This window comes from Nicotiana attenuata, unplaced genomic scaffold (genome assembly GCF_001879085.1).
Source record: "Nicotiana attenuata strain UT unplaced genomic scaffold, NIATTr2, whole genome shotgun sequence".
NCBI classification, from domain to species: domain Eukaryota; kingdom Viridiplantae; phylum Streptophyta; class Magnoliopsida; order Solanales; family Solanaceae; genus Nicotiana; species Nicotiana attenuata.
In genome coordinates, this window is record NW_017670891.1 from 238,645 (window position 1) to 310,733 (window position 72,089).

Genomic DNA, 72,089 nt, shown 5'->3' on the forward strand with positions numbered 1-72,089 from the left:
CCATAAAGAGCCTAGATTTTTGGATGAAGATTGATGAAATGTAAAAGGGAATTGAAAGAAAAAGGTTTAGAATCATATACCAATACTTTGGGGAAGAACTTGCCTCTTGAAAATCGCCTCAATGCTCTTTAGTTTTGAAAATATGAAGTTGTGGGCTAAATTCCCGTTTTGCTACTGTTTTAAGTGTTGGGCGACAATGTTCATCGCGTTTGCGTGAGCACTGTCGCGTTCGCGAAGAGCTGCCTACTGAGGACTTACGCGGTCGTGGGAAAGGCTATACATTCGCGAAGGTCTAGCCCAGTCCTGCCTTCGCGTTCGCGATATAGGGGTCGCGTTCGCGTAGGTTTCCCTAGGTTCCCTGACCAGCCCATCCTAAAGCTACGCGTTCGCGGTTGACAGGTCGCATTCGCGTAGAGCAGTCCCCCCAATGCTCCGCGTCCGCGACCTTGATTTTGCGTTCGGGTAGGGTAAAATCCTCCCCAGCCCCAGTTTCCCTTCCGTAATCGCGAGAGTTACTACGCGATCGCGATGCATGGTGCAACAGACACCAGAAGCAGCAATCATACCAGATTTTCCTAAGTCAAAACACCCCGAAGCCTATCCGAAACTCACCCGAGCCCTCGGGGCTCCAAACCAAACATGCACACAACTCTAAAAATATCATAGGGACTTGTTCGTGCGATCAAATCGCCAAAATAACATCTTAAACAACGAATTTAGCATCAAAATCAATGAAAATTTCAAGAACTCTTAAAGTTTCCATTTCACAACCGAGGGTCCGATTCACGTCATATGAATTCCGTTTCTTACCAAATTTTACAGGCACAACTTAAATACCATAACAAACCTGTACCGTGCTCCGGAACCAAAATATGGGCCCGATACCATCAAATTCAAACATCTTTAAATTTTCATAAACTCTTATATTTTCAGTTAAACAATTTCATTCAAAAATTTATTTCTCGGGCTAGGGACCTCGGAATTCAATTCCGGGCACACGCACATGTCCCATATTTTTCTACGGACCCTCTGGGACCGTCAAATCACGGATCCGAGGTCCGTTTACCCAAAAAATTTATCGAAGTCAACTTAAATTCAATTTTAAAAGCAAAATTAGTATTTTTATCAAATATTTCACATAAGAGTTTTCCGGATATACACCCGTACTGTGCATGCAAATCGATGTGGAACAATAGGAGGTTTTTAAGACCTCGAGACACAGATTGACTTTCAAAATAAGAGATGACCTTTGGGTCATCACATTAGTTGATCAAATATGCACTATTACATTATGTCTCTTCCTAAGGTATGTGTATATAGTGCAGGACTGCAAGGAATGTGAGGTTGAGTTATTAAACTCTTAATCCAATAATCCATAGCCTCTTGCAGGTGGTGTATTGTGCTGCAATTACACTTGATGGATGAACCTATATGAGTGTGGAGTGGGCCGCTTCTATGAAGTTTATGGCAAAAAATTTCTAGAGCACTCATGAAAATCAGGCGCGCGCATGGCCTATTAGCCCAAAATCGCGACAAACAACAAAGTGTGTGCGAGTATAATGTGATAGATAAGACAGTAAAGTTACAAAAGGATTTTTGGTTCATAGAAGTTTAAACTTCACAAATTGTTTTGTAAGTTTAATCTTATTTTATCTAGGTCTGGTTCATAGTCCAAGAGACACCAGATTCGATGCATTATGCTCATTTATGAAACCCAGCGAAACTTTTTATTTTACTCTATTACTTAATATTCTTTTTGAGTTATGTGGGGGATTGTTAGAAAAATAATTTTGATAACTCAAAAAGAAATATTCAAATTAATGTCTAGGTTCTTTCTTTTAAATTATGTTAATGAGTTTTTATTACACTAATTATATCGAATATATTTCTTCAATATTTGTAACTGATGATTGATAAGCTTTAATTCCATCCTAACAAATTGAATTTGACCATTTACTAGCTATTATGAGATACCTTAAGTTAATATTTTGACAAGTCAAATTTGACCATTTTATTAGCATTAATGGCTTTTATTTTGTAACATCCATTTGATTAGCCTTTTAATTAATGACTTTGAATAATTTTTTTAATGTTGCTTACCATCAGAAGTTAAGATCTTTGGATGTACATATTTTTCTTATGTGTTACTTTGAGGAGAGAGTGAAAAAAGTGAAAAACTTTTCTTCTAATTTTCTCCTGTTGTGCTGGGTTTATTTTGATTAATCTTTGTTGTTTCTGTTCGTAGTTTATACTAGATGAGCTTGTTGAATTCCGGGGGATACGCCTAATTTTATTCATCACGGTGTGGACGAAATAACCTTAAGGACAGTGTCATTGACACGCCTCAAGCTAATTCTTATTCTCCATAATCAATATTTTTCCAACAATGGGTTGGGGTTAGGGTGGGTGGAGTTGGGGTGGGGTGGGGTTTGGGGGTTGGTTGGTAGGGGTTGGTGGGGATGGGAAATGGAGAAAGTTGGAAGAGAGTTTTGGAAAATATTTTCCCTTCTCTTGATAGGAAAAATATTTTTCGAAAAATATTTTCCTTATTGCCAAACACACCCTTAAGCGACTTTCTTTTTTTAAAACTTTCACCTTGTTAATTCAGATAGCGATTATCTTTTCTCGTAAGTCGTACCTCTGAAGAAAAATAATCATACTACAGGGCAAAATTTACCTTCCCCCGTCTAAATATATACATTATATATGTATAAATAAAGTTTAAGTTCTACACATTAACGGTGTACACTTTTTTACACGGTCAAATCAAAGTGACCTACAATAAAAAGATAATAATTAATCAAAATTTAGTAACATAGAAAGTCAACTTAAATATTAATAACCTGTTATAAATAAGTTTAAGTAAACTGATAGCACAACAATTATTTTCATTGTTAGAGTACACAACATATATTTTTCATGTTCCGCTTTATTTGACACTATTTTTTATTAGGCCAAAAATATTGACGCATTTCAATACTTTCTTAATGAGAAACTTTTATTTGAATATTGTGGTGTATGTAATGTATTCTTCTTTCTTATTTTCCCTATCCGTTATAGACTTCTTTGCGAACTAATGTCTCTTTTATTGAGAGTAAATTTGAATAAGATGAATAATAGTGTTTCAAACAACATTTAGGTTGAACACTACAAGAAAGGCACAATAAGACTCAACTTTTCACATTTTGAACAAATTAAAGTTCTTTGCAAGGATTTTAAAATTTAACTTCGGCAAAACAAAATAGAATATATTCAATTTAAGACAGAGAAACAATGTAAAAACTAGGACTGCTGAGGTCCTCTAACTTTATACTTCTTTTTATCCTTTTAACAATTCTAACGAAGTCAGGACAGGTGCTAGGCCTCTGTTTGCAGCCAGTAGGGGTGTTCATGGTACGGTTTGGATCGGTTTTTCCCTAAAAAGAAACCAAACCAAGTAAGTCCGTCTTCAAATATTAGAACCAAACCAAATCAATTAAGTCGGTTTTTTCTCGATTCGGTTTATGTCGGTTTTTCGGTTTTTTCGGTTATTTGTCGGTTTTTTCTTAAATATAAGACATACACTACCAAACACATATTCCGGAGACCATATTTTCAACATAACACTATCAAATTGATTGCCCTTTGAGAAATCTATTATTTACCAAGATATATTGATGATAATTGAATCAAACAGTGATGAATAATTTAAGGACTCAATTAAAAATATATTATTTTTAACACGAAATGGATTCTTACACTTGACAAAAGAAAACTACCAATCAAAATAGAATGTAAAGGTAAAGAACTATACTAAAAGTGCAAACTATTAACATTTACCATTAAATTTTTGAAACTTTATATAAAAATATACATATATATAGGTGTAATAATAAATTTGAAATAGCTACTCCTATAGCCGGTTTGGTTCGGTTTTTTCCTGATTACCAAAACCAAACCAAATTTGACCGGTTTTTAAAATTTAAACCCAAAACCAAACCAAACAAAAAAGTATCGATTTTTTTGGTCGGTTTAATTTGATTTTCGGTTTGGTTCGATTTTTCGGATTTTTATGAACGCCCCTAGCAGCCAGAGCTTTATGGATATATTTAATTTTGATTCTGTAAATTGCACTATCCTCGCACAGAATTATGAACGTAATGTGTCAATTTAACTGTTTTAAAATGTTGTGTCACAACTCACAAGTAAAAAGTTATTTACGTACCAAACTGACAAAGACCTTCAGAATAGACTATTTAAGGAATATATATAAGTAATTGTTCAATATCTATTTACTGCATACTTGTCAATAACTTATCTAAAATTAAAGATTCTGCCTGCTTGTTCTACTCATCACAACGTGTAAAGAATTAATGGTGGAAAATTCTTCAAACATAGTTGTAATCTCTTGACATATATCCCATGATCACAACACCGGCCATTATTTTGTGGAGCTTAGTACGTAATTTGAATTATAGATTCCTTTCATTTTATAGCTAATTAAACAATTTTTTTTCGGAGATTGGAATTGAAGCTTAGTGATTGCTCAGGAATCCTCCTCTCTTATATTTAATTATAACCAACGATACATACATATATGATATATGTGAAAAGCTCTAAATTTTAACAAATATCAAACTATATATGAATTCATAATTTCAAAGGATGAAGTAGTCAAGTTGAAATCCTGGACCTGTTTTTTAAACCCACAAAAAAAAAAAAAGCAGTAGTAATCATATTTAGAACGGGATCAGTACTCTTCTGATGTAAAAATCTGTAATTTATGTTGATATTATTGTGTTTAAAATCAGAAAATCAGAGAATCAGAGAAGTAAACAAACTTTAGTTCAATAAACAAAACGTAAAATAATTCCGAGCCCACTGAATGCACAGTGTGTCCTTAAGGAATTTAATCCCCTCACTGTTGCCCAAGGTATACGGATTAATTCTTCCCAGGATAGAACGGAATAACTATTCTGTGATAGGGGCACTTCAAATCACAGAACTTCAGCGAACTCAAGAAACGGATCAAACCACACTTTACACTTATGTTTATTTAGAAAATAATGCAACAATGTAGAAAAGAGGGGAGAAGATTTCAGATTTTACATGTCTGATTTCATGTCTAAAAATGAAGCCAAGCCTCTAAATTTATAGACAAAGGAAGGGTGATATGGAGATGTGCAATCTAAAAGGTGCCTCTTCCATTTCCCATTCACACCCCTTAATAAAAACGCAACAATCCCCCACATGAATGGGGAATGGTCATATGAGGAAAAACATGTATGAAAATACTGTGTGATTCACAAATAAGGATTAATCGCATCTGGATAAGTAGGTTTCCCTTTGAACTTTCCGTAGTGAACTTATGTCGGATATACTCGGTCAATCGGTAGATTTGATATCTTTGAACCGTCGAACTTTGGTGTATACCTAGATAACCATAAGTCACACAATTAACCCTTAACCGTCTTTGGTTCTCACGGTTGTGTTCGTTTCAGCCATGAACACCGCCTGGTTTCATGAGTGCTTAGAGAATGGGCCTTTACTTTCATTCCCCTTAAAGCGGCTTACACTTATCACTCGCATAGGTGATTTCTAAACGTGTAATCCTATAGACACACTATCTGGTCATATCCTGCCAGACTTAGAAAATTATTAAAAAGCTTTAAGCTTTATTGATTCATCAAAAAGCCTTAATGCTTTACCTTGACTTCTGAACATTGTCTTCATCACGAGAATGGGTTGAGTTATTTGACAATGTTGAACCGTCATTCATAACTTTGTTTGACCTCTTTGAACTTAGCTCTTGGGATCTCCAGTCTGCTAGGTAGAGTTACCGCCATGATGACTTGTCCTAGGACTTAGCCCCATTCCCTTCAATGATATTTCAACTGCCTCTCTAGATAGGCCTTTTGTAAGTGGATCCGACACGTTATCTCTTGACTTTACGTAGTCAATCGTGATAACACCACTAGAGAGCAGTTGTCTAACGGTATTATGTCTCCGTCGAACGTGGCGAGATTTTTCGTTATACATAATGCTCCCTGCCCTGCCTATTGCCGCTTGACTATCACAATGTATACATATAGGTGCCAAAAGTTTGGGCCAAAATGGAATATCTTCCAAAAAATTCCGGAGCCATTCAGCTTCTTCACCGGCCTTGTCTAAGGCTATAAACTCAGCCTCCACTGTAGAGTGGTCAATACACATTTGTTTGGACGATTTCCAAGATATCGCTCCTCCACCGATTGTTTAGAATCGGTTGAACTGGTGATCTAATTTGCATCACTATACCCCTATATTATCGCGGGATACTTATTGTAGTGCAAAGCATAATTTGGAGTATATTTCAAATACTTCAAACCTCGTTTCATTGTCATGAAAGTTCAAAATGCAAACTTTCTTATGTTGTAGACTAATACGTCTCGACTTTCGATTGCATATCAGATTATTGACTACACTTAATGTAGTAATTATAACAACATCTGGAATGATTGGCATCAGTTGTGGCCATAACCTTTTAATATATAACACATTTTGCAATCATTCCGCCATTTTCAAGCATTTGTATGCTATTCATTCATACATCTATATGATGTGCAAAGTATAGCACCTTCATTCATGAAACAAATCCAACTTGCAATAGATTTTGATCATGTTCATCGGTTGGTTCACCTTATTATAGACCAACATATTAATACGTTCGTTCATGAACGATCATGTTTATACAAAACATACAAACACATCTTTCTATGAAAAGTCACAACCTTCAAAGTGACATCATTCATAAAAGAACTAAACAATATAAAATTTCAATAAAGAAAATGATCTTTCGAGAAAGACACGTGACCAACTTCCGAATTAGTAGTTTCATCAACTAGTCTTCATTAAGACTAAACAACTGATGAATTTACCAACTACTATATCAATGGGGTTCAAAAATTATATCATTTAGACATTACGTCTAACACTGGCTTTTGTCATGCATAAGCTAAAAGCCCCACATTTTAAATATTTCATCAATATATCATCTACATATAATCAAATAATGACTATATGATTTGAAGTATTCTTAACGTAAACACATGTGTTTACACTTATTAATTTTTGAAATTATTTTGACAATATTATTTGGTCAAATCTCGCATGTCCTTGTTTGGGTGCTTGTCTTAGTCTGTAAAGTGACTTAACAAGTCGACACACATTCTTTTCTTTTCCAGGAACCACGAACCCTTCAGGTTGTTCCATGTAAATTTCTTCCTCCAAATCTCCATTTAAGAAGGTTTTCTTTAAGTTCATCTGATGGATTTCAAGGCCATACACGGCGGCTAACGCTATTAACACCCGAGTAGATGTAATCCTCGTTACCGGCGAGTATGTATCAAAATAATCAAGACCTTCTCGTTGTCTAAATTATTTGACAATTAATCTTACTTTATATTTTTCAATAGTACCATCAACTTTCAATTCCTTTATGAAAATCCACGTAGAACGCAAAGGTTTACTTCCTGGAGGAAGATCAACCAATTTCCAAGTATGATTACTTAATATGGATTCTATCTCACTATTGACTACCTCTCCCAATATTGTGCTTCCGAGGAAGACAATATTTCTTTAAACTTTTGAGGCTCATTTTCCAATAAGAATGTCAGAAAATTCGGTCCAAAGGAAGTAGTTATCCTTTGATGTTTACTACATCTTGGAATTTTTCTAATTCAACGTACTATCCTTTGCTTCTTCCCGATTTCGCTTAGATATTTCACTAGATGACACACATTCTTTTTTATATGGATAAATATTCTCAAAGAACTCAGAATTATCTGATTCGATAACCGTATTAATATGAATGTCGGGTTTTTTTTTTTGATTTATGAATCAGAAAACGATATGCCTTACTATTTGTTGCATATCTTATGAAAACGGAATCAACGATGTTTGATCCGATTTTTATCCTTTTGGGTTTAAGAACTTACACTTTACCCAAATACCCCCCACACTTGGAAATATTGCAAGTTGGGTTTTCTTCTTTCATTCATTATTCATATGAAGGATTGCGTTTTGCTATGGGGAACTCAATTGAGTATTCAGTTAGCTGTAAGCATAGCTTCCCCCCACAAGTTTTGGGTAAATCAGAACTTATCAACTAGGCATTCATCATCTCCTTTACGTTCTACTTTTTTCTTTCCGCAATTCCATTAGATTGCGCTAATGAAGGGACAGTCGTTTGGTGAATAATGCCATATTCCAAACATATTTCTTCAAACGCCGCCTCTATTGCTTTGTAGAGCCAACCACATGAACTGTTGTTTGTGTCATAACAGAGCCAGAATAAATGGTGAAGTTTTTAATCTTCAAACCAATCTGACACCACCAGAATTAATAAACGGTGAAGTTTTTAATCTTCTAACCGAGTAATACCTGATACCGAATCTAATACACGGTGAAGTTTTTAATCTTCAAACCGAGTAATATGTGACACAATTAAATTTAATAAACGATGAAGTTTTTAATCTTCAAACCGAGTAATAAATTAGAGTAGAAAATTACTAAGATTTTAATCTCCAAAACGAGTATAAAGTCACTTAGACTTTAATTTCCGACAAATGAGTAGAAAGCCACGAAGACTTTAATCTCAACAAATGAGTAAAAAATCAGGCAGATTTTGATCTCAAAGCAGGAGTAGAAAATCACGAAGATTTTATTCTCCATAACGAGTGTAGAAAATCACAAGAATTTTAATTCCCTTTCCAAATGGTTTTCCAAGTAAACCATGATAACACTTTAATCTCTTTCTCTAATCATACACATATATGTTTATCTTTACATATATTATATCCATGATCTCAGAATACTTCAAGTATTACTGTAAGCCTAATTCATGTCTTACTTCCTTGAAGATACTATGCATGCTACCAAATATTATATCAACTTTGGTCAAAGGAATAGCAAAATTAACTGCAAACATATGTTATTCCTAATCATGCATATAATTCTAGATTTGTAATATGAGATCATTACATAATAAACATCTACCCAAACATTTATGGAAGCAAGATATCATAAATCACAAAGGGTAGGAAGAAAGAAAAAAAATGAAGAGTAAAGAAAGTAGAACCCGAAATATCGTCACTTTCTTCTTAAATCGTCACCTTCACTATTTTTCTTTTACAGTGATTAAATTCTTACTTTTCCCGTCATTAACACTTGCCATAAATGGTTCCATATCCTTGTTTGTATTATTTGGATGGAAACAAATTCACTGGAAAAAAAAAACTTGTTAGATATTCATGAAACCATGCGATGGTCAATTGATAATTTCATAGGCTTGAAAACTAAAAAAAATAGCTTTCAATTTCAAGACCACTGGTGCCATCACATAACGGGTACTTGCACAATAGAGATAATTTATTTATGCAAATTTTGATGTCTCCTTAGGAGCAATCAATTGATAAATAAAAGATCGAATAGTTCCATGTTTCCGAGAATATATTCATAGATACATGGGTTTCGTCATCTTTAGTGCCATATCCAGATTGTGACGCCGCTTTTAGTGCCTTATGATGGGTGGCATCTGATTCTTGTAATTGACTATTCCAATTGCAAGATGCAATTTCCTCAACAAAAGAGTATCCTGAAGCAAATGACTAATTAAGACAGATTGCATCCAAGCACATCCATAACAATTTCGGTCATTTTTGTCCATAGTAAACAAATGACATACTGTTTCCAAAACCTTTTTCCTTTCGTCCATCCAACAAAATTTTCTTTTGAAACTAACAGACTCTATTCTGATTTTTGGAGATTCAAAGACGAACGCAGAAAAAGAAATTAAATTCCTTAAGATTGTTGATATTATTGTGTTCAAAATCAGAAAATCAGAGAAGTAAACAAACTTTAGTTCAATAAACAAAACATAAAATAATTCCGAGCCCACTGAATGCACAGTGTGTCCTTAAGGAATTTAATCCCCTCACTGTTGCCCAAGGTATACGGATTAATTCCTCCCAGGATAGAACGGAATAACTATTCTGTGATAGCGGCACTTCAAATCACAGAACTTCAGCGAACTCAACAAACGGAGCAAACCACACTTGACACTTATGTTTATTTAGAAAATAATGCAACAATGTAGAAAAGAGGGGAGAAGATTTCAGATTTTACATGTCTGATTTCATGTCTAAAAATGAAGCCAAGCCTCTAAATTTATAGACAAAGGAAGGGTGATATGGAGAGGTGCAATCTAAAAGGTGCCTCTTCCATTTCTCATTCACACCCCTTAATAAAAACGCAACAATTTATATATGCGTTTTCTTTTCGTTTTGGGTTTTGACACCGACATTTTGTACATAGTCTTAAAACCTTTATATGTCGGCACACAAAGTTTTGTGGTTTTATTTATTAATTCACGATAAGTGGGAACTAAAATGTTCAAAAAGTTACCGTGTAAATAAAACAACTTCAACTTTAATAGAAACTGGATTATATATATCGTGCCAAGTTTATATACCAAAAAGTAATAAATTAAAACTATTTCAAGCGCTTGAGTGGAAGAGTTATCTTTCTAAAATAGGTTTATACATTGTATTTACTCTCAATGTTAAGTAGACGAAAATGAAATGAATATATGCATGCATGCATAAGGAGATTTCGAGTTAATTTTATCAATGGTCATTGAACTTTTGTTTTTGTTATCCAAAAGTTGCTTTTTTTTTTTAAATGTAAATATCACTCAACTTTGTGTTCATTACACAAAAGCCACTTTGCTACTTAATGTTAAGAAAGAAAAGTGACTTTTGTGTAATGAACACAAAGTTGAATGATTTTTACGTAACAAAAAAAAAAGGTAACTTTTGGGTAACAAACACAAAAGTTGAATGACCGTAGATAAAATTATCTTGGAAATTTCCTATGATTTTCTTTAACGAACCACTGACATATATGAAGGTTATTTGTATGAATGGGAATAGATTTGTTGCCCCCATCAAATCAGATCATTTTCCCTAAGTCCAAAGAGAAAAAGAAAAGATAAAGTTGATATAATATAAAGAGAAAAACAAAGACTACAAATTGGACAATTAGTTAGTTATCAATCTTAGGTGTACACTTAGCATTTCCCTGAACCAATCATATAAAAGACACCTTAGACGTTGTTCAAACCTACTTTTAAAAGGTTGTTTTAGTTTCATGAATTAGTATTAATTAATACTCCTATTGTTATCTATATATGATCACGTTTTGGCCTTTTCGGCTGCTATTTCCTTCCAATTTCCCGGGGAGGGTGTTTCATCGAGGTTTTTTTTTTTTTCTTTTTTTTTTTTTTAGCCTGCGCCAGAAATTATTTTTATTTTGAAAAAGTGTATAACAAGTGTATAATTTTTGTATATATATACACATACATTTTTGGCTATTAGTTTAAGAGCGGCTATACAATATCATTTCCCTTTCATCAATACATGGGCTCATGGGTGGAGAGACAATATTAGCTACGGGTTCAGACAAACTCGTTAGCTTTTGCTTAAACTATATATTTATAGTAGAAAAATTTATTAACAAACTATAGATATTTAATTGCGAATTCAGTAACTAGAATAAACTGTGAGTTTAATAACAAATAATATACTCCATAAACTCTAGCTCCGTCTCTATAAGCCATGTCTTAATAATTTTCTAGTCAGTCTTTTTCTTCATTTCCAAGTTTTTTGGTAGCTCAACAAAGAAAGTTCTTGAAAGTGTCAATTTAGTTTTCCTTTTTGACTAGTTTGGAAAGAGTTGAGTGACAAAGTTGATTTTATCACCTAATAAAGTTGATAGCAACAGAGATGTATGTGTCTTTGTTTACTTTAGTTTGTACCTCAGTGATATTTGCAATCTCTTCCTTTGCTTTGCCTTTTTTCATATTTTTGTGATATTGCACTTTCCTGGTGATAAGGCAACTTTTCGTAGGGCTTGAAGATGCTTCTAATTAGGTTCCATGTTGGTAATAAAAAGTATGCATGTCTCCTCACTGATTTAAAAAGAAAACAAAAATAAATGAGAAAGGGAGATTAAAGATAATTGAAAGGATGAGTTAGTTCACTCGTTTGGTCCACGGATTAAGAAAGAATTTGGGGAATTAACTTACTTTTTTGTTGTAGCTTGTTAAAAGGTGTCGGATTATACAAAGAGTACCTAACTAAGATATTTTCTTTGTATTCTTCATCATACTATCCCAAGTCATGTCAATTTTTTTTGTTTGACTGAAATGTCAAATTTTATGTTGATATAGCGTCGACATCACTAGCAGTTAAGTGTATATATATATATATATATGTCTTTTACTGACTTGGAGAAAGCGTATGACAAGGTCCCTAAAGATGTGCTATGGAGACGTCCGGAGGTAAAAGGTGTGCCGGTAGCTTATGTTAGAGCGATCAAGGACATGTATGATGGAGCTAAAACTAGGGTAAGGACCGTGGGAGGCGACTCGGAGCATTTCCCAGTTGTTATGGGGTTACACTAAGGATCTGCGCTTAGCCCGTTCTTATTTGCCTTAGTAATGGATGCACTAACACACCATATTCAAGGGGAAGTGCCATGGTGTATGTTATTCGCTGATGACATAGTCCTGATTGATAAGACGCGGGACGGTGTTAACGAGAGGTTGGGGGTTTGGAGACAGGCTCTCGAGTCTAAGGGTTTCAGATTGAGCAGGACTAAGGCGGAGTACCTGGAGTGCAAGTTCAGCGCCGAGTCGAGGGAAGTAGGCGTGGATGTGAAGCTTGGATCACAGGTCATCCCCATGAGAGGTAGTTTCATGTACCTTGGGTCGATTATTCAAGGGGATGAGATCGACGAGGACGTCACTCACCGCATTGGAGTGGGGTGGACGAAATGGAGGCTAGCATCTGGAGTCTTATGTGACTAGAAAGTGCCATCTATACTCAAAGGTAAGTTTTATAGAGCGGTGGTTAGACCGGCCATGTTGTATGGGGCAGAGTGTTGGCCAGTTAAGAACTCTCATGTCCAGAAGATGAAGGTAGCTGAGATGAGGATGTTGAGGTGGATGTGAGGGCACACTAGGATAGATAAGATTATAAATGAAGATATTCGGGAGAAGGTGAGTGTGGCCTCTGTGGATGACAAGATGCGGGAAGCGAGGCTCAGATGGTTCGGGCATGTGGGAGGCAAAGCCTGGATGCTCCGGTGAGGAGGTGTGAGCTGTTGGCTTTAGTGGGTACGAGAAGAGGTAGAGGTCGGCCTAAGAAGTATTGGGGAGAGGTTATCAGGCAGGACATGGCACGATTGCAGATTTCCGAGGACATGGCCCTTGATAGGAAGGTCTAGAGGTCGAGCATTATGGTTGTAGGATAGAGTGGTAGTCGAGCTTCTCCTTCTCCATTCCGGGGGTGAAACGAGTTTGAGTAGGTTGGTCCTAGACGGCTTGTGGTTGATGTAGAGTTCACACTAACCTTACTGTTTCCCATAGCACTGGATTTTAGTTGCGGGTTATTGTTATTGCATGTCATCTATTTTATGGTTTTTAGGATGCTGTCCTTATTTCTATGGTTATTTTGACAATATTGATGAATTGTCTTTTCTTTCCTTGTTTTATTTCCATCTTCTTGAGCCGAGCATCTATCGGAAACAGCCTCTCTGCCCTATCGGGGTAGGGGTAAGGTCTGCGTACACACTACCCTCCCCAGACCCCACTGAGTGGGACTTTACTGGGTCGTTGTTGTTGTTATATATGCCTTTTACTGTTTATTTAGTCACTATGAATTTACTTTTCCAAAACTTGAGAAGTTACTGATTGCAATGATGAGAGTTGAAAGCAAACCACTCTTGAGGATGAAGAGGCGCATTACAAATTCTAACTATTTGATACAACAACAATTTTAGTTTTTAAAAGATTCACTTATCCATGTATAACGTACGATAATACACATTCATACTTCATATCCTATCACACATAAAACACTGAAGTATGTAACTATCGCAAAGGTTATTCATGTATTATTAAAGAAAATCACACTGATAATCAAATGTTATATTCCTAATTAAGAGTTTTTATGAGAAAAATCAGACGATATATTAGTACTACATATAATTTTATGCTAAGATTATCACTCTTCTTTGGGGAGTAAGCGAGACCCCTACTGTGTATTAAGAAGGTAAAACCTTTGTAAATCCTCACATGGACCCCAAAAAGATTTTTTTAATTGCATGTTGGCTATAGCAGACAATATATATATATATATATATATATATTTTGACCTAAGAAAAAAGCCCATAAATGCATAAGAAAAAATAAAAAATATGAATAAATGATTTTTCTACTGAAAATGACACTGTATAACCGTTCTCAAAATAATAGCCAAAAAATTATTTATATTTGTATTATACAAAAATTATACACTTTTTCGGCTATCGAATGTAAACGATTTCTGGTGAGGGCTAAAAGTGATAATACCCCATTTTTCTATGAAAATGAGCCCGTTGGGCCTACCCTAACACCTTATGGCCCAAAAAGATATTGGGAAAATGACACTGTATAACCATTTCCAAAATAATAGCAAAAAAAAAAAATGCGTTTTGTATAGTTTTGGTATATATATACATGCTATATGTTATATACAAAAATTGTACACTTTTCGGCTACTGAACGTAAATAATTTCTGGCGCGGGCTAGAAGTGCTAATACTCCAAACATATTTACATTTTTCATCAGCCCATCAAACCGACTCGTAAATTCTAAACAAAATCAAGGGCATTTATGTAAAAGAATGCAAATTCAAATCACAACGATTAGAAATAATTCAAATGAAAGCCTCTCCTAAAGGCCATAGCCGTCTCAAACCTGTAATCCCCAATTCTCTGAACCAAATCATATCCAGCTTCAGTTCACTGTCTGTGTGTTAAAGCAAGATATGGAGAAGGTGTGCGTAGCAGTGAGAGTGAGACCTGCAAGGAGTAACGAAGAGAACTACAATGGAACCTTCTGGAAGGTTGAAGAAAATCGCATTTCTCTTCACAAGTCTCTCGGAACTCCAATCTCCGGTGCCTCCTACACTTTTGGTATCCTATTTTTTCACCTTCTATTTTCGATTACATATGTGTGTGTGAACTTGAAGTGAAAGTTTGACCAGAATGTGTGATTTTTGGCAGATCATGTGTTCGATCAGGATTGTTCTAACGCTAGAGTTTATGACCTTCTTACTAAGGACATCATTCATGCTGCTCTTGAAGGTTTCAACGGTATGCTTTCTCTCCGTTGCGTTTTGTTGAATGTGTGAGCTCCTTCCAGCTTAAGGAAATGTATATGCTATAATGTGTTAATCAAGGAAGAATTTTACCATATACGTTTGATTTTAATTTTGCTTCGAGGAAGTTGTAGCAGTTTATTGTCGGAACAATTTGCTTTCGTAAAACTTAATTGTTTCGCCTAAAGGTAAAACATTTTGAGGCTATTAGGGAATATGTACCAAATTACAATTTTGGAAAGACTTGGGACTGATAGCTGACTCGACTTAGGTTTCGTGGCAAATTGGTTAATTTCAGAAGAAAGATACAGTATAACTTTATCAATGTGAAATCACAAAACTCATTGGAACCGGTTCTGCTGCTTTGAGCTTTATATTAAGGATTTGCATAACAAGTTGGCCTGTTATGTAGTCTTCAAAGGATGGTGGCAATAACTTTTCTGGTTTTAAAAAGATACGGTGTTTTTTATTATCCCATGTGAAAAATCTCTGAAACTACAGTTTACTCAACTCAAAATGTCCTTATGTTACAGTTGAATTTTTGTTCAGGAACTGCTTTTGCATATGGGCAAACCAGTAGTGGTAAAACTTTTACTATGAACGGCACTCAGAATGATCCAGGAGTCATCCAGCGTGCGGTCAATGACATATTTCAGAAAATTGAGATGGTATATATTTTCTTTTATTTCTATTTGTTACTATAGCTTGTTTTATCAATAGATTAGTTAATTTCTTTTTCTCCAGTTTTGTTTCTTGTATGTTGTGTACTGGCGTTTTGCAAATAAAGCTCCCTTTTTTTGCTTACTCTAATTCATGTTTTCCAGACAACTAATAGGGAGTTTCTGATTCGAGTATCTTATATGGAAATCTACAATGAAGAGATTAATGATCTATTTGCTGTAGAGAACCAGAAACTGCAGATTCATGAAAGTTTGGATGTAAGTTGTGGGTAGTACATCAATTACTATAATATCATATACTTACAAAAGTCTTTTTTGATGTCAAGAAAGTTTAATATAAATTATTTTCCAGCGTGGAGTTTTTGTCGCAGGTTTGAGGGAGGAAATAGTAAACGATGCTGAACAAGTACTTGAGCTTATACAGCGAGGAGAAGGTTTGACATCATGACGAATAATATATGACACTCTTCTTTGTAGAATGAGTGTAGTTATTAATGATTATTTAATTATTATAGTTATTTTGTTATATGTGTTACCAATACACTACATGTGACAATTTTTTTTGCAGTTAACAGACATTTTGGTGAAACTAACATGAATGTTAGAAGCAGTAGATCTCACACCATCTTCAGGATGGTAATAATTTTGAGTTAACTGTAGATTGATTATGTTTCTTCCGAATGCTGATGCATAATGACTCTTTGTATGAGAATATTGAAGTGATTCATTTCCATTTCCTTTCTGTTAAATTAGGTAATTGAAAGCAAAGGAAAGCATAATCCAGATGACGCTGTTCGTGTTTCCATTTTGGTCGGTATTCATTTCTTCAAGTTCCCTGGAAGCAATTTATTGTTCCATATGAATTACTAGTGGTTTTTTACTATAAAATTCTCAGAGTTGATTAAAAGAAATTAAAAAAAAAAGACTTCTTTGTGGAGTGATAGATCTCTCAAAGAATCTGAGACAATTTTAAAAATTTGTAGTTGTTTCAAAGTATATCTTTCTGTAGGTCATTCTGAATGTCAAGTTTCTGTGGATTGTCTGATTTATGTATTTATATGGTGCAATTAAAGAAGTAAAAGCATATCATTTGGTTTGGGTTTGTTGTAGTTGATTAAGAAGCTCATTGGGCCGGAGAGCATAAATCGCAAATACGATAGTTTCTTCTTTAGCTTTCTGGTCATTCACCTTTCTTGTCCTTTGCACTCATTTATAGTGTTTACTCCATTTAATTGTCTAATTTGTCAACTCAACTCTTCGACACTAGAATTTGGTAGATTTAGCGGGGTCTGAACGGATTGCCAAAACTGGAGCTGGGGGAGTTCGTCTGAAGGAAGGAAAGCACATTAACAAGAGCCTAATGATCCTTGGTAATGTTATCAATAAACTAAGTGAAGGTGTAAAACAAAGGTAGTTGTTCTGATACTCAATTGAAATATGTTCATGCACAGAATGAATGTGTGACTAGTTTGATTATCTACTTGAGCAGGGGACACATTCCTTACCGTGACAGTAAGCTCACGCGCATTCTGCAACCTGCTCTAGGTGGCAATGCTAAAACTTCAATAATTTGCACAGTAGCACCAGAAGAGGTAAACTTGTTATTATTACCCTTGTTGTGACAACAGAAATCAAATTGTACATCAGTTTAAAGAGTTCAATGCTTGTGTCCAGGTTCACGTAGAGGAATCAAAGGGAACACTCCAATTTGCTAGTAGAGCTAAACGGATCACCAACTGTGTTCAAGTGAATGAGGTCGGCTCCATTAATTATTCTTTTTATGTAATTACTTGTTTATGATCCACTCTACAGACACCTAATGAGATTAAATGATCACCTGTGTTCCTGCAAAATAGAAATACTCTTGTTTAGTATAACAGGTTAATTTGATATTAGTTGCTAAGACACTATGGCTTGCATTCAGAGATATCAAATTACGCTCCACTGGGCATGCTTGTTGACAGATAAAGAATGAAATATATCCAATAAGACATTGTATCGTAGATTTCTAATTTTCAAAAATTGCAGTATGTATCGAGGAAACTCTATTTACTGCTTGAAAGTGATAGCAGTTCAAATGCCAATAATGCAATTGCAGCACTTAGGAACTCCATTTTTTAGCTGTCATGACCAAGTATTATCAATCTCTGCCTTTCTGATAAGCTTCGCCTTGCTGGAAGTTCCTAATTGACACAACTTAAATTTTTCTGGTATATATATACTTTAGATTCTGGTTTAAACATCCATTCAAGCACCTATTTTTAACACACAAAGAAGGTAAGCTTTGCCTACAAGCAGTACATTGAACTGGTTATAATTCCCTTTCTCTTACAAATCACAAGCTGCAGGAGACTTCTTATTTGTTGCAGATATTCTGCCCAGAACCAAATAATGAGACTTCTTATAAGTTACTAGCTTCCTCTTTGACTTTTAAGGCGGAGCTTATTGTAGTTCAACTTCTTTGTAGATATTAACTGATGCAGCCTTATTGAAGCGGCAAACGCGGGAAATAGAGGAACTACGCATGAAACTTCAGGTTATTGACATGTGTCTTGGGCTTCATATTCATAACTCACATAACAATATCATAAATGGGATGAAACCTTTTACATAGGGATCACATTCTGAGGTGCTCGAGCAAGAGATACTGAAACTCAGAAATGACCTACTGAAGGTAATTATTAAGTACTTTTTTGTTTAAAGGTAGAAGCTTGATTGTATCTTACATTGACATAGGTCATGACTGCTTATTCTTCATTCATCAGTACGAACACGAGCGAGAGAAGCTTGCTATGGAGTTGGAGGAGGAGAGAAGATCACAGAAAGAGCGAGAGCAATGCATCCTTGAGCAACAGAAAAAAATCCATAATCTCAGTAATCTTGCATCTATCTCAGACTCAAATGGACATGCTACACAGGTAAAATATGTGAACTGAGCTGCTGGGACTTCCTTAGACTATCTTGTCATTTTGTCAGGGGGAGGCTCCACTTGGGACACAATGAGATGCTTGGATTTTCCTGTCCTGATCCCTGTTTTTTTATCATCTCCATTCTCTATTCTCTTTTAACCCCTTTATGTTCTGAATAGTTCCTCAAAAAATGGTTCGTACAGAAGAAAAAAAAATGTTTGCCACAACGTTTGTGCAATAGAAGTGTATGAGTGCCACACATTTGGATACTTCTAGCATTTTCATTGTGTTTCGCTTGCCATATAGAATTTAGCTACCCTTTATGCGAATTGTCTACCTAGTTCTTATGAGAGAGAGTGACCTTAAAATTTTCTAGTATTCTGGCACTTCGTACTTTCATTGTGCTGATGCACTTGTAGTTCTTATGGAATTTTGACTACGAAAAAATAGATAAGGGGTCCCTCATACTTTTTATAAGAGAGCTCTAATTTGAATGCCAATTCTCTGTTTCTTTATGTGTATGGTACTGACTGAAGTTCAATTTCTATTCTTAGAACCAGGAAGAAAGCAGTGGCAGCATCACTTGCCAGGAAGATGCTTTTAGTACCCCTTGTTTGAAGGCAATTCCCAGTGCCTTTGTTGCTAAGAGATCACAACGGTCTCAGGAGCTAGAATACAGCCCTGTGCCAGATGCTTTTAGCAATTTTGCCGATGAAGACACCTGGATGAAAATAAATAAAGGCTTTGTGGTTGATCTTGATTCATTTCACATGACTCCTTCTGTAAAAGTTCAATCATCTTTACCCAATGATGAAAATGATGTGAGTCTACTTTCACATACATATGCTGCGATCTTACTTCTTAGCCATTGTTATCCATTATACTTTTATTTCTCTCTTCCCCAACAAAATGCAAGACAACTTGCTTTACTCTATTTTCAGTTACACTGGGAAAATTATATGCAGCCTTCTTAATTTTTACAAATCTGATAGGCAAATAGTTTAGCACGAGTGTGCGTTCTCACCCTTTATCTATAACTTCTTTCTTAGTGCTCCGAGGGGAAGGGGGTGGAGAATGGGGCCCATAATCTTTCTCGTCTGATAATTGTTAACATGGATTTAACTATATTGAAGGTTATGATTTGCAGTTTCAATTGTCCTTCAATTATTTAGCACATATTTACTCTTGTAAATAAAGTTTGCACATACATATTTGTAAGACTTGCAGAATTTCTACCAGGGTTTGTCGACAGAGAATTACAAGCAAGAGGCACAGAATCTCAGAAGGCAGTTGGAACTTGTTTTAGAGGAAAGAGATGAACTTAGGGTTAGTATCTATTGAGATCATTTTCTTCTTACTTAAAAGCTTGTTTTAGTTGACCAGTCACTGACCACCTGTTTTAGCATTCAACTGTTTAAGATGTTTTTCCTGATTGAGATGTTCAATTAGTCCTTCCTGGTCCTAGTTTTTTCAAGAGATACAAAGTTTTGAACAACATGACTTACTGAAGTATAGAACAAGTCATTTGAGGAGAAATGTGACAAACTATTGGTTTATTTATGCTGCACTAAGTTCTCAGCTTATCCTTTAATCTTTAATTTTCAGAGACACCATACAGAACAAGAATCACTAAATAAACAGCTAGTGAGTGAGGTATCTGAACTCCAACAAGAGGCACTCTTGATCCGTGAGATCCCTCAAAGATTGTGCGAGTCTGTCACAACTTGTAAAGATATATACACTGACATCCTTTCAGTTTTACAGGTAATGCCTACTTGTGTAAGTTCTGTGGATTTCTTTGGCTGATGAAGTTCTCTTTCTTATGTATGTCGTCTCTCCATTGTCCTTTGGACAGAATTTTGTAGCTAATGAGAAATCTGCAACGGCCAAATTACTCTCTACAACAAGTGAAATTGGTACTTGTCTTTTTGCAACTTTGGAATCTCACTTCTCGGTAGCTATGCACAGCGATAAGTCCTCTGCTGGAAATAATTCTTCAATTGAAGCGCAACGTACCAAGCTTTATGATAAGTTGAATAGAACAATTTCATCACTTGTATTATCAGAGGATGAAATCTCAGGGAATCCGCCTCTCAGCTCCCAATATAAGGTAGCTGCCCCGTCACAGTTCTCAAGGTCTCACTTGTTAATTCTTACATGCTTTTCGATTCTGACAATGGGATATTATCTGCTAAGTTCAAGGCTCATGATAATTTAAGTTCCGAGGTCCATGATCTTCAGTAGTTAACCCACAAGGGGAATCATGTTTTTAGCTTAAACATCTTGATTGTTATAGATGCTTTTCCTCTTTTCTTTAAGTATACGTTTTTAATATGATCAAGGACTGCACTCTGGGTGGAGAAATTGCTTAAACATCTTGATTGTTATAGATGCTTTTCCTCTTTTCTTTAAGTATACGTTTTTAATATGATCAAGGACTGCACTCTGGGTGGAGAAATTGCTTGTTGGAAGAAGAAACTGGATGAAGATATCAAAACAATCCAGGCAAAGTACCAGAACTTGGAAAAGGAGTTCGACCTCAATAATCAGCTTCTTGTCGCTTCCAGGGATAGATATAATAGCTTAGAAAGGGAGTTTCATCTCTTGAAAGAAGAGAGGGATGTGTTGTCACGAAAAGTTTCCACTTCAAGTGAGAAGCTCGAACTGGTTACTAACCAAAAGGAAGAGGTATGGGAGGATTTGAATGCTGAAGTAAAGAGGAGGAAAAACCTCGAAGACGAGATTAAACAGTTTAGTGTTGCTTTTGCATGTCGACAAAGATCCGCCATCTCGCTTCATAGTGACTTCAAATCTGTGATTGATAATTTTAAGTCACAGAAGCCAATTTCAGCATATCCAGATCTCCTGGATTATGAGAGTTGAGTTTCATTCACAATTTTAAGTCACAGAACCAAAGTCATGCACAATTTGGTGTTGTAGTCTCATTCTTTCTTCTTGCTATGTATTCAAGTAACTAAATACTATTCAGGATCCCATTATGAATTGAATCATTTATCTGTATTACTACTGTTGTAATGCATTGACCATACGACCTTCGTTAAGAAGCGATATGGAGTGACATACAAGATTACACCATTGTGTACTTACATAACCCTCGAAAACCCTCCTCACTTGAAACAAAATATCTTGCAAATGGTGACAGAACACACCAAATGTCCCTATATTCTCTATTAGAATTTGTATCATTACGGTTTCAAACAAGGGACAAGAATAACCTAGTCTCAAAGGGACTTCATCAAATAGTTTCTTTATGTAATAACTAAAAAACCCTTGAAGTGTATCTAAAGAAATGTAAATCATACAAATTTGTGATGCAATAAACACCTAGCACTTTGTCACTTGTCTATTATAATGGTAACAGGAAAATAGGTCTATAATGGTAACAGGAAAAAACTTCATTGTCTCAAGTTTGTGCTTGTCTTTTAGTGCAGGATGGTTTTACTGAGACAAACAACTGATAGTTTTGTCGTGAGCAGAAATGAATATAGCACCTATAGATTTGGTTTCTGTTTGTCTTTTCATGTTTGAAGTTTGAAACAAGTGCACATGAAACAGTATGGTCTTCCATAGTTACGTCATTACCAAAGCATCTCCTGTGCCCATAACTCTGTCTGCTCTAACTGCTGTAATCTGCAAAAGTCGTAATAAGCTGTGGATTCTTTCTATCTGTTCAGAGAATGTTTCATCTCTAGCCACTAAGTTTTCGCGTTGCTACTATACTATTGCGAACTTTTCTTTTCTTTTTCTAAAAAAAAAAAAATTATACATTTATGTTAAAGTTGCGACAATTTGTCACAAAAGTATAGTAGGTAATATTGCTAATATTCTTCATTTATTAATTTAAAATTTTGATTTTTGAATTCAATTATGTTCACGCGAGTTTACCGACGGTATGAGTAAATGATTTGAAGACTTGGGTATTTTTGTACCTTACTGTTTTGCATTTAGTTCTCTTTTCTTCTAGATGTAGGCATCTTATTCTTAAAGGAAATGAAGATTGATGTATAACGTGTCTTCTCTATAACCTCATGTTCAATATTGTAGCTCAATTATATCATTTTCTTTCCCTGAACTTTCTTGCAATTTCACCACAGACGGATAATATAGGGAAAAAGGAACAAGGAAAAATAAACATAAGTGTCCTTGTCAAATATTAATGAAATTGAAAAGAGAAGTCGCATTAGATATCTTACGCTGGTCATTTCACATATTCACGTCTCTCTTAACGCCGAATCAAAAGCTGTCCTTATTGAAAAGAACGTTGAAGAGTTGAGCTTTTAGCCACAACATAATTTCATTAATGGTTACGTACGCAGCTTTACTACTATCTTGTACAGATAAAAAGGCTATTTCTCTCGGCTAGTAAGATTAACAGAAACAAGCTAGATTGTGATGTTTAGGGTACTGATTTTATCCAGCTAAACCTGAGTTCCAAACGTTCTCGATTGGAAGACAAGTTTGTTTATACGTAAATATCTATCTCCGTGGATGGAGAGTAGACACAAGAAATCATATTAAATTCCTTGATGCGTTTGGTGATACTAAATCAATTCAACAACCCCCAAAATTAAACCACAATACACTATTGCACAAAAGGAAGAAATCTAGGCAAATTAAAAGCTAAAGAAAAGGGAAGAGGTTGATGATTTAATATTCGTCTAATATGAGACAAAATGGAAGATTTTGGCAGAATTCCTCGTATTTGGCCCCAAAAAGAGGTGTAATTTTATAATAACGAAAACAAACAGCGCCTTGTCTCAGCAATTATTGAGGAAAAAAATATGCTCTGAAAATCATAGACATTTATTGTTTGTTGGTGCATGAGAATCAAACGGTAGCTGAAGCTCTATGTTCATTGCATTCATACTCACACATAACCACATATTATTGATTAGGCTCGACCAGGATTTTTAGGGTTTAAAGTTGAGAATCAACAGAAATGTATGGGAGTTTATGAAGTTTAAATCACTGGATCATTAGATTTTTAAGGGAGAAATTCAAAAATAGCCAGATTTACAAGTGGTCATTCAACAATAGTCACAGTTTCAAAAGTAATCCAAATTTAGCCACTTTTCATGTAAAGATAAATCTGAACGAAAACACTGTTCAAATTCGAAAAAATACTCCAGTATAATATACCGGTCCAACATAATATATATACTGGAGATTGGAGCAGTATATTATATTGAAACTTTTAGCGTGTTGAAGTTCCAGCATAATATGGTGGAAGTTCATACACAGGTGAAATGGATTTCCAGTATATTATGCTGGAACTTTCCGTTTTGCAGCAAAATAGTGGCTATTTTTCAATGACTTTACAAACGCTTGCTATTTTTGAATGACCAGTCCGAAAACTGGCTAGCCCGTGCTAGTTTTACGATTTTTAAGTGGACATATGTGTGTACGAAAAGATATTTAGAATACCACGACATGACTTAGCCTGCACACAGTGTAATTAATAATATAATATGGACAAGAAACTAATTGGACGTAAGAGATATGATTATGCATTTATAGTATAGCTGGACATCGTCTTTCGAGCTAACATTTTCTTAATTATCTGATATTCAAAACTCATTGACCCGACTAATTCACATTTAAGATTTTATTTAAGGGGGAGAGCTCCGATAGTTTTTCAAGCTAATTGGAGGCAACTATCTCCATATTCGAGCGTCTTTTTCTCCTTGGTTAGTATATTAAATGGCTATTTTATCTTTCATCACAAACTTATCAAGATTTTACTATTACAATCTTTACATAATAAAATGAGTTATTTTAAAATGTTGAAACGAAGTAGGTTTGAGTCTTATGTTACCATGTGGCTTTCCCAAAATATAATAGAAAAAGCACATACATTTTCCCACCAATTTTTTTGTCAAATTAAAGAGCTAGAGGAAAAAGATAAGGGGACATGAAAACGAAGTTTGAGGATGATGCACATGCATATAGGAGAGACATATTATCCCTCTACTTACTTAACTGGATGCCCAATTTTGTTGATTATGACTTATGAATGGACATTTTCAAAATTTTGTGTTCAATATATTTTATAGTATGTTGAAAAATAATTATTTTATAGTACAAATATTCATCTTTCCCTTTAGCTTATTGCTTAGACAAATCAGTAACCAGTCACGTTACCAAATTAAACTTCCCATGCAAAAGTCATCAATTTTCATTTTGTTCCTTTGTTGCTTTTTTAGATAGGTTGCTCTTGAATAAAACCAAAACCTATCAGGACCACACATACTATAGTAAGTTCATGCCTCTTTGTTGCTTACTTGCTTTTTCTGCTTTTTCTTTGAGTTTAAGCGGGCGTTTGGAAATAAGAATTGTAAAATTTCAGAAAAAAGTGAAAAAAAATTCAAGTGAAAATGGTATTTGAAAATTAAAGTTGTGTTTGGACATTAATATAATTTTGGGCTGTTTTTTGAATTGGGATTTTTACATTCCTATGCCATATATGAAACCTTATTACCCTTAATGTTTAAGGTTTGATTTAATTACAAACCCGTATACAAAATTACCAATCCTATACCATAATTAATTAAGGGTCTAATTAATGGGCAGTTTTTTACTCCTTAATTAAAGGTATCCATATATCCCACGTTTCTCTCTCCTAACCCATCACCCCCCCCCCCCCCCACGTTTTTACCCATACCCCTCATAGTTTAATTGTAATCTTTATAATCCATTCAACTGGTACTGTATTCCAAGTTAACCTGTCGCCATTCCACCATATGGACTTAAGACCACTTCTGCTCCTTCAGCTCCATTTTCAAAGAACAATCTCCATAATCTTTCGAGACCTCCCTCGGGGATTGGCTTCTGAACATAGTCTAATCCTTCTTCTCTTTTTAACCCTAATTCAGGGAAGCTTTCTTGCATGATTTGAAGTAATCGATCAACTCCATCGAGGAATATGGAATTGAATGGAGCTACGACTGTTTGTTTGTTATCTCCTTCACTTGAGTTCACTCTACTAATCAAGATCCTAATGAACAATTCTTCATGGAAAAATTTGTAGTCAACATTTTTTTCCAACATAGATTGTAGTTTAATTGTAGTATAAATGTACTAATTTTGTAGATACCCTTAAAAACAATACTGTTTTATACAATAATTAAATTAATATGTAGTTTATTTGTGGATGTTTTGTAGAAAATTTGTAGATGAAGAGAAAATTTTGTAGTCAACATTTTTTTTCAACATAGATTGTAGTTTAATTGTAGTATAAATATAGTAATTTTGTAGATACCCTTAAAAACAATACTGCTTATACACACGTAAACTGATTTGTAGTTTATTTGTACATTTTTTGTAGAAAATTTGTAGATGAGGAGAAAATTTTGTAGTCAACATTTTTTTTCAACATAGATTGCAGTTTAATTGTAGTATAAATGTAGTAATTTGTAGATACCCCTTTAAAACAATATTGCTTTATACATACTTAAACTGATTTGTAGTTTATTTGTAGATTTTTTTGTAGAAAATTTGTTGACCCAAGCAGCTGCGCATCAGCTCACTCCCGTCAAGAACAAGAGCTCCTCCCTTTCCCTCATGGAAACCAGCCAACTTCAGCCATGAAAAAACCAGACTAATATTTTGTCAAGGCGCATGATTTTAATTTAAGAAAATCATAAATGCCTAAATGAGAAGAGAATTCCAAATAATACTTTCTTTATTCGTCGTCGTTGAAATGTTCAAAGGAGTAGTCTGCGCCATGGAAGTCAAGCAACTCAAACAACTGGTTCATGCGTCAAATCAGAAGCTTCCCACAATTTAATCCGTGAAGAATAGTTTGTTAGTAGGGGGGATGAATCTGATGTGAATATGAAAAAATATTTAGTCCCAAATTTGCAGGCGCCTAATTTGGAAGGAATAAGCTATTCAAATATTTATCCTAGATTTGTTGGCACCTAATTTGGAAGGAATCAGCTCTTAATATTGGCTATTTAATGGATGGTATAAATTTTGTAGGAAAAATATAAACATGGCGGGTAATAATGCAAATATACACATTTTTGGTAATAAGGTTTCATATATGGTATAGTTAGGAAAAAATCCCTTTTAAATTTTTGTGAGTGTTGTGAAGTAAAATTTTTGAAAAATAGCATTCTGGAGTTTTTTAAAATTTCAAAAAATTCCATAATTCATCTTCAAATGAAAATCAAACATTTCATAGCCAAACACTATTTTTGAAAAAAATGAAAAAAAATTCGAAAAAAAGAAATCTTTTTTCATGGCCAAACGGGCCCTAAGTCCCATGCATTGGTACTGTAAAAAATATATTTATACGATCAAATTATTTATAAGTAATTATAGATAAATTTCTTTGATAAGACTTACCAATGACTTGATAAAAATTGTAACTAATGTGTTATGACATCTTAAACAATGCTGAGAGCTTAAAATCTGATAACACATTAAATTGCAATAATAATACAAAAAAAGATTAGCTTAACTATTCATTTTTTGTTTGAGGTGGGGCCATCCACCTTCTCGAGGCTTGGTAGATTTAAGTACAGAAAAGCCTAGCAAATTGACTTCAGATTGCATGGTCTCACAATGTTAGGTAAAAAAAATTATATGAAAATCCATATTTTTCACAAAAGCGAATCATGTTATTGTCTTTTCTCAAATGCCCCATCCCCTCAATTTAAATCTGCAGTGTTCTATTTCTCTCTGATCCAAACACTTATTCTTGTCTCTCACAATTAATGCCCAATTCCTTATCCTTTTGCCCTGACCAGCAATTCATTCAACATTATAACTTGTTCAAGTTCATTTCTACTTTTAGCAACCACACTACAACCTAAATGGTTCAAAACATGTCAAAACAACTAGGAGAATTCCTACAAGAAAAACAACAACCTTTTACCTTAGAGCTTTACCTTCTTGAAAGAGGCCACACCCTTAGCTCAAATGGCGATTTTCGCTGCTGTTCTGTAAATTCTACCACTAAATTCTTGAAGAAATCAGCCATTTGTGGTACAAAGAAGAAAAGAAAAGTTATTCCTAATTGTTTTAAGATTGTGAAATCTGTGTTGAATAAGCTTGTTAACAACCAAAAAATCAAGAATTTGACAAGTGAACAACACAATAATGCTACAATCAAGAATGGCCAAGGCAATAATACTAATGCAGATAACGACAACTTTTCTTCAGCAAGCAACACTAGTGTATTCAATTCTTGTGATGTAGAAGAAGCACATAATTTATCACCACAAGCTGCAGATGCCAACTTTCTGATCACTGAAAAACAGGTAATCACTTGGTTTTGTACCAACTAACTTAAATTACTGTTATAGTCAAACTGATCATACACTCAAATTAACTTAAATGTGAGAAAATATAGATTGTGACTTTACTTATAGTCGATAAAGCATACACTAAAATTAACTTAAATGTGCCAAAATATAGATTGTGGATTTATTGTTATAGTGAATAAGGCCATACGTAAAATTAACTTTAACATGATAGAAAATAGTTTTGTGACGTTACTGTTATGAATTCAGATTGCTTGTTCATAAGGTAACAGGTTTGTGAAGACAGAAAGCTAAGACTGGATTTTCTTGAAGAAAGTAAGCAACTCAGTCCTGTGTCAGTACTAGAAGAAACTGAATCTTCTGATGACGAATCCCCACATCTTAAAAGTAAGTACTCGTACTATTTTTTATGATAGCAACTCTCTTTAGAATTTAGTTTTAATATAAATCTTAAACTCTAAATTCTAACTACTTTTCGGAAACATGACTCTCTACCTTCTTAAGGTAAGGGTAAGGTCTGTGTACGCTCTACCCTTTCCAGACCCCGCGAGTGAGATTAAACTGTGTTTGTTGTTGTAAACTCTAACTACTTTTATGTAACAAAACAGAACAAGAATGTCTCAAGCCAAAGAAATTACAAGAGGAATTTTCAACCCAATCAGTTACTAGTTCAGGGGAAACAAGCCCTGAGTCTCAGTACATTAATAACAAGAAAGCAATACAAAAATCAAGACAGCTCCTTTTTGACTGTGTGAAGGAAGTGGTGGAAAATCAGAAGAGGAAAGATCCTCAAGAAGAAGAAGGATTTCAAAGAATATTAGGAGCTGAGCAACTTTGGGAGCTTCTATTGGAGAATATAAGGTTATGGAGTCAAGACTCTATAAATGAAACTAATATTAAAAACTTAATGCATTTTGATCTGTTGAATTCTTTTGAACAGTCAAGTGGACTTGAGGAGAAAAGGGAAATAGGTAAGGTCATTGGTGATTTAATTTTTGATGAAATTGTAATAGACATGTTCAATTATTTTACTTCAAGATAAATTTGAAGAGTTTAGAAAAAAAAGTTATAATCACACTCTGGCTTTAATAATTGTCTTTTTCTTGTTTTTATTAGTAGTTGCTATTCTGCAAGCTGTGAAGAAAGTTTAACAGCTCATGCAATATACCAACTTAAGAATCTTTCATTCCTAATCAGTAGAATCCTATGAATTATCATTGCCAATTATTCAGCATAAGTTATGATCCCCAAAAAATTTATTTTAATATCCTTTATACTCTGAATAAACATTGAAGAATCCGAATTAGTTGAATAGGTGAGTTTCGAACACTAGAAAATGAAAAAAAAAAAAAAAATTCAGAATGTAGGATGTTGTCCTAAAGGATTGTCAAGAACATCTCACGTAATATTAATTTAATATGACTATGAGTCTACGTTTATACACAGATAATCTAAATAATATTTTATAGTACTATCAGGGTCGTATAAGAGATAATTATGTGTAACTACCTACGACAAGTACGGAATAGTTACCTAAAAGATAATTCAAGTGACCCTGTAACAGGGGCGGCTCAACAGATCTTGTGGCCTAACGAGAAACTATATTAAGAGGCCTTTAAATTTATTTTTGATAAATTTTTTACACTAACAACAAAATTCGCTTTCTAAACAACTAATTAATCATTTAATACAAAAAATGGTGAATTTCAAAATAAAAAAGGGAAGAAAAGCACAAAGAATAAAGTGGTGGATTATCGGATGTTGGAGTCTAGAAATCAAAGTGAAAAATTTGATTTAGCTATCATCACAATCAAGAAAAAGAAATAAACGTACACAGCGTAATAACTTAAGCTTTGAGCATTGACAATGTCAAAAATATTACTCATTCCGATCCATTTAAACGATAATTGTAGTTCATTCTATAACACTTATTAGTAAATATCTAAAATTAATTGTAAATACTCTATTATAATATGTTGAATTACATTAAAAGAAAACTGGTGCATGAATGCTTTTGTGTTCATGCAGTTTCAAAAATGATTGCAAAAGAAGTTGTCGATATATATCTTAATTCCTATATAAAAAGAATAAAACTAAAAATGAAAAGTGAAGCAGATATACTAATTAATGAGTGAGAAAATTATCATAATTTATGAACTTATTGGTATAAAATAACCTCAATCAAATAACAAAAAAAATATATGATAACACTTTTCCTTATAATAATTATTTATATAAATTTTATAGTATATAATAGTCACAATAATAAGAGATTAAGTGAATTTGGGGCCTTCAAAGCCTTTAGAGCCGTCATTGCCCGCTACAACAAATATAATATGCACTGATACGTGAATTAAATCCTATAAATAAATGAGAAATTAAACTGAAGTTGGCAATTCTTTGAAAAAGTCATTCTTCGAGAATATGTGGAAGATCTGAAATTGGGAATGATGGTTGATCTTGATATTTGAACTGCAAAAGGATGGGGTTGCAAAGTGCAATTGTAGGACATTTAAATTGCTAAAGCTACATGTGATTAGGAGTGTATATGAACCGAGTTGGTTCGATTTTTATCAAAACCAAGCCAAACTAACTATATCGGTCTGGATTGGTTCGATTTTGGTGGGTTCTTCGGGTTCTTTTGTTACTTAAATATTATTTCAATCTTTGTTAAATTTTTTATAAGTAAATGTATTTAGTAAAAATATAAAAAATTGACAAACATATTATTTATTAAATATTTTTATGGGTGAATTTACTTAGTAACACATGATAGTTAGTTTTTTAGTCGTTTGACAATAATTTTCGTTGATACTTTCAAGGTTAATCGATTTTAGTAATTAAACATAAAAATTAATATGATACCTAAATAATAATATCCACTTCAAATTCGAAAAAGATATAAGAATTTAATAGAGCTTGACATATGAATACGGAAGAAGAAAGAGATTGACGTATTTCAGTAGCACTTGATAAGAAAGTGATCATACAACCCAATTGAAGGTTAATAAATATGGAGCACTTCATATTTTATTAAATATTATATCCCATAAGAGAATCTCAAATATTTCTAGACATTTTTTTAAAGAAAATTCTATGTAAAATCTTAAAAGTATATATAAAAATTATATATTTATATGTCGGTTTGGTTCGGATTTTTTTTACTCAACACCAAACCAAATCAAACCAAACCTTTTAATCAGTTTGATTTGACTTTTCAGTTTGGTGCGATTTTTCGGAGCTAAACTTGCGTCCTAGAGTTTATGAACTCATCTCTTCTTAGCAAAATTAAATTTATATGACATTCTAGTGGTCCAATTTACAAGTTCTACTTTTGAAAAAAAAAATTGCTTTACCTCAAAATTATATATCGGTACTTAAAAGTGTACTCCTTCCGGTCTATTTTACTTGATTTTTTGGTCTCATTTTTGTAGTCCATAATATTTGATTTTTTCAGATATTAAGAAGGAATTAACTTATTTTTTCCAAATTGCCCTTCGAGTAAACAGCCTAGGAGTATTCGTTATACTTTCAGTGAATAAATTAAGGTTAATATGGTCAATTTGATTGTTAGTTAATGCTAAAAGGTGAATTCCTTAATATGTGTGAAAATAGTCAAAAAAATCAACTAAAGTGGACCGAATTTCAATAAAATAAATTTAACTTTAATTATGATTTTCACAAATATAAAAATCCTCCTTTTAGCATTAATCAACAATGAAATTGACTATATTAACCTTAATTTGTTTACTCCAAGGCAGCTCTGAAAAAAAAAGTTTAATTCCTTCTCGATATATAAAAAAATCAAATATTATGGATCATAAAAAAAATCAATTAAAATGGATCAGAGGAAGTGTACTTTATCTGCTGGATTTTTGAGTATTTTACTAGAGGTTTTTTATTTGCTCCTATCTAATTTCTCTGAAGCACATACTCGGAGATGTCTGCAGGGCGAATGATATTAAAGCAATCTCCCCGTACATTAGAAAGAGAATATCACCAAAAGTTCGTGATCCATGGTCGAATTTATTCTAATTTCAAGACCTCTAATCAAATAGTATGTCACGGCTATCAAAACTAAATTAGTCCAAGGAAAATTGAATGAAGATTATTTTAATGCAGGACTGATAGATGATGAAAGAAAGTGCTTAGCAGACATTGAGGAGTGGGAACCAGTCCAAGAACAAATACTAAGGCAGAAATCAAGAGCTACATGGATCCAAGTAGGAGATCAAAATACAAAGTACTTTCATGCTTGTATGCGAGCTAGACAAGCAAGAAACAAAGTTAGCTGCATTACAATGTGCTCCAATTACTAGTGAGGAAATAAGTCAAATAGTGAGGAACATGCCTAATGACAAGGCACCAGGCATTGATGGGTATCCTGCAGAATTTTTCAAGGAGTACTGGTCAATCATAGGGCAAGAAGTTACAGATGCTGTGCAGAATTTCTTTCAGAAAGGAAAGCTAATGAAGGAGGTTAATTGCACTACTGTCACATTGATTCCAAAGGTCAAAAATCCAGTCTTGTTAAGGAATTTAGGCCTATTGCTTGTTGCTCAACAGTATACAAGATCATAGCTAAACTCTTAACAAATAAACTGAAAATGATGGTGGATTACCTGGTTGGACCTACTCAGTCTGCTTTTATTGAAGGGAGAAATATACTAGATAATGTGATAATGGCACATGAACTAATCAAAGGATATTCTCAGAAGAATGTGTCACCTAGGTGTATGATAAAGGTGGACATTAGAAAAGCCTACGATTCTGTGGAATGGGGATTCATGAGAGCAGTATTATTGGAATTTGGTGTTCCATTTAAGCTAGTGGAATTGATTATGACATGTGTTAGTAGTAAACTACTCATTATTGCTGAATGGAAGTCTAACTGAAAAGTTTGAAGCAAGAAAAGGCTTACGACAAGGGGATCCCATGTATACCTGTTTGTTCTAGCCATGGAATATCTCAACAGATCTCTGAAAGCTCTGACAAAGACATTCAATTTTCATCCTAAATGCAGCAAACTCCAGATTGTCCACATCTGCTTTGCAGATGACCTGCTTATGTGTTGCAGGGCTGATGAAATATCAATGAAGATGCTGATCAGATGTTTCCAACAATTCTCTGAGGTTTCAGGACTGCATGCTAATATGGACAAAAGTTCATTATATATAGCAGGAGTTAAAAGGGAATTCAAAGACAAGATGTTAGCTGAATTGCAATTATCAGAAGGGACCTTACCATTCAAATCCTTGGGAGTTCCATTGGCTGCAAAAAAGATCAGCATACAACAATGTATGCCCCTGGTGGAAAGAATTATGGACAAAATTAGAAGCTGGACCTCCAAGTTCCTTTCATATGCAGGCAGATTACAGCTTATCAAGAGTGTTTTGTTTGAAATGCAGACTTATTGGGCTCAAGTATTCCTCATCCCTAAGAAGATTGTTAAAATGGTGGATAGCACATGCAGGAGGTATTTGTAGACTGGAAGTAATGAGGACACTCAGAGAAATCCTATATCTTGGGAGACTTTGTGTAAGCCAAAAGCAGCAGGAGGACTAAACATAATCAATTATGAAACATGGAACAAGGCAGCAATAACAAAATTGTTATAGGCAATAGTGAACAAGAAGGATAAACTCTGGATAAAGTGGATACATGGTCAATACATAAAGAGGCAAGATATAGCAAGTATGGAAGTTCCTAAACAAGCTAGTTGGCTTGTAAGGAAAATATTCAATGCAAGGGAATGGTGGGCAAATGATATGCAAAGAATGTAGGCCTGTGTGAAGAATGGGAAATTCAGCATCAAAACAACATATATAAAAAGCTCTCCAGAATGGCCTAAAGTGAGGTGAAAATCTGTAACAATGATCAATGGTAGTCTGCCAAAGCAACAGTTCATAATGTGGATGGCAATGCATAGAAGACTGGCAACAGTGGATAGATTGATGAAATGGGGAATTCAGGTTGAACAGGGATGTGTCCTGTGTGAAAAAGATGTGACTGAGACTCATGAACACTTATTCTTTGAGTGTTCATACTCAAAGAAACTATGGGAAAGTATGTTAACATGGTTGGGGTATCACAGAAGAATTCAAGACTGGGAAGAAGAAGTAAATTGGCTAATCAAGAATGTCAGCAATAGAAACCCAAAGAGAGGTTTACTAGGAGTTGTGTTTGTTGCTGTGATGTACAACATATGGATGGAAAGAAACAATAGAAGATTTCAACAATGCAAGAAGGCAGTACAAGACAGAGCAAAAGATATTGCTGTCCAAATTCATGTAACTGGACAAATGAAGCCAAAATGGAAGCCATTACTGGAACGGTTAAACAACTATCCTAGCTGTGTATAGGATAGTATATATGTTTGTAATAAGAATAGCAATAGAAGAGTTGTATAGGTTTTGTTTATAATTTGTTTTTATTTTGAGATTTGCTCAAGAGTCCATAGAGAGCAGATGGTGTAACTTTGAAACAAAGGTTGGAATAAAAGTTCTAATTTCGACCAAAAAAAATAAAACTAAATTAGTCCTATATTTATTCTTTAATTGGATTTTCTCTCTCTAAGTATCAAATTACAGAAAACAATCCATTTTAAGTCAAATATCATTAATTTTAAGTCATATATCACTGACGCAACTGATGAATCTTGAAGGATCAAAACTATAGAAAGTGTAATTAAGGCACTTTTAAACTTAATATTTTCGTTATTTTCAATCCGTGACTTCTCATGTTCTCTTTTAGACTACATTACTCTTTCCGGGAAATCAGGGGCGGTCCGACGAATTTTGTGGCCTAAAGCCAAACTTTACGAGGGGCCTTAATTTTTTTTTTAAAAATTATTGTTCATTTGAAGTCTACTTTTTTAGCTTTTCTTAGATACAAAGTTGCTAATAATTTTCTTATAATTAATAACTCCTAATAAATATTTCTCAATCTAATCCATTTAACCTTTCTTGTGACACTGTTGATCTTAGGTAAGATTTTATCAATTTTAATTTTGAAAACTTCTTTCCGTTGAAGCAACGGTAACATGAGTTATTAACATTATTCCATAAGCAATTTGGGCATTTGGAAAAGAATTAAATCTTTTTATTTTATTAAGTGTATCAACTAAAGTGATATCTTCTAATTGTACTATTTTCCTTAATACTTTTATCAGAAAATAAATATAAACCATAAAATACGAATTAATTATTATGCTTTTAGGAACATTCAAGATTAAGGCAATATTTTTTCAAATTTTCAACATCTAGTGATCTTAGTTTCTACCGCCAAATAGAAAATCAAAATATTTTCATATGCTGTGAATTGTTCAAATCTGTTTTGAAGTGAAAAAATAGTCTTGTCTATTATGTATAAAAGTAATCAACTCTAAAGTACTCTTCGAAAGATTTTGAGATTCCATTATCAACATTCGCATCAAATTGTTACTTCCTATATATTTCCTACGAAATTCGAGATCGATATTTATTTCAAGTGCAATTTCCTTGGTAGAAATCATAGCAGTTGCAAATCCTTCTTATCTATATTTGTTAATGAAAAAAATCAAACTTTTTCACTTTACAAAATTTTTTTTAAAAGTTATACATAGTTTATTAGGTGTAACAAAAAATGGGGCCCCCAAAAATATGGGGCCTAAAGCGATTGCTTTACTTGCTTTATGAAAGGGCCGGCCCTGCGGGAAATTTTTGCCAGAATCTTTCTTCAGGTAATGCATTTTAGTTTCACTATCGATAACATACGTACTTTGCAATATTTATTTGAATATGCAGGTTTATATTTCTTGATTATGTAAAGAACTGATCAATTATCATGATTTTAGTTAAGAGCTGAAATAAAATGAAAGCAGAGGATTGGGTATAGCAGATATTAAAGGTTGATCTGGAGTCTCTTGGTTCTACAAGTTCTTAAAATAATACTTATGTTATAAATATAATTGTATTTATGGTGAATGTCTATATTTAGAGAGATTCTAGGGTTCATTGCTTGGTGGCTAAGCCACCCTCTCCCTATAAATAGAGGGTTCTATTCTATTGTAATTCATGCCAAATCAATAAGAATTCCCCCCCTCTCTCTACTTTTCTCTGCAATACTCTTCTTCTTCTTTTATTGTTTCATAACACGTTATCAGCACGAGACTCTAACCAATTGAGTAGAAGCTTTGGGAATGATCATAATGATTGTCAATTGTTCTATGAATTTCCTTCATGCTTAAATTTTGGATTTAAGGTAAGTATTTTACTTTGTTTTTCTCTTTTAAATTCTTGAAATTCTATAATTTGATTTTATATACAAGCAAAGACAACAAAGTTTGATTATAACTCTAATGGAGTTTGTAAGAAATAATAACCACCTGAAGTGGTAAAATTTTTATGCCTTGCCATGATCAAATTCATGTATGATTGTGGGCAAAGAATTGAAAACCCGTCCCATTGAATTTGCTCCATTCTCATTCCCTTAAGAGAATGTGATAGCAATATGTGATAAGTCTGAAAGAAGACAATTATTACCGTGAAGGTATCAATGGATGTGGACGTGGCAATACACGAAATTATAATCGTCATCATTGTGATAATGAGAATAATAAGGATTCTCAAAATAATCCTTCACTCTGTGAAAAATATTTGTCATCGATTTGACATGAGATTTTATAAAGCACATACAGATGACTATGGTCAATTCATGATGTGAATGTGACAACATCTGATTTATGAATACATATTCATTCTTGGAATAATATGAACGTGCTAGTGGTAGTGAATATACCACACTCACCTCTAGAAGGAGGTTTGAGATGATATAAGAAAATAATGTCATTATTATGGCATGAATGGTCATTGGTCACGTACCTATTGTACGCCAAAATATTTTGGCATTGTGATTGTTAAAAGACAACGGTAATGCAAGAAACAGATCTTGCATTTAATTTTGACCATAACCATAATGGTATAACTTTCTCTTTAAAAGAGATATTAACCATATGGGTGTTGATGATTATGTGGTACTACAAAATTAATTGAGAACTCTGCAAGAGTCAATTATACTATTTTGGAGAAACACAATTAATTACCAATAAGGTATTGGGTTGTAGTAAGTCTCAAAGAAACTTATTCAGTTTCCAAAGTATACGCGAAAGCGGTTGATTATATTGAGACTATAAATAAAGGAAAGATTTAATATCTTCTATTTCTACAACTTGTAGCGGGGTAATATGTATGTGAAAAGTTACCCGCTTTATTCTCCAGTTTGTACTACACAAAAAAAAGAATGCCACAATAAAAGGAAGTTTATTGATATAAAAATCCATATCATAATAAACTTGGAGTTTATTGATAATTGCACATGTCATGGTGTAAATCTGAAGTTTATCAATATTGATAGTTTATTCAGTTGGCATAATTGGTTTACCCATATCAATTTAAGTATGATGTGCAAAAATAAAAGAGAATTCACATGGGTAAATATTAAATAACTAGAAAGTTCTTTACGAATTCTATTATGTTGCATGTTCTCATTAATTAATATACCAATTAAAATTGGGATTGAATCCCATGAATGCTGGAAATATCAAAGGTGAATATGAGCCCATTCACCTGCCATTTATACCACATAAGATGCATCTATGAGATGGTTACATGTGCGATTATTAATTACCCGCAACCTGGCCGGTGTTTGCGAGGTAACTTGCTCACTAATTTAATTTCGAGCATAATTTCCAGATTTGCTATTCAAGAAGTTCATCTTGATAAATTGGTTTAAATCACAGTTGGTTTAGCAAAATGATTTATTAAGCGCCTCTACTTAATAGCTAAACAATTGCTTATGAGAACAAAGTTATCTATATCAGTTTGATATATGGTATATACTAAAGTATATTATTTTCTCCCGTCACAAGTGGTTCAGGGTCAGGAACCAAATAATTACATCTTATTATAATTGATGTGCGGTGTATATTTTGACTAACATCATAACGCACAAAGATGGGTTCTCAAAGTTGAGGAAACAAGTTAGTTTTTCTAACATGAGGGGGAGACATGATAAACAGTTGAGAAAAAATTACGTGGAATGAATTATCATTTGTTCATATAGATCCTCGAATAAGATAATATGAACTTGAAGTTCATAAAAAGATAAATCATCTGAAATATATTGCAAAGCATGCCAGATACATTTGCTGACCTAAAGAAAGTAATTATATTCTCATGCTATAATTATAAGCATGATAATACGATAGCGAGAATCTCTATGGAGATGTTGAAGAGCCATTCCACGACATTATATGAAGATATTATATCTCTATCAAGAATGATGATTTCAAGGTGGAATATATTCATTCAAGTTAATATGGCTGATTTGTATATCAAATCTCTACCAAAGATCTTTTGAAGATGGTGCACAAGATTGGATTGCAAATGCTTAAGGATGTGGAGTGATGCTCTCATGAGGGGGAGTTAATACGCGTTGCACTCTTTTTCCCTTACAAGGTTTTGTCCCACTAGGTTTTTCTTGCAAGGTTTTTAACGAGGCAACCAAAAGGCGTATTGTTAGATATGTGTACTCTTTTTCCTTCTCTAGAATTTTTTTCCCACTGGGTTTTATTTTAGTTAAGGTTTTAACGAGGCACATTATCTGTTGAATAGACATTCAAGGGGGAGTGTTATAAATAGAATTGTATTATGGTGAATGTCTATATTTAGAGAGATTCTAGGGTTCATTGCTTGGTGGCTAAGCCACCCTCTTCCTATAAATAGAGGGTTCTATTCTATTGTAATTCATGCCAAATCAATAAGAATTCCCTCTCTCTCTACTTTTCTCTACAATACTCTTCTTCTTTTATTGTTTCATAACAACTTAGTAGTTTTTTTGGTTGACACATTATTAATTGCATACTGTCCTATACTGACAAGCATAAAATCTTTAGCCCTAGCTTAATTCAGAACAAAATTCCAGTTCTTATGTGTTACTTTTTGTTATCTGGTTTAATATATATCTGTCATACACCCCCCTCTCTCAGGTCTGTTTATATTGTTGGCTCTGTTTGTTTGTAATGCATGCGGATTTATATCCTGCATTCATATAAGATTTTACGTTCTGTGTAGGGGCGGCAATTTGAGTCCAAATCCATTTAACCCGTCTAGCCCGCTCAAGGTTGAGTCGGTCATTGACCCGCCCATTCGTTGAACTCAGCTCATCTTAACCCAATACATATTAGCTCATTTAAAATTGGGCTGATTTTTAGCCCAAATTGATCTATGAGTAACTTTGTTTGATATATTATATATGACCATAACAAAAGAAAAAAAAAGTCTTATTTGATAATTAAACAATTCATAAGAAAACAACACACATTAATTAAAGCTTGATTAGAGGGGAGTTGGCCTATGACCCAAACTTTAGCCCATCAAGACCCAACACATGTAACTTTTGAACGCAACCCATTTGACCCGCCCATTTGACAACCCTAATTTTGTGTATTGAAGCATGAGTCTTGATTTTCCATTTGAGAACCCTAACAGGGTATTTCCCTTGTGATATTTTGCTTTGAGTTTTAGCATTTGGTCCTACATTCTTATTTTTAACCTGCGCTCTTTTATATATAGTGGGAAGGTCTTCGAGTATCAAAAAAGGAAAGAAAAAGAACATTATGCTGAGGATAAATTTAAACCCCCGAGTTTAGCTGGAAAAAAGTACAAGTAATTTTCAAGTGCATGTCAGTTAATTGCAACTCGAGTATTTTGTGCCAAGTCCTGGGATGAGTTGAGCCCATACAACTTTTGTAGTTTTGCATGTTTGTTAGTATTTGACGTCAAGATGGGCAATTTCATTGATCATCTTTAAAACAAACAAGATCTCTACTTCAGAGCTCGGTAGTTGTTGACAAACAACTTTTGTATATATTAGGAAGTAGTTAAAGATCGTCACCAAGTCAGTAGGTAGGACATTGATAAGTGGGGTTTTCGACTACGTATTGGCGTCTTTTAGCTTTCGTTTTAATCCAAAAGTATTTAATTATTTTTCCGAAAACCGATGAAATATGCTTAATTGCAGGAGTATTGGAAAATGAGTCACTAAGATGAAATCCAACTCAAGAAGGAGTGATCTGAACTCAAGGACAAATCGCACAAAAGCTCAAGTCGGACTGGCGGTCGCAATTATTAAGGCATTCATGTCAGAGGACTAGTGCAATGTGCGGACAGAAGCTATGCAAGAGCTAAAGTTTAAAGAGTCTCATTTCAAGCTCAAAGGAAAATGCGGACCGCATAATTATTGTGCTGCCGCAGAAGTGAGCTAGGCGGCCGCACTCAGAAATGTGCGATCCGCAGAAGGGCAAATGCAGTCGCATTCCAGAATTGTGCGGCCGCAGATTCAACTCCTATCAAGACTGAAGCAAAGTGCGGACCGCACATGGAATTGTGCGGCCGCAAAACCTCCGAAAGAGCATTTTTGTCCGAAAATTCCAGCTTTGTATAAAGGGAATAGTTTCACGAAATTGGGTCAAGTTTTGAATATTCAAAGTGTTGTAGCCGTTTTTCCTTGCTTCTTTAGGCAACTTTAGTTTATTTTGGTGATTTAACATTGGATTTTTATCTTCTAATCTTTCAATATGAGTTTATTATCATTTCTTCTTCTATTTCTTCTATTCTAAGCATGAGTAGCTAGATTCTCACTAGGATTGTGATCCAACCCTAGAGTGTAAACCTAATGGGTGTTTGATTTATGGCTTGTTTATGGTTGGGTGTTTGTTATTTAGCCTTGTTCTTGCTTTTAATTGTAGAATTAATGGTTGCAAACATTAGTTCATGCCTATTTGACTTGGTCTCTTCTTGAGAAAGAGAGACTTAGTCTAGAAAAACTTGGCTAACAAGGAATTGGGACAAACTCAAGAGATTGATAGTCCCAATTAAAGGGTTGAACCTAGAGATAGTAAAACCAGACTTGAACATTTTATTAAAGGGTTGAACCTAGAGATAGTAAAACCAGACTTGAACATTTTATCAACTGTTTTGTTCAATACCCATTTGGACTTGAGAAAGTTAAAGTGGGCAAAATCACTCTCTTATCGAGATGTATTGAGTGGGTACTTGAGTGTTGATATCTATAATACATCCCAACCAACAATACAAGCTTTAAAGTTTACAACCCGTTAGGCGAACACCTAGGTGAAGGTCATAGCCCTAGGCCTTTTTATATCTTTGAAAAACAACCAAAACAATATTATCTAGTTTCATATCTTTAGAATTGTAATCATTTGCATAATTTTAGAAGTAAAAACAAAACCATATTTATGGAAGTGCAATCTAGATACTTCACATACTCACTTCAAATATACACTACTAAGTCCCATCTCATCTCCCTGTGGATTTGATCCCGACTCGTTGTTGGGTATTATTATTGCAAACGACCGTTTCATACCTTATTAGAGGCGTGAAATTGGACGTGATCAATTTTTGGCGCCGTCTCTGGTTCAATGTGTCCCAAATAAAGGGGGAATGACGCTGGTCACCAATGACATGAATGAGTTGATTCCTACAAGAACGGTGACCGGGTGGAGAGTGTGTATGGACTATCGAAAGCTCAACGAGGTCACAAGGAAGGATCATTTCTCACTTCCCATCCTAGATCAAATGCTTGATAGATTGGTCGGCCGTGCTTTCTATTATTTCCTTGATGGGTATTCCGGCTACAACCAAATTCTTATTGCTCCGGATGATCAAGAGAAAACTACTTTTACATGTCCTTATAGTACTTTCTCATTCTCGCGGATTCTATTTGGGTTGTGCTGTGCACCGGTAACATTTTAAAGATGTATGATGGCAATCTTTACGGACATGGTGGAGGATTTCCTTGAAGTCTTCATGGATGATTTTTCGGTGGTCGGGAATTCTTTTAATGATTGTTTAGCAAACTTGGACAAAGTGTTGGCAAGATGTGAAGAAACAAACTTGGTGCTCAATTGGGAGAAATGTCATTTCATGGTTGAGGAAGACATTGTCCTTGGCCACAAGATCTCAAAGAATGGCATTGAAGTCGACAAGGCAAATATTGAGGTGATTTCTAAACTTGCACCTCCAACTTCAGTCAAAGGCGTGCGGAGTTTCTTAGGCCACGCGTGATTTTAACGGCGTTTCATAAAGGACTTCTCTAAAGTGGTAAACCCGTTGTGCAAGCTTTTGGAGAAAGATGCCAAGTTTCATTTCAATGATGATTGCATGAGAGCCTTTGAGTTGCTAAATCTCAAGTTGACTACTACTCTCATAATCACCGCTCCAAATTTGAGTGTTCCTTTTGAGCTCATGTGCGATGTAAGTGATGTAGCGGTAGGGGCTATTTTAGGGCAACAAATCAATAAAATCTTTCATCTGGTTTACTATGCAAGCAAGACCATGAATAGTGCCTAAGTCAACTATACAGTTACGGAGAAAGAGCTTCTTTCCATTGTGTTTTCTATTGAAAAACTTCGCCCGTACTTGATGGGTGAAAAAGTGATTGCTCGTACGGATCATGCGGCACTTCGCTATCTTATGAGCAAGAAAGATTCAAAAGCCCGTTTGATGAGATGGGTACTTTTGTTGCAAGAGTTTTATATCGACATCCAATATCGAAAAGGGAGTGAAAATCAAGTGGCGGACCACTTGTCTCGTTTGGAGGTGGAGGGAAGGCCGCATGATGGCCTTGAAATCAATGACTCTTTCCCCGATGAGCAACTCTTGGCTATTTCAACGAAAGGTGCCTTGGTTCGCGGATCTAGCAAATTATCTTGTGATTGGTATCATTGCGGTTGAGTTCTCTTCAAACCGAAGGAAGAAGCTCAAACTGGATTGTCAAGACTACTATTGGGATGAACCGTACCTTTTCCGGATTTGTACGGGTGGAGTGATTAGAAGATGTGTAGCGGAGGAGGAACAAGTTGAAATTATTGGGGCTTGTCATTCTTTGCCTTATGGTTGTCACCATGGTGGAGCAAGAACGGCGGCCAAAGTGGTAAGTTGCGGTTTCTATTGGCCCACTCTCTACAAGGATGCAAGTGATCTTGTCAAGCGTTGTGATGAATGTCAAAGGGCCGGTGGAATCTCAAAGAAAAATGAAATTCCCCTCACCACCATATTGGAGATTGACATTTTCGATGTGTGGGGTATTGACTTCATGGGTCCCTTTGTGAGTTCTTGTGGAAACACCTACATCTTGGTCGCGGTTGATTATGTGTCCAAATGGGTTGAGGTCGTTGCTTTGACCAACAATGAAGCGAGAAGTGTGGTGGAATTTTTGAAAAAGAACATTTTTACAAGATTTGGTACTCCAAGGGCTATCATAAGTGATGGGAGATCGCATTTTTGCAACAAAGCTTTCGATACCTTACTCACCAAGTGTGGTATCACTCATAAGGTCACGATCCCCTATCATCATCAAGAAAGTGATCAAGTGGAAGTCTCCAACCGGGAGATAAAGAGTATTTTGTCAAAAACAGTGAATGCTAACCAGACGGATTGGTCAAAGAAACTTGATGATGCTTTATGAGCTTATAGGACGGCTTACAAAACACTGATTGGAATGTCTCCATACCAGTTGGTGGGAAAAGCTTGTCATCTTCTAGTGGAACTTGAGCACAAAGCCATGTGGGCTTTAAAGAAGTTGAATCTTGAGTGGGATGTCCCCGCCAACTTAAGGGTGACACAATTGAATGAGCTAGATGAGTTTCGGTACCATGCATACACAAGTTCGTCCTTATACAAGGAGAAGATGAAGTACCTCCATGACAAGTACATTCAGAACAAGGAGTTTAAAGAAGGTGATCTTGTGTTGTTGTTCAATTCTCGATTACGGATGTTTCCGAAAAAGTTAAAGTCTAAATGGAGTGGCCCGTTCGAGGTTGTGGGTGTGACACCCTTTGGTGAATTGGACTTGAGGAATAAAAATGATGAGTGTTTAGAGTCAATGGTCACCGGGTGAAACATTAATTGGGAAAAGTTGATGATGGCCACAACGTGGCGGTAATCCATTTCAAGTGATGATGGTAATCTACGTCGTGCCGCGACGTTAAATCAGGCGCTTCTTGGGAGGCAACCCATATTTCTTTTTCTTTTTCTTTTCCTTCTTCTTTAGATAGGTCTTGTTTTATGATAACTGTTTTTGAAGTGTGTTGCAGGAATGAGTGTGCTTTGCAGGAACTGTGCTCAGAAAATTGGCTAAGTATGGAAAAAGTGCGGACCGCACAATTTGGACTGCCACAGCAGAAGGAGATCTGCAGCCGCACAATTCTTGTGCGGACCGCACAATTGGAAGTCAAGAATTGCACACTCTCTGAAGTTTGCCTGTCAGAGAAATGGCCAAAGTGCGGCCACACAAGGAAATGTGTGGTCTGTACCAAAATCTGCGGCCGCACTAAAAAATATGCGGACCGCAGATCATCAAAGGGTAAATGTGTAACAGGTAAAGGAGTGCGGACTGCACATGAAATTGTGCGGCTGCACTTATCTCTTGAACTCTGGCAAATCACATAAAGTATAAATAGCGCCCTTCACTCTACTGTTAGAACTTTACATTCTCTAAGAATTAGAACAAAGGGAAAAATACTGCAGTCAACTGATTCACGCATCTGACACTCAATTCATCATCTTTGATTCTTCCTTAGCATCACTACATTACTGGTATGTTCAATTCATCTTTAAAATTTTTCATTTTTCTTAATTTTGTTCATAATTAGTTTAGTTATATTTAGACCTAATGTCAAATTCATCATCATGTGAGCTTAAATTAGTGTTGGGTAACTTCCTATTTGCTATTTGGGGGATGGGTGTATGATAAGTAGGGATTTTGTCTACTTATTTGCACCCTTTTACTTTTATTTTAGCTCAAAATTGCTTAAAGGTATTTCCGAGAACTGATAAAATGTGCTTACTTGCAGGATTATTGGAAAATGAGCCAAAGAGGTGAAAATCAACACAAGAAGGAGTAATTTTGGACAAGGACTAAAATAAAGCAAAAAATAGCAAAGTGCGGACCGCACAATATTGTGTGCGGCCGCCAACTATGAAGAATCCTCTGTCAAATTTCCTATGCGAAGTGTGGACCGCACAATTATTGTGCGGCCGCAGAAGGTGAGGTTCAGAGAGATGGAAGTCTGGTTCCAAGAAGAAGTGCGAACCACACTATTATTGTGCGGCCGCAGAATCAAAAGTGCGGCCGCACTACAAAATGTGCGGTCTGCAGAAGTCTCTCATGTCCAAGCTGGAGATCAAGAGTGCGACCGCACTCTTAAATGTGCGGTCCATAGAATCTGAAGAAGTGCGGTGCAAACCAGAATTGTGCGGCCGCAGAATCAAAAGTGCCGCTGCACTTAGAAATGTACAGTCCGCAGAAGTCTCTCATGTCCAAGCTCGAGCTCAAGAGTGCGGCCGCACTCATAAATGTGCGGTCGGCAAAATCTGAAGAAGTGTGGCCGCAAACCAGCATTGTGCGGCCGCAGAAGTCCATCATGTCAAGCCACCTTCAAAGTGCGGACCGCATATAGAATTGTGCGGCCGTAGTACCTCCGTAGGGGCAGTTTTGTCCGATAATTTCAGTTGTGTATAAATAGTCATTTTTGTCAAAATTAGGTTAAGTTTTGAACATCAGAAAGTAGATAGCCGTTTTTCCTTTATTGCTTTGGGTAACTTTGTGATAGTTTATCATTTTAACATTTGATTTTATTCCCTTTATCATCTAATATGAGTTTAATCTTATTTTCTTCTTTAGTTTCTTCAATTTTCTCTATGAGTAGCTAAATTTCTAGCTAGGATTGTGACCCAACCCTAGTGTGGGTACTTAATGGGTATTTCATTTAGGGCTTGTTTGTGATTGTGTGAGTGATATTTAGCCTAGTTCTTGCTTGAATTTAAGAATTAATGGTTGCAAACATTGATTCATGCCTAATTGACTTAGTCTCTACTTGAGAAAGAGAGATTAAGTCTAGGAAAACTTGGCTAACAAGGAATTGGGATGAACTCAAGAAATTGATAGCCCCAATTAAAGGGTTGAATCTTGAGATAGTAAGACCTGACTTGAGCATCTATCACTTGTTTTGTGCATTACCCATTTGGACTTGAGAAAGCCAAATTGGGCAAAACTACTCTAACTACCGAGAGGTGTTGAGTGGGTAATTGCGTGTGATTGCTATTTTACGACCCCGACCAAGTAAACTTTCCCTAAAGCCTACAATTCGTTAGGTAACCACCAAGGTGGAAGTCACGACCCTAGATCTTTTATAAACTTGAAAAACAACAACACCAAAAAATATCGTTATCTAGCTTTTCATTTGCAATAATTAGCATAATCATTAGAAGTAGAAAGAAACAACCAAACATGTGGAAGTGCATTTTGGGCACATCATACACTTAGTCTAGATATATACCTAATCCAATATAAGCTCTCTGCGGAATCGACCCCAACTCACGTTGGGTAATTATAATTGCATCGACCGCTTCACAATCCCAATTAGTGGTGTGAATTTGGGCGACATCAATTTTTGGCGCCGTTGCCGGGGAGCTAAAAAACAGATTTAGCTATATATTTGGTTTTGTGTGTGATTTGTCTTCCTTTCCTTCCGAGTTACTAATATTTTGTGAAAACAATTGTAGGTGATATAATGGCTCTCATCAACAATGATCCTCTTGGAAACGTGCCATTGGGGGATGACGGAGATGAAGACCAAGTTGATGAGGTTCCTCTTGAACCTCAAGCAAATAGACGAGGCTGGCCGCCTCAAGACAACATTCCCGTTACACCCACTTCCTCCAAGAGCGGCGCCACACCGGGTGTTGCCGAATGAAGGATACGTAAGTGCCATAGTCCGCCACGCATTTGGGCAGGAAACTTTCAAATCACAAATGTCATGCTTACACTATTGGAACAACGGGGATTCTTCACCGGGGCTCCGAGTCAAAATGCATGCAAGCACTTAAAAGGGTTTGTTGACACTTGCTAGGGGCGTAAACAAACAAATGTCTCCGAGGATGCTTTGCAGTTGAGGCTATTCCCTTTCTCTCTGCGGGGGAAGGCTTTGGATTGGTTAGAGAGGTTGCCAAATCATTCTATCCATACGTGGGATGAATTGGCCAAGAAATGTATTTCCAAGTTCTTTTCTCCCGGGCATATGGCAACTCTTAGGGATGGGATTCTAGATTTCAAACAAGAACCCAATGAGCCTTTGCATGAGATATGGGAAAGGTAGAGTACTATGGTGAAAAAGTGCCCGAACAATGACATGAAGAAGGCTATGATTCAACAAACTTTTTATAGAGGGATCAATACTACCAATCAATGTGTGGTCAACCAACTTGCCGGTGGAAATTTCATGACAACGCCGTATGCGGAAGCTTGTGAGATTCTTGATGAAATGGTGGATACTTCATCGACATGGAAAAGTAGAGCAAACGTTCCTCAAGGCGATCCTAATGTGAATCACTTGCATAAGGAATTATATGATCATGGGCAAGCAATTGCCGAGTTGACAACCACAATGAATTAACTAGCCAAGGATCAACTTCAACAAGTGCAAGGTCCCAAGCAAGTGAATGCAATGGAAGGAGTTAGTATGATGGTAAACAAGAGAAGGCAAAAGGGTCCTCAAGTGCAAAACTGGGTTGAAAATTATGAGCAAGATGATAGTAGATTTGATCAAGATGGACAATACAATGAGCAAGAGGAGGAAGTACAATATGTGAACAACTTCCAAGGGCAAAGAAACAACAATCAAGGCCCAAGTCAACAACAATGGTGACCACAAGGAAATTAAGGAAATTGGAATTCAAGCAATCAAGGTGGTTGGAACAATCAAAATAACCAAGGGGATTGGAACAATCAAGGATATCAAGGAAATTGGAATGGTCAGTATAACCAAGGTAATTGGAGTGGAAATAATCAAGGCTATTGGGGAGGTAACAACCAAGGAGGGTGGAACAACAACAACAACCGGGGGTCGGGTTTTCAAAGGCCTCCGATGTTTCAACAACCGAGCAATCCACCTCCATATCCTTCCCAAGGTACGAGTTCTTCCAATAATAAGATGAGCCGAATAGAGAACATGTTCAAACAAATGATGGAGAAGAATGCCGACTCTGATGCTCAATTAGCGTCTCACAACACTTCAATTCGCAATTTGGGTGTTCAATTGGGCCAAATCTCACAAGATTTGAACACTCATCCTAAGGGGACATTACCAAGTGATACGGTGGTAAACCCGAAGAGTGGGAACAACATGGGACATGTCATGGCCGTGACTACAAGGAGTGGAAAAGGGGGGAAGCAACCACCTCAAGTCAAAAGAAAAGTGTGGATTAGGAATAATTGGTACAAGAAGATGAGATGCCAAGCGATAAAGTGCAAACAAATGACGAGGCGAGAATTGATATTGATGACAATGTGGAGGAGACTCAAGATGAAGTGAACCCGTCTAGGGAGCACATTTTGGACATACTGGAACCGGTATTGCCAAAGGCTAAGGCACCAATGCCAAGACCTCCGCCTCCATATCCTCAGAGGCTTGCCAAGAAAAATGATGAGAACCAATTTAAAAAGTTTATTAACATGATGAAAAGTTTGTCTATTAATGTGCCGTTGGTTGAGGCATTGGAACAAATGCCGGGATATGCAAAATTCGTGAAGGACTTGGGGACCAAGAAGATGTTGATGAATTGTGAGACTATAAAGATGACACATCAAGTTAGTGCAATTGTGCACTCAATGACTCCTAAATTCGAAGATCCGGGCGCTTTCACAATCCCATGTATAATTGGAAGTGCCGACTTTGCCAAAGCTTTATGTGATCTTGGGGCGAGTATCAACTTGATTCCCTATTCGGTGTTCAAAACTTTTGGGGATAGGGCAACCAAGACCCACATCTATGAGGTTGCAAATGGCGGATCTTACAATGAAGAGAGCTTTGGGTATTATTGATGATGTGTTGGTTCGTGTTGACAAGTTCATCCTCCCGACGGACTTTGTGATTCTTGATTGTGAAGTGGATTATGAGGTGCCTATTATTTTGGGTAGACCTTTCTTTGATACTGGGAAGGTTCTTGTTGATGTGGAAGCCGGTGAGCTCACTTTACGGGTGGGTGATGAAAAGGTGGTCTTCTATGTGTGCAAATTTACGAGGCAACCGATTAACAATGAAGTTTGTTCGTTCGTGGATTTGGTGACCGATGTGATTATTGATGATGCTAGTGCCACAATGAATATTGAGGATAATTTGGAAGTCGTTTTGCTCAACCTTGATAATGATGATGGGAAAGAAGGCTATGTGAAATGTGAGAATGCATTGCAAGGACTGGGGTCGTACACTTATGAACTCTGCAAGTTATCCTTGGATCTTGAAAACCGGAAGACTACTCCAACAAAGCCCTCAATCGAGGAGCCTCACACTTTGGAGTTAAAGCCAGTGCCTCCACATCTCAGGTATGAATTCCTTGGCCCTTCTTCTACTTACCGGTTATTCTTTCCTCGAGTTTGACTAACATGCAGGTAGAGTCCACATTGGAGGTGCTACAAAGGAGGAAAAGAGCAATTGGATGGACATTGGCGGATATCTGAGGCATAAGCCCGCCTTCTGAATGCACAAGATTATTTTGGAGGAGGGTGCCAAACCCTCCGTTGAACATCAAAGAAGGCTAAATGAAGCTATGCAAAAGGTGGTCAAGAAGGAGATAATCAAGTGGTTGGATGCCGGTGTTGTTTACCCCATTTTTCGATAGTTCGTGGACTTCTCCGGTGCAATGTGTCCCAAATAAAGGGGACATGACTATGGTTACCAATGACAAGAACGAGTTGATTCCTGCAAGAACGGTGACCGGGTGGAGAGTGTGTATGGACTATCGCAAGCTTAACAAAGTCACACGGAAAGATCATTTCCCACTTCCCTTCCTTGATCAAATGCTTGATAGGTTGGCCGGCCGTGCGTTCTATTGTTTCCTCGATGGGTATTTCGGCTACAATCAAATTCTTATTGCCCCGAAGGATCTAGAAAAGACTACTTTCATATGTCCATATGGTTTCTCAAGGATTCCATTTGGGTTATGCAATGCACCAGCGACTTTTCAAAGGTGTATGATGGCTATTTTCACCGACATGGTGGAGGATATTCTTGAGGTCTTTGTGGATAACTTTTCTGAGGTTGGGAATTCTTTTGATGATTGTTTGAACAATTTGGATAAGGTCTTGGCAAGATGTGAGGAGAAGAACTTGGTATTGAATTAGGAGAAATGTCACTTCATGGTTGAGGAAGGCATTGTCCTTGGCTGTAAAATTTCAAAGAATGGTATTGAGGTCGACAAGGCCAAAATAGAAGTGATTTCTAAACTTCCGCCCCCTACATTCGTGAAGGGAGTCAGGAGTTTCTTGGGTTATGCGGGGTTGTATCGCCGTTTCATCAAGGATTTTTCCAAAGTGGTGAACCCCTTGTGTAAACTTTTAGAGAAGGATGCCAAATTCCATTTCAATGAGGATTTCATGAAGGCATTTGAATTTCTCAAGTTCAAATTGACAACTACTCCTATTATCACCGCACCGGATTGGAGCTTGCCTTTTGAGCTCATGTGTGACGCAAATGATGTGGCGGTTGGAGCAGTTTTGGGGAAAGGAATCAACAAAATATTCCATCCGGTGTACTATGCCAGTAAGACCATGAATGATGCCCAAGTCAATTACACAGTGACCGGAAAAGAGCTACTTGCTATTGTCTTTGCTATGGAGAAGTTTCGCCCGTACTTGATGGGTACAAAGGTGATTGTCCACACCGATCATGTGGCGCTCCGATACTTAATGAGCAAGAAGGATTCAAAGGAACGGTTAATGCGGTGGGTGCTTCTATTGCAAGAATTTGATATAGAGATCCAAGACCGCGAAGGTAGTGAAAATCAAGTGGCGGACCACTTGTCTCGATTGGAGGAGGAGAAGAGGCCACATGACGGCCTTGAGATTAATGATTCCTTCCCCCACGAACAGTTGCTAGCCATTTCAATGACTGGGATGCCATGGTTCCCCGACTTAGCAAATTATCTTGTGAGTGGCATTATACCAAATGAGTTCTCTTCAAACCAAAGGAAGAAGCTCAAACGGGATTGCCTTGACTATTATTGGGATGAACCGTATCTCTTCTGCATTTGTACCGATGGTCTGATTCGAAGATGTGTGCCGGAGGAAGAACAAGTGGAAATTCTTGAGGCTTTCCACTCTTCGCCATATGGGGGTCACCATGGTGGAGCTAGAACGGCAACAAAAGTGTTGATTTATGGATTCTATTGGCCTACTCTCTACAAGGACGCTAGTGATCTAGTCAAGCGTTGTGATGAATGTCAAAGGGCCAGTGGGATTTATAAGAAGAATGAGATGCCCCTCACCACCATCTTGGAAATTGACATCTTTGATGTGTGGGGCATTGATTTCATGGGACCGTTTGTGAGCTCTTGTGGGAACACCTACATTCTAGTCGCGGTTGATTATGTGTCTAAATGGGTTGAGGTTGTTGCTTTGCCCAACAATTTCTAGCTAGGGTTGTGACACAACCCTAGTGTGGGTACATAATGGGTGTTGATTTAGCGCTTGTTTGTGATTGTGTGAGTGATATTTAGCCTAGTTCTTGCTTGAATTTAAGAATTAATGGTCACAAACATTGATTCATGCCTAATTGACTTAGTCTCTACTTGAGAAAGAGAGATTAAGTCTAGGAAAACTTGGCTAACAAGGAATTGGGGTGAACTCAAGAAATTGGTAGCCCCAATTAAAGGGTTGAATCTAGAGATAGTAAGACCCGACTTGAGCATCTATCACTTGTTTTGTGCATTACCCATTTGGACTTGAGAAAGCCAAATTGGGAAAAACTACTCTAACTACCGAGAGGTATTGAGTGGGTAATTGCGTGTGATTGCTATTTTACGACCCCACCAAGCAAACTTTCCCTAAAGCCTACAATTCGTTAGGTAACCACCAAGGTGGAAGTCACGACCCTAGATCTTTTATAAACTTGGAAAACAACAACACCAAAAATATCATTATCTAGCTTTTCATTTGCAAACATTAGCATAATCATTATAGGTAGAAAGAAACAACCAAACATGTGGAAGTGCATTTTGGTCACTTCATACACTTAGTCTAGATATATACCTAATCCAATATAAACTCTCTGTGGAATCGACCCCGACTCTCGTTGGGTAATTATAATTGCATCGACCGCTTCACAATCCCAATTAGTGGTGTGAATTAGGGAGACATCAGTGTACTATTTATCATGTCTAAATTGCTACTACCATTTCTAAATTATGTGTGAATTAGAAACCCCAAGTTTTGCCCGATTTGATTTTGAATTGTGCGGTCGCACAAGGAATTGCGCGGTCCGCAGATTGTTAGTTTAGGGCATTTGGTGTGAAATGATTGTGCGGACCGCACTTGAACTTGTGCGGTCCGCAGAAATTCAACCGCAGCCGCAGAAAAGTATGTGCTGCCACAGATCAAGCAATTCTCTGTCTTCAAAGAGTTGCCATTTTTGAGGTCCTATTGTGCGGCCGCAGTCAAAATTGTGCAGACCGCATTTCAAATGTGTATTCGCACTAAAAATTGTCCGGATCGCAGAAACCCATCTGCGGCCGCACTCAAAAATGTGTGGACCGCACTTCCCTACCCTGCATACAGTCTTATTCTGCAACTGTCTAATATTCTGAACTTGAACTATATCTGATTCATGTTGCTATGTATTGCAGACAATGGTTAGGTCTCGTGGACGCGGTGATACATCCAAAGGGAGAGGTAAATCCTCCCGAGGCCGAGGCAGGGGGTACCATACCACTCTCCGTGCAAAGAGTTATAGCCAAAATCTCAACAGCCCGGAGAGCTCCTAAGCCTGCTGACTCTAGTTCTTATGTCCCGTCTAGGGAAGCATCGGAGCGTAACTCTGTGCAAGAGCAGCCTGATGCTCAATCATAGCCAAGGCAGCTTCAGGGGAGGTTTCAGCTCCGAGATGAGCCTTCCACCTCAGCAAGCACTTCTGAGGGTTCGGATGATGACAGTTAGGGTCCAGAGCCCTCTTCTTCACATGCCCCCTACGCACCAGTTACAGTTAATGATGATGATGATATTCCAGATGACGGTCGAGGGGGTGATACCAGAGTTGTCGGCGAGGTCAAAAAAGAAAGAAGAAAGAACTTTGGGAAGATAGATTTGTGAGCCTAAATGTATTCAACAAGTTCCGAGAGTGGTGGCCTCAAAGATCGCTCACCCTTGAGCGTCAGTTTGTATTGAAGGACTTGGATAGGTACAATTCGAATGTGTCAAAACAATTCTGGGAAAGAAAAGGGTGGACATGGTTCACTCGAAGTGTGGTGGATGCCAAGGAGCACTTGGTCTGAGAATTTTACGCCAATGTGGCGCATGTCAAGAAGGGGACCAAGGTGACTAAAGTGAGGAACTTAAAAGTTATATTTGATCAGAGCACCATGAACACATATTTGGGGCTCGAGGATGTGGAACCAGTGCAATATTTGGAGAAGTTCGCACTGGGTGATGCAGCTCGCCCTTGGCTAGCCGAGATTTTGGCAGCTCCAGGACCACCACCACCAAGGATCACAGCAGGGGTTCCTATTCAGCGAAACACCCTGAACTTTGAAGCAAAAGGGTGGCGGACCTTTGTGTGCAGTCGACTATACCCGTGCTAGAATGAAAACAACCTCCCAATCCCTAGTGCAATTCTAGTGGCTTCCATCATGGCCGGGTACCTAATCAATGTTGGTGCCATCATGTCAGGCAATATGTCTCTGGTCGGTAGGCAGGGTGACAGCTCCTACCCGTATCACAACACCATCACAGAGTATCTCACGGATGTGGGGGTAGAGTCAAAGAGCTTTGACACAAAGGTTCGGGCGTAGAAGCCCTTCACTTGGTACTCTTTGAATGACCTGAGAAACCTAAAGAACAAGGGTAAGTCGACTACTACCGTAGGCCAGTCTGATGAGTCATCGGTGGTAGTTGCAGATTCAGCAGTCATGCCCTCCACAGCAGCCGAGCCATCCACTAATACTGTCACGACCCTAAAACCGACCCGGCCATGATGGCGCCTATCGTGAAACTAGGCCAGCCAACTAAATTCCGAAACACTCCAGAGTTCATTTAAAACTTAAGCAAAACCATATTTTTATAGAGTTCCAATAGAAGACATAAAGTAAAGATCAAAATAAAGCGGAAAATACATGCCCGACCTCGGGTGTCACTAGTCATGAGCGAAATACTATAATGGTTCGAAATAAGACAAGACTAACATAGTCTGAGAATAGCTAACAACACAATGAAAGGAAGATAAGGAAGGAGAAGGAGGGACTGCGATCGCCCAGCAGCTACCTCGCTATCTCCAAGGAAGTCCGCAAATAAAATGATCAGCAACCGATACCGTGCCCCGAGATACCTGGATCTGCACACAGGGGTGCAGGGGGTAACGTGAGTACACCAACTCAGTAAGTAACAAGTCCAAAATATGGACTGACAGGTAGTGACGAACCAAACCTCAACAGGTATATAAATTAAACTGTACAGAAAAGTAGACATGCTTGCAGATTCAAGTAATATCTCAACAGTAAATAAATGCAGTCTAAACAGTACGGAGTATAATGCTCATGAAATCTCTATGTGCCAAAGCACATATAACATGATCAATGTTCTGTGTACCTCCACTCACAAATGCTCAACCACTCGGTACTGTATATGGCCATCAGGCCCAGGGAAGATCCATCCCGGAATATATATATATATATATCACTGACCGCAGTCATCCAGTACCGAGGAAGCCATTCCAGCCCTATGGAGAAGATCCATCTCCAGGTATAAATACTTCGGACAAGATCCATGTCCAGGGAAGATCCATCCCTCAATATCATCAACTGCGCTCACTGGAGGTGTGTTACAGACTCCGGAGGGGCTCCTACAACCCTAGCTCTATCATAATCATCAGTATAACCGCTGCGGCATGCAGCCCGATCCCGTATACTGTCACTCATAATCAGGATCTCGGCCTTACTCAGTCATCACTCTCTAGTCTCACTCACACGGGCGCAAAATGTCATGATACTAGCCCGAACAATGATATGATATGTCAAATAACAATGATCGAGACTGAGGCATGATATAATATGCATGAACAGGACTGAGTATAAAATATCAATAAAGCAAGTAACATGACAGCAAGAATCGACCCCTAGAGTCTCAAAAGTATTGGCGTGAAGCCTTAACATGATAATTAGCATGATTTACAGCTCATCAACTTAATCACATAAGTGCGCCACAAATATCAGCAAGAAAGAGTCACTAAGCGGGGCCATGGAATGATCCAGGCCGCAATTCCCACGGTGCACGCCACACGCCCGTCACTTGGCATTTACGTCACCTCAATAGTAATCATAGAACACTCTCAATCCAAGCCAAACTCTAGCCCGCGATGCCCTTGCCTCTCGAATCGGCCTCAACACGTGTCGAATCTATCCAAAATATGAATCATAACATCAAAATAGGCTAAAGGAACAAAACCCACTCGCAAATACCAATTTACACCAAAAATCCCGAAATTGACCAAACCTGACCCCCGGGCCCACATCTCGAATTCCGATAAAAATCACAAAACTAGAATCCTTACACTCTCACGAGTTCATACATATCAAATAAATCAAAATCCGACCACAAACGACTCCTCAAATCCTCAAATCAACGTCTCCAATTTCAAGCCCTAACTCCCCAATTTTAGGCTTTAGATTCCACAAATTTCATGTTTAAACCAGTAAGAATCAACATAGGATCGAGTTTTAGGTTCAATAATCTTACCTCAAAGAAGTTCTCTTGAATTCCCTCTTCAATCTCCCCCAAGAAGCTCCAAAACCGACTCAAAAATGGTGAGCTGTGGCCAAAAATTGCGAAAATGGCTTTTTAAACATTCTGCCCAGCGATTTACAATTCCTTCACGCGATCGCGGAAATAGGCCTGCTATCGTGAAGCACAAATGATGACTGGCCCCTTTTAGCCCTACGCGATCACGAAGACCTCCACATGATCGCGAAGCACTAGCTTCACAAACTCACGCGATCGCGGCCTCTCCCACGCGATCGCATAGAACAACCTGCCTACTCCTCACCAGCTCCTTTCCTTCTACGCGGACGCGACCCTGGCCCCGCGTTCGCGAACAACAACTTCCTAGCCTAACGCGATCGCGCCCTTATCTATGCGATCGCGTAGAACAAATCTCACCCCTGCTCGACTAAGCCTACGGATCCCAGACCATTCTACGCAGTCGCGAAGAACAAAAATGCCTGCAACAGAACTGAAGAAAATCTGCAACTTTTCAAACATGAATTTGATCCGTTTAACCACCTGAAACTCACCCGAGGCCCCCCGGACCTCAACCAAACATGCCAACACATCCCATAACATCATTCAAACTTGTTCCAACCTTTGGAACACTCAAAACAACATCAAAACATCAAATCAACCACGGATTCAAGCCTAAGAACTCCAAAAACTTCCGAATTTCGATTTCGATCAAAAAGTCTATCAAACCTCGTCCGAATGACCTGAAATTTCGCACACACATCCCAAATGACACAACGAACCTACTCCAACTTCCGAAATTCCATTCCGACCCCTATATCAAAATACCCGCTACCAACCGGAAAATGCCAAAATTCCATTTTCGCCAATTCAAGCCTGAATCTACTTTGGACCTCCAAAACACGTTCCGATCACGCTCCTAAGTCCCAAATCACCTCCCGAAGCTATTCGAACCATAAAAACCAAATTTCGAGATTGTTTGCTCACAAGTCAACTTCCGGTTGACTTTTCCAACTAAAAGACCAACTTAAGAGACTAAGTGTCTCAGACCTTTCCAAAACCATTCCGAATTCGAACCGACTAACCCGATACCATATAACACAAATGAACAAAGCATAAAGAAGCTAAAATACGGAAAACGGAGCGGTAACTCATGAAACGACTGGCCGGGTCGTTACAGATACAGTTGCCATGCCTCCACCTCCATCTTCAGGGCCGTCAGCTTCAGTTCCCTCCACTTCTACTCTAAGGCAGGTGTCTATGCCAGATCAAACCCTTTCTGCGCTGCGAGTCTCCCAAACACTAGCGAGCCTCAACAATTGGATGCAGATAGCTACTGCAAAGATGTTTGACCTATCCAGTGCTGTTGCAGCACAGATATCTACCCCGACACCTCCAGATTCCTCCGACAGTGGAGGATACTCTGAAGAAGATATTGGAGAACCAGAAGACCATCATGGACACTTTGGTGGCACACGGGGGAGCAATTGAGGAGCTTGGGAAGCAGGTGAAGTAAATGAGGAAATCCCATGCTTCGAAGGAATCCGTTGACAGGTTGAGAGCAAAGGTTACCAAGATAGCAGCTGCCGGGGACCTTTCATTTGACTTGCTGATGGAGAAAGCTCCAGCAGCACCATAAGCACCATGGCACTAGCTGGCCAGTCTGAGGAGCCAGAACTCGCTGCCCACACAGCTGAGGCGGTGCGACAAATGTTCGCCAACCTAGCTACTCCCTCAGTAGAGGATGATGAGATCTAGTTGGAGGAACCTGAGGGCGATGACGCTGCTATGGACACAGAGGCCACATAGGGTGTCCTCTTTCTTTCCCTTCCTTGTTTATATTTTGCTAAGAATTGGGGACAATTCTTATTCTTATTCGGGGAGGGGGGGGGGTGGAGTTTATTTGATTTGATATATTTGATATTTGACATTGGTTTGTAATAACTGATAACATTTTCTTTTTCTTTTCATTATGTATATATTCTTCTCCCTCTCTATTGATGTATATATTCTCTTTCCCTTTCTCAGTTTGTATATTCATTTATGCTTTCAGTAGTTTACTTTATAGCTTCTTTATTTTGTTTCTTAGTATTAAATGTTTAGTCTAATAGCTTCTTGTTTACTTTAATATCTTCTTTTTAATTTAGTAGTTTCTTTTCATGTTTAAGTGGTCAATAAGCCTTTGGTTTTCTTAATGCCACGTTTCTTTCCAAAGGTGGTTTTTGTGTGAACCGGGTAACTCTTCCCAACGATGGATGGCGTGTCAACCTTCTTAAGGGATTAAGTCCATTTTTGGTGTTTAGGTAAGAATGTAGTAATAATGAATAAAAAGACCTAATTGAGTCAAGCTAGAAGAGTCAAACATGCTTCACTTGGTACCAACACACTTAACTACGTACTTACGATTAAAAACAAGTTCTTGGAAAGAAATAGATCTAGTTAATGACCTTTTGACTCCTGTGTTGACTTAAGCAATCATCGAGTGGTTTAGTCGAACTATTAGTGATTTTCAATCTTGAATATGGTTGTTTTGGGCCCTCGACTCTATCCTCTTTAGCAATCCAGCTGTGTGAGAGGTGAGATGTTTTGTTGAAGTCTAAGTACCTATGCGAATAGTCTAGAACTTGCCCCGAATGTGTTTCTAGGCAAAATTTTAAGTTTTGCTTGGCTTGAGAAATGATTGTAGGCTCTCCTTGACCCACTTGAAATTTTCCATGTCCCACCAATGTTATTATCCCTAGTCAACCCATTTGAACCTTTCTCATTTGATAACCATGTTACAAGCCTTTACCCATTTTGTAGTGATCCTCTCTTGGCACCCGAGCTTTCCTTAACACTCTTGAGAAACAATTGGCTAAAACATAAGTTTGGGGGAGAGACGAGGAGTTTGAAAGTGGTATCAAGGCACAAAAAGAGAAAATAAATGAAGAAAAGGAAAGGCAATGAAAAAGAAAGAAAGTAAGAAAGAACAAAAGAAAAATGCAAAAAGAAAGTGAATAAGTTGAAGAGTTGAACGTATTCAAAGAAAAGCAACGATGCAAAGCATGGAGAAAGCGAAGAAGGAGAAATGAATATCATGACCAAGAAAGAGGATGTTAAGTCTCCCTAGTTCCCCTAAGGAAAAAGAAAATGCCTCAAAGAGTTGGCAAAACATGAGTCAAAAAGAGAAGATGGGGTACTTAAGGAAAGATGAACCCGTTCTATTCCAACATATCCAACCTTAGTCCAAAAGCCTTCATTACATTCCGAAAAAACCCTACGTGATTTTTAGCCGAGTGAACTTAAATTAGTGGTGATTTACATGAGTTGTAAGCATATGGTACTTAGAGCCTACTTGTGACATTCTTTTGAGAGATGAGCGAGCTTTTCACGAATACTTGAATTGAGTGCTACATTCTTAAGTGAGATATGCTAACGGAGAGTAGAGGATGAGGAGTTTGAGATCCACAATGACCTACATGAAAGAGTGAGCTTCCTTGATGAATAAAGTCAACTCTTGATGCTCAAGTGTCACATTAGAACTATTTGTGCTTTAAAATTCAAATCATTATCTTGTTAATAATTCATAAGTGTTGTTGGTAATTGTTGGTCCCAATTGATGTGTGATTGATGCACCTTAGATTAGATGGAATAGATCTTAAATTGTGGAGGTGGGAATTACCTTATTTGCTTGAGGACAAGCAAAAGCTTAAGTTTGGGGGAGTTGATAAGTGGGATTTTGACTACTTATTAGCGCCTTTTGGCTTTCGTTTAAGTCCAAAAGTGTTTAATTGTATTCCCAAAAACTGATGAAATATGCTTAATTGTAGGAGTATTGGAAAATGAGCCACTAAGATGAAATCCAACTCAAGAAGGAGTGATCTGATCTCAAGGACAAAATCAGGCACAAAAGCTCAAGTGCGGACAGCAGATTTCCATCTGCAGCAGCAGATTGTTAAGGCATTCATGTCATAGGACTAGTGCAATGTGCGGACCGCACAATTATTGTGCGGTCGCAGAAGCTATGCAAGAGCTAAAGTTCAGAGAGTCTCATTTCAAGCTCAAAGGAAAATGCGGACTGCACAATTATTGTGTGACCGCAGAAGTCAACTACACGGCCGTGCTCAGAAATGTGCGGTCCTCAGAAGGGCCCTACGCGGCCGCACCTGGAATTGTGCGGACCGCAGAATATGAGAAATGCCGCCACACATTCAACTCATGTCAAGACTAAAGTAAAGTGCGGACCACACATGGAATTGTGCGGCCGCAAAACCTCCGAAAGGGCATTTTTGTCCAAAAATTCCAGCTTTGTATATATAGAATAGTTTCACGAAAGTAGGTCAAGTTTTGAATATTCAAAGTGCTGTAGCCCTTTTTCCTTGCTTCTTTAGGCAACTTTAGTTTATTTTGGTAATTTAACATTGAATTTTTATCTTTTAATCTTTCAATATGAGTTTTATTATCATTTCTTCTTCTATTTCTTCTATTCGAAGCATGAGTAGCTAGATTCTCACTAGGGTTGTGACCCAACCCTAGAGTTTAAACCTAATGGGTGTTTGATTTATGGCTTATTTATGGTTGGGTGTTTGTTATTTAGCCTTGTTCTTGCTTTTAATTGTAGAATTAATGGTTGCAAATATTAGTTCATGCATATTTGACTTGGTCTCTTCTTGAGAAAGAGAGACTTAGTCTAAGAAAACTTGGCTAACAAGGAATTGAGACAAACTCAAGAGATTGATAGTCCAATTAAAGGGTTGAACCTAGAGATAGTAAACTACGACTTGAGCATTTTATCAACTGTTTTGTTCAATACCCATTTGGACTTGAGAAAGTTAAAGTGGGCAAAATCACTCTCTTACCGAGAGGTATTGAGTGGGTACTTGAGTGTTGATAGCTACAATACACCCTGTAGACATGTGATTGTTGACCCTCCCCAAGATTTTTTATATTTTAGCATGTATTAGTTTAGGCCTAATATCGCTATTTCAACTTATTTTGACTCTTTTACTTTATTTCGTCACAAAAATAAAAATTACAAAAAAATATTTTATTATATGTACCTTTCATAAAATTAAAAAAAATACAAAAATAGTACCTTATTTTTATCTTTATATAATCTTGAAAATACAAAAAAAATATAATAGTTTCATGTTTTAATATAGTTTAATTTAGTTTAATTAATTCGAATTAGTTTTTGCATTATGTAGTACAGCTATCTTATATTAAAGGAATTTAGCTATAGTTTTGAACAATAATTTTGGAGTCTTGGAGCCCAACTTTAAGATCCAACAAGACATAAACCTACCCCAATCTCCTAAAATAAGGCCCAATAAGATCAAACCCATACTCCCTTAAATTAAAAAAACCCTATACATATACATTCTAGACCCCTAGACCTAGACACACATCTGATCCGCCGTCTTTCTGAAAAAGGACACTAGGAGTCATCTTCTTCAACAAAAAGAACCCTAAAGACCATTAAGACAAAAAAATAGCCGCATCACTCAAAACACAGGAGCGTCCCTCTTCTTCTACTTTCAATACCACAAAACTTCCATTAAAATACCTCTGAAACAGCCATGAAATCCCTAAAATCCAACACAATAAAAGGGCATCAGCTCCACCTTCGCTCACTGTTTTTGTTCTTGTAAGTTGAGGTCGTTAATCAAAAATTGTTTGAGATTCTTTTCTACTCGAGCTACGGTAGCGATTTCAAGCTTCAAGCAATTTCGAAGCTACTATTCGTTCATTGTGTAGATTAGAGCTTAAAATTTCATCTGCAAAAAAAATTGAAAGTTGCGGCTGTAAGATGAGATATTTTCAATAAGAAAAGCTCAATCTCCTTCCATTGTTCATGCCTTTAAACACCGCATATCTGAAATTCATTAGCCACCCACCAGCAGAGGCTCTTTTTCTTTCTTAAAATTCCTGTCAGCTCTTTGAGTTTCGGTGTTCTCTGGACCGTATAGAGTTCGAGTTCGTCAGCAGGATTTGAGTTTCTCTGACGTGGTTCGGTCAGTCCGTCGCCTGTCGAGGTCAGATCCGTTTGATTCGAGTTTATATTGCAAACTGAGGTCAAAATTCTTCCCTAGTCTTTTGTTCCTTTAAAGCATATATATGATGTTTTGTCTGATATGACTCTGTGAGTTCATTGATGCTTGACAATTGAATAGAGAAAATTTTGCCTTAGTGTGACGTTGAATTTAGTTAATCAAATTGAATGTATAATATGCTATTTGAGCTTAAAGGTAGATATTATTGATTGGCTAAATAATTTAATGGGTTGTGGAATGCCAAATTGAAAATGGGGAAGAAATTTTGAAATTGACAATTTAGCAGATAGAGAGACAAGAGAATATGTTGGAATTCAAAGATTAATGTGACAGCTAATGTGCTTGCAACTTGAAGTAATATTCCATGATTATGATGATAAGTCATAAACTTATGTCTACGGGTATGGTTCCCATGGCGTGGTCGTGATACTTAATCTCAAATTAGTTTTAAATACGAACATCCGTAGTTAAATGCTTTTTCCCTTAATAAAATTGAGGTGTGCCATCCAATCACCTAGTCTATGGCCCTCACGTCAATATCTTAACTAGTGTAGAAAATGCCTTGAACTTTCGTAGTTTTCTTTAGACGCGTTAATTAAATAAATTGTCATAGCTACGGGTACGATTCCCGTGATGTAGTTGTGATGCTTAATTTCTAAAATTCGGGGGTACATTTATGTGACCCGGCCACAATTTAATCTTGTTAATAAAATAAGCATGTTGTGTATTGTGGGTACGGTTCCCGTGACATGATTCACAACTTGTAATCAAATAATTAGTTGTATAACAAATGGAGTATTAAAAGTGGTTTTTTAAAAAGATTAAAAATGCACATAGGTTTCAAAGATGTTTTAATATCAAATAAATAAGACAATATTAACAGTTGAGCGACCGTGCTAAAACCGCGGAACCCGGGAATGCCTAACACCTTCTCCCGGATTAACAGAATTCCTTACCCGGATTTCTGTATTTTGCGGACTGTAAAACAGAGTCACTCTTTCCTCGATTCAGGATTTAAAATCAGTGACTTGGGACACCATAAATTTTCAAGTGGCGACTCTGATTTCTAAATAAAATAATTCCGTTTCGATTGTCACTTTAATTGGAAAAAACTCCCTTATACCCTTCCGGGTTAGAAAAGGGAGGTGTGACAGCTCTGGCGACACTGCTGGGGAAAAGAACCCAGAACTTTTGGTTCAGGGTTCAGAATTCGAGCTTAGAATAATAGTTATATTTGGCTTTTATTTATTATCTGATTTTTATTACATGCTTAGGCCTAATGTGCTAAATGCCGCTTTTTACCACTTTGATATCATTTGAACTGTGTATAAACTGCTCCGAAACCCTTCTCTTCTCATCTTCGGGGAAGTGCACGCTGGCGTGACTTCTTTTATGTTAGTGTCATACCTTAATTTAGAAAGAGGCTCGGACAAGTTACAAAGCCGGATGGCCTTTTGGTTCTCGGTACATGGCCCTCCCTCGGCTCGAGTTGTCCACTCGGGTACACCAAGTCTAGAACAATATACCCAGGTTTTAAACCTAGAATAACTCAGCCTCATGCCGGATCCCTAGTAGGAACGCTTATTTGCATCATGTGCATTTGACTTAGGGACTCAACACAGGGGTTGGGTCCGTCTAGGACAGGCGAACCCGAAAATAAAGAGACCAACCTGATGCATCATATGTGCTACATGTTGCATTTCTTCAAGGGTAAAACGGTCATTTGGCGGACCAATGATGGTTGAGGATAAATTAAAAAAAAGGGTGAAGTGTAAAAAATAAATCAAGTAGGGGCCAGTTATGTTTTTATTTCACATTATTTTTTTAAGAAAAAGACAAAAAAAACATGAAAAATCCAAAAAGATTTTGAATTTTCCCATCATTTTCCAAAAAAAAAAGGAATAAAAAAAAGGTAAAAAGAAATCCAAAAAGAGTTTACATGTTTCATCATTTTTCAAAAAAAGACAAAAATATATTTTCTCTGAACTAGTTATTTTTTTAAAATTCTCGGCCGTATTCAATCTTCCCGAACTACGCATACCTGATTCTCCTCTTTCGGGATGGGATACGTAGGCAATCCACATAGTATCTGGTCTTTCTAGTGAGTCTTAGGTTCTTGGTTTCGCGGGGTCGTAGCCAAATCTTCCTTGTTTAGCCACTTTTATCCACATAGGTTAATTTTAGAAAAATAGTCACAATCATGTCTTGCATGTGTCCAACAGGAAGTATTATTGTCACATAGTGTTCTAGGTCTTTAACTTTATTTGGTCTTAATTTTCTCATACAGGTGTGGTCTAATTACCGGAGTTTGAGCATGACATACACCCCGGGACCATCCTGTCAGGATCGCTCATTCAGGAGTTGCTTGAGGAGATTTTTTTTTTGTTTTGTTTTGAGTCTGTTTTTTTATGTCATCTTTTACCTTTTAGCTTAGTACAGTAATGTCGAGTCATTTGCTATTGTACTTTCTATTTTGTATTTGAAAAGTGTGTTATAACTCAAAAAAAAAAAGAGATTTTGCGTTTTATATTTCCGTTAGAAGTTTTCTTTAGCATATTAATTCTAGAAATTAAAAAATAATTCTTTTGAGGTGGTTTTCCATTAGGAAATTAATAGCTAGAACTCAAAATAAAAAAAATTATTTTTATATTTCCTTTAGTATATTAAGAATAAAAATTAAAAAAGAAAAAAAAAGAATTTTCTTTCAATACCTCTTAGAAATTTTCTTTAAGATTTTAATTCCTAAAATCCAAAGAGATTTTCTTTTGAGGTTCTTCTTTGGGAAATTAATATAAAAAAAAAGAACAAAAATATATTCCTTTTATTTTCACTAGAACTTTAGGACAATGTACATAGGAAAAAAAAATATACTTTATCTTTTGTTTATCTTTAGCATTTCTCCTTTAGGTAATCAAAAATTAGAACTTTTTTTTATCTTTTTCATTGCTTGTTTCAAAATCTTGCGTCAGGATATCAAGTGAAAATTCAAAATATTTTTCTTTAGTTTATTCTTTAGCTTTCTTCCTAAAAAAGAAAAAAAAGAATCAAAAAATATTTTTTCTCTTGTAGGTTTTTTTTTGTTTCCTTAATAATTGCTCATAGAGTATCTGTCTCAAAAATAAAAAAGAGAAAAAGAAAAAAATATATGCTCGTTTAAGCTTGAGTTTAGAATAGGTTATAGAACATTAAGTCTGTAAAATTCAAAAAAAAAGATTTGCTTCTTTTATTTCTCTTTTTTCATAAGAGTAGTCATTAAGGTAATAAACAAAAAAAGAAAGAAAATGAGAACGTTAGTTTGTTTTCTTTAATCCCGATCTTCCCGAACTACGCAAAGATCTGATTCATGTGGCATCATGATACGTAGACAACCTACATAGGGTTCGATCGAATTATTTTTTTTATTAAAAGAAAAAGAAAAAAACGGAAACAAAGAAAAAAAATCTAAAAGAAAAAAAAGAGAGGTGAAATTATTGGATGTGAGAAATGAGAGGAAAGAAAAGAGTGATGATTAGAAAAAAAAGAGAAAAGAGGAAGGAAAATGAGCAAGCAAGTGTTAGAAAAGAAAAGAAAAGAGAAGATTGATATGAACAAATTGGGATGATGCCAAGTGATCTTGTGACCCTCGAAGTCATTCTAGAACCGACAACTGTGACTAGGTGCATTGCACATAATGTGAGATTATCTTATGTTAAATGCCCTAACGCTAACAGGATGACCCCATTTTGTTCCTTTTGTTAGCTTCATTGAGCAGAAGGGTGGTTGGTTTGTGGTTTTTAAGTAACTCATCCATACAACACAAGGTCAAAGAGCAAGGTAGCCATGGCTAGCAAAGACTTGAACACAGGGGTTATTGACCCGTCTAAGGGAATTGTTGAATTAGAATCTGAGTTGAAAGAAGAGGTCTTAAGGTTGAAAGGACAGATGGCCGAAATATACCAAGCCTGGATTAGTGGGCGCCCTCCACCATCAGTTCCCACTAACTACACTGAAAGCCTTGTCACCATTCCGCCACTGTCACAAGTACAGGCTATCTTCCCACCACCTTTTCACACTCCACCCCCCAGAACCACCTCATATCCTGCTCCTTTGACCACTCATGTTTTTTTAGCTCATCCACCTTCTACCTTTCCTCGATCCTCTAGCGAGACTGTGTTCAAAATCCCCGATTCCCAACACTATGCTCCAGAACCAATTTTCAAGGTCTCGGGTCCATACTCTTACGCTCCTCACTTTGAGCCTCCCGGTGAGACTGCAAAGCCTACTAAGACAGTGGAGCAAGATGAGATATCCAGAAAGTTGAAAGGGTTTACGATGCCAAAGTTTAATTTGTATGATGGGCGTGGAGATCAAGTAGCCCGTCTGAGGGATTATTGCAGTGAAATGAGAAGCGTTGGCGGGAAAGATGAGTTGCTGATGGCGTATTTCAGTGAGAGCCTGACTGGGGCAGCTTTGGAATGGCATACTCGTCAAAATATCGGTAAGTGGCATACATGGGATGAATGGCTCAAGATTTTGTGCGACACTTTCAGTACAATATAGACATTGTCCCAGACCGCTCCTCCCTATCTCATATGGAAAAGAAACCCAAGGAAATTTTTAGAGAATTCTGGTTCAGATGGAACGAACAAGTTGCTCGGGATAGTCCTCCCATTGATAGAAAAGATGTTGCTGAGCCCCGCCAACGACAGGATCCAGTGGGCATTCCTGCTAAACGCTTTCAGCCTCAATACTGACCCCATGAACATCCCAAAACTCCACATAATCCATCCCAGTATTATCCTCCGAACTACGTCCGGCCATCTCTACAACCACTGGGTCATTCCTCATGGCGAGCGCCAACGCCACATAATGCACTTTTGCCTTCACAACATTTTCGAGCATCCAACAACCCTAGAAAATTGGGGCATGGAGGGAAACAAAGGCAAAGAAATAGTTTCACGCCAATCAGAGAATCCTATACAAGCCTATTTGAAAAGTTAAAACATTCTGGCCTGATTGAGCCGCTCCTCGGCTATACGCCGGACCCATATGCAAAAGGATTTGATCCTACTGTACGGTGCATGTACCACTTTAATGTCCAAGGGCATAGCATTGAAGATTGTCGTGCTTTGAAAAGGGAGATAGAAAGAATGATTCAAGAAGGAATAATTGTGGTCCAAGGCAGCAATACCCCAAGTGTCACACATAATCCTCTACAGGTACATGACAACGCACAGATTGTTGGGATGGTTTGCAATGACGAAGGGTTGGTCAAAGAAGTCAATGAGCCACTTGGTGAAGTTAATGCTATTGAAATTGGTAATGGTCTTGGTAATATTGATGTGGAACTCAGTGGCTAAGATGCCGAGCTTGGTAATTGGAAAGACGCTCCTTTCTTGGCTAGCCAGGGAAGAGTCTTGGTGGTTCATTTTGTTGTCATTTCTGTTGTCCGAGTTATTTCAGGGTTGTAATCCGGATATTGTCTTGTGACTCAAACCCTTCTATCCTTTTACTTTTCCTAGTTCCTTTTGTCGTAATAACTTATTTAGTGTTATCTAGGTTTGTTCCAGGGTTGTATCCCTAGTTTATTTTGCTTGTCTTGTTGTTCAAACCCTTTCACCGTCTGTCTAATGCAATTTTTGGTTTTTGTTATTTCTAGTCATTTTTTTCAGCTCTCTTTTCCTTTTATAGTTCATTTCATGATGTCTCTAGTGACGTGACATGCATGCATAATTCTAGGCCTGGTTTTAAAAGTTAGTTTAATCTTGAAACAATGAAACAATTTTGAAGATGATAGGACACTTGAGGGCAATAAGTACATATTTGGACATTTTAAGATCATTTGAAGCCCGAACTGTGTGAAACTGGGGCAGATAATTTTTGGGAAGTTAAGAGGATGACAAGAATTTGTTACAAGAAAGTGCGTCCCAGACAATTTGAAGCAAGCAACGTTGAGTTCAAGTGCACCTCAATTTACAAGATAAAGTCAGGGGAGTTTGCTCCGAGCAGACGGAGGGTACCCATCGTGAAGAAGAAATCACCCAATGAGAGTTCTGTACTTGACAAGGCATAAAAAAAATGGAAGGCATATCTATGATATCAATGTTGAAGCTGTAAAAGAAATGTTATGTGTGCTCTTCCTTTTTCATTTCAAGTTGCATGTGTTGTACTTGGCATTTTCAGGGATTGGGAGGCACTCTTTTAGCTACCCAAACACTTATACCATTCGATATCCTTTTGAGTCTGTACGGATTTCTTTGACCTCCCCTCTATTGGAATCAAGTTAGAGTCATACGAAAAAAAATTCATGTCCCCATAGGCTTATTTTAGAAAGTTCATTCCAAAAGGAAAATTCAAAAAAAAAATAAAAAATAGAGATAAAGAAGAAAAAAGAAAAAGAAAAAAGGAAAAAGAAGGAAAAATAAAAAAGAAAAAAAAGAAAAGGAAAATAGTAACAAAAAGTAGTCTTTTGAACCACGTTTGACCTGATTCTTGTCACCGCAAGATACGTAGGCAACCTTACGGTTCGGTCATACCTAATAAAATATTTCATAATTCCCCAAAGTCGAAAGTGGGGCAGTCTTTCTTAGTAACTCCATCAAAAGAAAAAGAAAAAAAAAAGAATCAAATTCCCTTGTTTTAGAAATTAGGGCAAAGTTTTTTAAATGGATTCCAAAAGTTGTAAATAAATTAACCACGCTGTCTTTGTTATTTTGAGCCTTTATAATATCCTTTCTTTCTAACCCTGTCCAAAAGCCACATTACAGTCCAAAAAAGACCTCCCAGATAATCTTTGAGAGTGCCGAGCTAGACATGCCAGGAGCATATGATGTCTTTACTATGGTCAACGCCTTGTCATCTGCAGAATCAGAGGAAATAAGAAGAAAAGAATAAAATGAGAGTCTTATTGGTGAAAACCTTCACAGGCACCATAAGGTGATGGTGAGTTGAGAGAAAGAACAAAATGAGAGAGGCTTGATGGTGAAAACCCTTCGGGCACTACAAGTCAAATAAGGATCGTGAATGAGATTGGATAATCTGAGCATTGAAGCCCAGTATCACGGTTTAGGGGTATAACAAGAGTTGAACATCAGACTTGCTTGACAGATTAGGCCACTTAATCCAAAGGTGCATGTCATGGTCATTAGAGTTGGTATCCATATCTGATATGTTTCTACTTTGTAATTCTTCTTGTTAGGAATCATCTCTTTCCATTGTCCTTTACTCTATTCATTTTGTCTTGTTTACTTCCTCTTCCTGAGTCTATTTGGTCAGAACAAGTGAGAAATGATTTCAAAATTTGTCACCATCTTTCCAATAGCACAAAACGGGATCTGGCTGGCACATCAAAGTGGCATAAGTCAGGAAAGAACAGCATACGCACTGAGTTGGTAACAACGTGCTTTGGGATTCATGTGAAATACAAAGGCTCGGTATATGTCAATTCATGAACAATGCAACAGATAGAGGGTGTTGGGTTTGAACGGATCAAGGGTATTTTCTGTGATAAGGTTGACAGAGAAAGTGGTTAACCAATAACAAGCAAGGTCTTCCAAGTGGAAATCAAAGCTATCATGGCAAGTGAAGGAGCAACAGACCTCAAGGCCAAGGCCAATGGCATACGTCAGGAAAGAACAGCAAGCGCACTGAGTTGGTAACAATCAACATGCTTTGGGATTCATTTGAAATACAAAGGTTCGATATATGTCAATTCATGAGCACAATGCAACGGATAGAGGGTTTGGGTTTGAATGAATCAGAGGTATCTTCAGAGATAAGGGTGACGGAGAAAGTGGTTAGTCAATAAACATGCAAGGTCTTTCGAGTTGAAATCAAAGTTATCATGGGAAGTGAGGGAGCAATCGCCCTGAAAGTCAAGGCCACAAACCAACCACCATGTTTAAACTCACAAGTTTTCTTTGTTTGAAACAGGGATGAAGACTATGTCCAAATCAAAGCTTGGAAGCTTGAATTTTTCAAGTGTCGTGCCCAAATTATGTCAGCACAAAGGCGGTTTGAGAAGGGGAAAGAAATTTGTTCGATCTGCAGGAACTGTCCATGAGGAAAGCATGGTTCAGGGGCAAGGAATTTTGTTCGTTCTGCAGAGATCCTCCGGGAAGAGAGCATGGCTCAGGTAAGTTCATTCTCGGCTGTTCAGGACCCTCCTGGATAATGGGATTTAATTTTAGTTTTCAGGACCCTCCTGGATAATGGGATGTAGTTTTAACTTGTCAGGACCCTCCTGGATAATAGGATGTAGTTTTAAGTTGTCAGGACTCTCATGGATAATGGGATTTAGTCTTAACTTTTTAGGACCCTCATAGATAATGAGATTTAGCGTAAGTTTTACCTTTAGGAAATAGAATTTAGCTTTCAAGTTTTCACTCTTAAGATGAGATTTAATTTTAGTTTTATGGGCCCTCCTGGATAATGGAATTTAGATTTTGAGTTCTTATAGCTCTTTTGTGACAAGATTAGATTAACACTTACAGATGTTCCCAGATACCAAACTGGGGCAGAAAAATTTCTTTTGTTTTGTCTGTTTTGTTGTAATGGCAGGCGCCCCACCTGGATAACAAGGGAATACAGTTCAAGTTTTGACAATCAGGCGCCCACCTGGAGAACAAGGGAATATAGTTCAAGTTTTTGCAATCAGGCGCCCACCTGGAGAACAAGGGAATACAGTTCAAGTTTTGGCAATCAGGCGCCCACCTGGAGAACAAGGGAATACAGTTCAAGTTTTGGCAATCAGGCGCCCACCTGGAGAATAAGAGAATACAGTCTGGAGAACAAGGGAAGGCAGTTCAAGTTTCGGCATCAGGCGCCTACCTGGAGAACAAGGGAATACAATTCAAGTTTTGGCAGTCAGGCGCCCACCTCCTGGAGAACAAGGGAATACAGTTCAAGTTTCGGCAATCAGGCGCCCACCTGGAGAACAAGGGAATACAGTTCAAGTTTCGGCAATCAGGCGCCCACCTGGAGAACAAGGGAATACAGTTCAAGTTTTGGCAATCAGGCGCTCACCTGGAGAACAAGGGAATACAGTTCAAGTTTTGGCAATCAGGCGCCCACCTGGAGAACAAGGGAATACAGTTCAAGTTTAGGCAATCAAGCGCCCACTTGGAGAACAAGGGAATACGGTTCAAGTTTTGACAATCAGGCGCCCACCTGGAGAACAAGGGAATACAGTTCAAGTTTCGGCAATCAGGCGCCCACCTGGAGAACAAGGGAATACCGTTCAAGTTTTGGCAATCAGGCGCCCACCTGGAGAACAAGGGAATACAGTTCATGTTTTGGCAATCAGGCGCCCACCTGGAGAATAAGGGAATACATTTCAAGTTTTGGCAATCAGGTGCCCAACTGGAAAACAAGGGAATACATTTCAAGTTTCAAGTCAGTAGCAGGCACCCACCTAGAGAACAAGGGAAGTCATTTCAGAATTCAATTCAAGTTAGAAGTAGCAGAAGTTCGCAGCAAGAATGCGAGTCAACAGTCTGAGATGATCAACAGAAGTTAGTCTCAATCCAAAAAAAAAGTGAATCCAAATGCAGAAGTATCGAAAGATGTGAACTGCTCAAGACATGGCTGGAATCACGAGCATTGCATGTCCGGTCTTGATCCGAAGAAGAATGAACCAGCACCTGCAGCTAGCAAGCGTCAAGGTTCAACTCTAAAGTCTGCATGAAGAACCATTCAAGACTCAAGATCAAGCTTCAGAAGACTTATAGATAGGAATCTTGTAACTCATAGTTGACAGGCTTAGTTAGTCTTTTTCATATTTTTTTATTTTGATGTAATAACAGGACCGCGGACCGGAACCTCGACAGAACGGCACCTCGACCGGCTCTCCACCTCAGTATACTCCATCACCTCATTCACTTCTGAACTACACGTGGCCTGATTCCTTTATAGCCAAGGATATTTAGGCAGCTCAGATACCAGGGCTCGGTCACATCCTCCTTTCTCTTAGTTTTGGTCTCCCTAAATAAGGGTCGGGTCAAAAAACCTGTCTAGCCGTTCTTTGTCTGAAAATACTTTGTGTTTCCAGTCAAAGAGGGGCAGCTGTAGACATGTGATTTTTGACCCTCACCAAGATTAACATATTATAGCATTTAAATACTTAGTTTAGGTCTAATAT

At 37.0% G+C, this 72,089-nt stretch overlaps 2 protein-coding genes across 4 annotated transcripts; both read left to right on the forward strand.

Moving 5' to 3' along the window:
- The first annotated feature begins 14,775 nt into the window (after positions 1–14,775).
- LOC109244267 (kinesin-like protein KIN-7N) lies at positions 14,776–21,901 on the forward strand. 3 transcript variants are annotated; one of them, XM_019411326.1, is made up of 18 exons: positions 14,776–15,036; positions 15,127–15,216; positions 15,771–15,889; positions 16,046–16,159; positions 16,254–16,335; positions 16,470–16,537; positions 16,655–16,711; positions 17,169–17,311; positions 17,391–17,493; positions 17,576–17,656; positions 18,369–18,437; positions 18,516–18,575; positions 18,667–18,819; positions 19,365–19,631; positions 20,038–20,136; positions 20,416–20,574; positions 20,666–20,920; positions 21,247–21,901. In XM_019411326.1, the coding sequence occupies exons 1-18, from the start codon at positions 14,889–14,891 to the stop codon at positions 21,691–21,693; spliced, it is 2,514 nt and encodes an 837-aa protein (XP_019266871.1). In that variant the 5' UTR covers positions 14,776–14,888; the 3' UTR covers positions 21,694–21,901. The 3 variants fall into 3 exon arrangements, with proteins under 3 accessions (XP_019266871.1, XP_019266872.1, XP_019266873.1); XM_019411327.1 differs by having other exon boundaries at positions 20,050–20,136; XM_019411328.1 differs by lacking the exon at positions 21,247–21,901 and adding an exon at positions 21,153–21,198.
- Positions 21,902–27,431: 5,530 nt separating this feature from the next.
- On the forward strand, positions 27,432–29,175 carry LOC109244263. The gene is made up of 3 exons (XM_019411322.1): positions 27,432–28,097; positions 28,373–28,487; positions 28,709–29,175. The coding sequence occupies exons 1-3, from the start codon at positions 27,651–27,653 to the stop codon at positions 29,140–29,142; spliced, it is 996 nt and encodes a 331-aa protein (XP_019266867.1). The 5' UTR covers positions 27,432–27,650; the 3' UTR covers positions 29,143–29,175.
- The last annotated feature ends 42,914 nt before the right edge of the window (positions 29,176–72,089 follow it).

Excerpts from the sequence above, each read along its gene's own strand:
- LOC109244267 (XM_019411326.1), top strand. The coding sequence starts at position 14,889 with ATGGAGAAGGTGTGCGTAGCAGTGAGAGTGAGACCTGCAAGGAGTAAC. Across the intron at positions 15,037-15,126 it reads CGGTGCCTCCTACACTTTTG|ATCATGTGTTCGATCAGGAT; the intron begins GTATCCTATTTT and ends GATTTTTGGCAG. Across the intron at positions 15,217-15,770 it reads TGCTCTTGAAGGTTTCAACG|GAACTGCTTTTGCATATGGG; the intron begins GTATGCTTTCTC and ends ATTTTTGTTCAG.
- LOC109244263 (XM_019411322.1), top strand. The coding sequence starts at position 27,651 with ATGGTTCAAAACATGTCAAAACAACTAGGAGAATTCCTACAAGAAAAA. Across the intron at positions 28,098-28,372 it reads TTCTGATCACTGAAAAACAG|GTTTGTGAAGACAGAAAGCT; the intron begins GTAATCACTTGG and ends ATAAGGTAACAG. Across the intron at positions 28,488-28,708 it reads CGAATCCCCACATCTTAAAA|AACAAGAATGTCTCAAGCCA; the intron begins GTAAGTACTCGT and ends GTAACAAAACAG.